The 72,089-nt window shown below is 39.0% G+C and overlaps 1 protein-coding gene and 1 pseudogene across 2 annotated transcripts; one reads left to right on the forward strand and one right to left on the reverse strand.

Moving 5' to 3' along the window:
* The first annotated feature begins 15,075 nt into the window (after positions 1 to 15,075).
* Positions 15,076 to 43,078, forward strand: LOC114659375 (probable tubulin polyglutamylase TTLL9; annotated as a pseudogene).
* A 1,360-nt stretch (positions 43,079 to 44,438) lies between these two features.
* On the reverse strand, positions 44,439 to 56,329 carry pdrg1 (p53 and DNA-damage regulated 1). Of its 2 annotated transcripts, XM_028811830.2 has the most exons (5): positions 56,018 to 56,316; positions 55,870 to 55,942; positions 46,712 to 46,786; positions 45,245 to 45,325; positions 44,439 to 44,882 (listed from the first exon to the last, which is right to left on the reverse strand). In XM_028811830.2, the coding sequence occupies exons 1-5, from the start codon at positions 56,096 to 56,098 to the stop codon at positions 44,794 to 44,796; spliced, it is 399 nt and encodes a 132-aa protein (XP_028667663.1). In that variant the 5' UTR covers positions 56,099 to 56,316; the 3' UTR covers positions 44,439 to 44,793. The 2 variants fall into 2 exon arrangements, with proteins under 2 accessions (XP_028667663.1, XP_051788802.1); XM_051932842.1 differs by lacking the exon at positions 46,712 to 46,786 and having other exon boundaries at positions 56,018 to 56,329.
* Between the last annotated feature and the right edge of the window lie 15,760 nt (positions 56,330 to 72,089).

The raw sequence follows: 72,089 nt of genomic DNA on the forward strand, positions 1-72,089 counted from the left end.
ATGATTTCCTTATACCCTAAAACAGACAATTGCAATCGGGAGGGTTTATTGTGAAACTATTGAAGCCTAGGCTTTAGGGCCCCTAAGCCCAGTGGGGCTCTGCAGAAGCAACTTTAATTTTCATCCTGCCATAACTCAAAATCTAAATGGCATAGGAAGTTTTTTCACACCACTGACTTTGACATAATTCATTATAGTTGTTTTGAGACATTGTGGTTACATTTTTAAATAATATATGATGATCTGTCATGGAATAACTCCATTGAAGAAGATAAACAGTGGTTGCCCAGACCTTGTTGCTGGTTGTGAAAGGGAACCCCATAACATTTCAAGTTCAAGGCCCCAAAAATGTAGGTCAGCTCATGACATGAATGACAATTACACTGCACATGTCATAAACAAATTTATCTTTCACACTGATATGAGGGTATCAATTTCGATCAAATTAACTTTGTGGAATTGCTTTTTGGTCGCAACTCTTCCACTAAGAGCATTTCTGAGAAAATTTCTCTGGACTGTAGATGGTGTCCAAGGGTTTCTGCCAGTACTGAGTTGATAGCAGCTTGTGTAATTTCTCAACCATATAGCAGCCTTTTTGGCATAAAATTCTGAGAAACGTCACACTTAAGGTAACCTTATAGCCATATTAAAATGTGTTAGGATTTTTAAGAGGATGTAAATAACCTACAATATATGAACAAACATGCAAAGTCTTTCTAAATGTATTAGGATCTGAGATGCACATTGTCATTTGTTACTCTTAATTGAGGTTAACTTATTTACTTATATATAAAATGTATTATTATTATTACTTACTAATTTATTTGTCAGTTCGAGAAAAGCGACGTAGAACAAAGAACTCTGCATTAACTGCATTATGCGCACTGGTCAATTTAAGCGCTAACGATGACGTCACCGCGGCAGGCAGAGCCAATAAGCATCGCACGCCTTTAGCGCCCCATCTTTGGTTCCTAACTTGCTGTTGGTGTTGCCCCGTTAGATCCCGTCGTCTATTAGCTCAGTGGATTAAGTGGGATCACATAATGTTTGGGTTTGGTTTAACACGATTTGTGTCATGTCAGTTTGAAACCCGCTTAAAGCAGACCAGGGGTGCGAAATTCACCAATTAATGTAATAGTTTAATTTAATTTACCCCCCCCATAACTCCGGATTAATTGTATCTTGGTTTAACCCAACTTATTAAAAACAACTCATTTACATCGAATACTTTCCAAACATCTACGGGGTTGTGTAATTAATGACGATCTCTTCCTGCTGCAAGTTGACTGTTTTTGTTTTATAAAGTTATCGATATAATTGTATGGATCTCATTTTGCGCGAATATTTATTTGAAAGAATGCTCTGACGGCTTTGGAAAGATCATCTCGGCTAAGGCTGGTAACCTTTTAGTAGTATAGCGTTTAATGTTCGTTCAAGTCTGTCTTGTTTTACAAATGTTACTTTAGAGAATTTGGCAATCCTCCGAATACCGGTCCCAAATTATTTAACAACTGTTTTCGTATCGAGTGGACAATATTTAGGAGCGGGAGCAATAAGGTTAGTTATAACCAGCTTACTTATTTAAAAATATCGGTTGCATCATGACATCTGACAAGATAATAATGATGATGTACTTCTGGCTGTATGACGTGAAGTCGAAGCATGTGATGTTGTTTGAGGGTCTGACCAGCTGGGACACCATAGTGAATTATAATAACTACTTTTACCACTAAGAGAAGTTGCAGCTGTTGTGCTGGAATTAATACAAAATATTGGAAATACATCTTATTGTCTTACAATAAATCTTTTTTCGCGGCTTTCAGTGTAGTATTGTCCACTCGATAGGAAAACAGTTGTTAAATAATTTGGGACCGGTATTCGGAGGATTGCCGAGAATTTATATATGAAAGTCATGTATACGGCAGCTAGTGGAATTGAGAGCATGTTTAAGTTTTACTATTTATCTTACTTTGTTTTTAATCAAATAATGTAGGCTAACTGGCTGTAGCCAGGCATACAAATATTGTGGTAAATGCTTTAGAATTTTTCGAATTTGGTACAAAATGTTACTTTCTATTAGAACAGATGAAACAAATTATGGATGCCTCAACCCGTGGCTGTAGTACCGGTATGGGTGAAAAAAACGTTTTGAGCCTGATCTATTATGCAAAGCACCAGCCAAACCAAGTATTTTATTTTCCAACCCAACCCATTCGAGCCCTTATACTTTCGTTTTGAAGAGCGGCGTTTGCAACTCCACCAGTGTGTGCCAGAGTTATTTGTGAAGCGGACAACTCCCCGTGCCGCTTTTAGTGCCACAGATGCCAAAACAAATCACGGTAATACTCACCACTCTTGGGGAAATTTTGAGGCATGTAATCAACGTGGACTACACCTTCAACGTCATAAAAATACTCCTATGATCTCCCTGGCACTGGCTTAGACCTTAAATTTCCTTAAAGAATCATCCATCCATCCATCCATTTTCCAACCCACTGAATCCGAACACAGGGTCACGGGGGTCTGCTTGAGCCAATCCCAGCCAACAAGGCAGGGAACCAATCCCGGGCAGGGTGCCAACCCACCGCAGGACACACACAAACACCAAGCACACACTAGGGCCAATTTAGAATCGCCAATCCACCTAACCTGCATGTCTTTGGATTGTGGGAGGAAGCCCACGCAGACACGGGGAGAACATGCAAACTCCACGCAGGGAGGACCCGGGGAGTGAACCCAGGTCCCCAGTTCTCCCAACTGCGAGACAGCAGCACTACCCACTGCGCCACCGTGCCGCCCCTTAAAGAATCACCATGCCACTATTGTTTTGACTGTTGTTTAAAGTCTTACTCATAGACCTGAATCCAAGCATCATCCCCAGTTTAAAATTTTTTTTTTCATAGTACAAATTCAATAATTTGGGATTCTTCCTTTTTAGCACTAGATATAGTAATGCTTCAATTCAGGAGTTGACACTCTGGGTACCCAACATTCACACACCCTTCACACGTTACTTATTTATGAAGAATGGATTAACTGACTTGGAGTTAATAATCCCTACAGTGCCGGCTCTTTCCAGCTGCACCATTTGGTTCTTGGTGACACTTTTTTAACAAACCTTGGGGCAGTTCCATGAGCATGGGAAAGGTGCTAAATAAATGTAGTATTATTACACTGGTCAACAAGCATTTTGCTACTGGGAGTCTTTCACCTTTACTTTAACAGGTTTCACTTGCTGACTCCAAATCTGAAAACTGTTTTCATCCAGCACGTCCCATTTTTTAGTTATGATGTTCCAGGTCTTGGACAACTAGGGTAACTGGACAGTAAAGGCGGATAACCATTTTCATAAATACTGGTAATTCCACTAGGGATGCCATTGAGATAAAAGAATTCGCCACATGTTACTAACAGCTGTGAGTTGTTTACCTTGTCATTATTAATTTTATTTAAAAATGTATTAATTTTTAATTAGCAGAAAAAATATTTGTTACTGATTACCAGGTCTTATATGACTCTAAAACATAATGACACAACTCAGACATGACGGTACAGTAGGTAGAGGTTTACTGTTAAACATAACATTGCATTTCAGGACATTTTGTTCATTAGATTCCCCATTACTTTGAAAATTTTGTCAAGGCAATGGACAGAAATGGCGATGCTTTTCAGCATTTAAGCAAGCAAATGTGGCACTTGGTGCCACGGCCCACCTGCCAAGTTGTTTTGCCTGCCTAAGGAAAAGTCATGCCAGATGGAGGATCGCAGGAATCGTGGGAAAGAGGGGTCCTTTCATCGGATTGGCTGGCCCAGCACTATTTCAGCCGTGGAATGGCCAAATGGGGGAGGCAGCTTGAAGGATGTGGTCTCCAGGACTCTACACAAATCCGAATCTTATTATGGGATATATCATCTACTGTTAAATTCTGCTCTGTACTTCTAAAATTTATATTTTGTATTTCTTACTATATTGAGGAATTGTTCTGTTCTGTGTACTGCATTGTATTATATTGTATTGACCCCCTTCTTTTGACACCCACTGCACGCCCAACCTACCTGGAAAGGGGTCTCTCTTTGAACTGCCTTTCCCAAGGTTTATTCCATTTTTTCCCTACAAGGTTTTTTTGGGAGTTTTTCCTCGTCTTCTTAGAGAGTCAAGGCTGGGGGGCTGTCAAGAGGCAGGGCCTGTTAAAGCCCATTGCGGCACTTCCTGTGTGATTTTGGGCTATACAAAAATAAACTGTATTGTATTGTATTTAAGAAATGTTTGGTCTTGAGAAAAGTGAAGCCAAAATTAAGGAAGGTGTTTTTGTTGTTCCTGAAATCCGTGAACTGTTGCTTGACGATGAGTTCAAAACTAAACTGAAGCCAATTGAATCAGCAGCATGGGAAGCATTCGTGCGGGTTGTCCAGAATTTTTTTGGCAGTCGCAGAGCAGAGAATAATGCTGAGCTTGTGGAGAACCTGCTCAAAGCGTATCAGCTTATGGGAGCCAGAAGGTCAGTGAAGATGCATTTTTTACATTCCCATCTCGACTTTTTTCCACCAAATCTGGGCGATGTCAGTGATGAGTATAGGGAAAGATTTCATCAAGATATAAAGGTGATGGAATACTGATATCAGGGAAAATTCACTCCGAGCATGATGGGTGACGACTGTTGTTTCTTGCAAAGAGAGACAGATGTGCAGTACAAGTGCAAAAGTGAGTGCCTCCAACATTTTTGGGCACGCTGACCTCACTTTTATATTGAGGTAAATTGACATAAATATGCTTTAACATGTCTCTGGTATCATCTTCTGGTTTGTTTTCAGAATAAACACATCAAAACAATTTTGGTGGGACATAGTCCAAACTCCAGATATTGTGTTGATATATTGATATTCAAAAGTGTCAATGATGTGTATTTCAAAAACCTGACGTGCTAGCTTAATTCCGATTTCATATATGAAATCAGTGTAAAAAACTTAATAAAGAGATTCTCTAAAGTTCCCAGTAGCAAACAAAAAATATTTTTTTGTAGACCAGTGTTATCTTTGAGATCCATTCCTGCCAAGACCTGATTCTGTAGCTCATGTCTTTATGTTCACTAGGGGAGAATAAATACTTAAAGACTAAAGGATCTGGGCAGGTAACTCGAAGGTTGCCAGTTCAAATCCTGGCAGCAAGAGAAAGAATGCTACTCCATCGGTCCCTTAAGCAAGACCCTTAACCTGCAATTGCTCCAGGGTGCGCTGTACAAAATAGTGGAAGCTGTGCTCTCACCCCAGAAAATGGTCTCCGAAGAGAAAGTTGGTGTATGCAAAAAATTACAAATTCCTAATACAAGAAATTGCACATGGATGCAAAAATCACTAAAAAAAATTGTCCTCTGGCATAACCATTCAATGACAGCATTGCAATACACAGCAAATATACTTAATAATTAGTATGTGCTTGTTATTTATGGTTTAGTATCAGTGGATGCCAGTGGCCATCAATAATAAGGGAAAATTTTAAATGGTAAATGGTGATACAGAGATAAACAAAACATTTTTGCTATATTTACACGCATTAACATGTTTTAGTTTGTACTTGGAGTATAATAAATACACTACATGGGCTATAAAACATACAGATTAATAAATGAGATTAGAACTAATTTCCAGATGCAGACATAAAGTAAAATAGCGGGAAGGAGTAGTGTATATGAAATTGTATCATTGCATTTATGTCACATTTTCTAGTAGTTGATTAAGAGGGCAGTTAGTACATCCTACTCCTGCTGCTTGTCCCCATGTTTTTACCTCTGAGTTCTTTTTTTATCCCAAATTATCAAGCCATGCAGCCTTTTGACGATTTTTCAGCCACAGATAAGCTTGCCCGGGTTCCTGTTGCACCAGAGACTATTTCACTAGTGGCCGTTTGTATATTAAGAATTAAACCAGCATTACAAGCTAAGCTGAGTGCTATTTTTCTCTGGAATTGTGACGTGTTTTGCCTCTGCCACTTATGGTGCGTGTTGGGGGTCCCGGGGTTCGCATTAGGCCACAAAATAGAAGAATCTTACTTTTTTTGGGAGAGTTTGCCCACTGCAAAATACAAGTGCAGTGCTTTCTTTTGCAGTTTCTAGCATCCATTTTGATTTGGATAGATACTGGGTGTAAATGTCCAGGTTGATTGTAGGGCCGTTTTCCATTTCCAATGTCTCTCCTGTCCAACTTTGCAGCACATCAGACAATCACTTGGGTCTGTCTGCTGACGCTGCTGTGAAAACAAACCTCTTTGCCGTTGCTTATTTGGTTATAACTGTTAATTCATTGGTTATCACTCCAAAACATGACCAGAAACCTGCCCCATTATAAAGTGCATTAAAGACTTAACAGGATTTTAACTAATAGTATAACAATATGTTTAGTTATATAAAAGTAATTCTAAAAGTAATTCATAAGGTGATGAATAATAAAATCCAAATACTCATGGTTGCAACCTTTATTTCAAGAGCATAAGCAAATCCAAGTATGTAAGTTTCAACTAAAAATAAATAGCTAATGAAAGGCACTATATGATGTATAACAGAAGGTGCTATTTATATATAGATATGACAAGTTTTCCTTCACAAACCTATAATATAAATAAATACTATTAATATGGTGCTCTAAACTCCTCAGCCAGTATCCAAGAATCTCAATCTGCAGCTGGATCAAGAAATGTTCTAACAGACCACAGGATGTAAGGGGCTTTCACAGGGATGTGTGGAGTCCCATACTTTGATTCAGGAGACTGAAAAATGCCAACCTACCACAGCAGGTTATGGTCAGAATTTATGGTAGTACTACAAAGAGTATACTAACTTACTGCAGTATAATATAGTTGGCAGGCTGCACTGCAGCTAAAGATCTACAAAGGGTGGTAAAGGCAGACAACACATCATCCTTGGTGCCTTGGAGGTGGTGTATGGCATTTGATGTTACAAGAAGGCCCTGGATATCATTATCCTATCAATAACTAAGGGGCTTCGTCCCCTGCTTGCTTCGCTCGCCAACCCCCGTGTTTGGTTTTCCGGATACACACTTTTAAGATTTTTTTTTCTTTGAATTGTTGCAATTTCATTAGTTTCACTTTTATTTCAGAACTTCTGTAAAAACAGTATTTGTAATCTGGCGAGTCCCAATATGCTGAATCTTTTTAATGAGGTCAGGATAGGTTTCTCTGTTTGGAATTTCAGCACAGACAAAACGATCTACATCATCAGCAGTTAATATTTTTTTTTTTACAAAGTAAAAGAGTAAGTAGAGTTCTGCATTGGACTCCTGTCTGTAAAGTCGTGCTATTTTCCTCTCACAGTTCTAAAAGTACATGGAGTTACCAAGGTGATACCCCAGCTTTTGTCTAGGTTTTTGTACAAGGGCTAGACAGAACGTTTTTGACTCCTGGGGTAAATGTAGCTTTTTAAATAAGCAGACAGATAAATATATATACATGAACAAAGTAACCAATAAATGCATGTGCGGTAAACTCTGTTTTTGAAATTCTCAAGATTCTTTATTTGTCACATTATACAGGACAACACGCAGTGAACTGCATCCTGATCCGCTTATCAAAAACTGTGCAAAGTTAGAAGAATATCAGTTAGAGTAACAAAAAGTCATAGATTGAAAGGTAACATTATAGTATAACATAATAAATAAGTACAATTATGTGAATAAAGTAGAATTAAGTGTTAAGGTGCAATAGTGTAGTAATTATTGTGCAAAACCACAGTTAGACTGGTGCATAGTTAAATGAGGCAGTTTGTTTGTTTGCGCTACTGCGATCTTTATTTTCTTTTTTTATATTTTCTAATTTTCCTACTTTCATATCCTTTAACTTTCTCCACATGTGTATAGCGCCGTTTTTTTTTTTTGAGCCTTTCTAATTTCCCTGGTTTCATAGTCTCTAACCTGCTCTGCATGTGTTTAGTGCCAACGTTTGTAAACGTCTTTATGAAGTTCTACTTTGTCTTTTACTCCTTGTCATTTAATTCTGATTGGATGTGCTTTTTTTTTCAATTCCACTTGTTCCGGGCTGATAATTACTTTCCTTATTTTCTGAATTTGCACCTCGATTATTCTTTTTTGCTCTTTTTTCTGTCCAACGCATTTGAGTCTCTTTTCTCCGCGCTGCTTTCTTCTTCACTTATATGTCGACATTTAATTTATAACGTACTGTCCTTATACGCTTTATATGCGCTGAGAGCCCTGGATCTGTGTGTGCTCAAATCCTTCACAAGACTGAAAGTTTTGCTGCCTATTGTCCTATTTGATAGATTGTAAGTAGGGCGTGTCTTTGGTCTCGCGGATCTTTAAAATGTCTTAAGAGAAGATCACGTATCGTAGACTTGCTTTTTGCTTTCCAGGACAGGATTTATTTTTATAATAGATAGACAACATTTATTTATTTAAATAGCACATTTTCTTACAAACAGTGTAGCTCAACGTCCTTTACAAGACATCCAAGAGAAAGTTACAAGAAAATAAAACCAATTAAGATTAGGCATTAATAAAAAAAAAAAAAAAGATTAGGCATTAATATTAAAAGAATGAGTACTAAAAAAAAAGGTATGGTCAGATGGCCGGGAGGACATCTGAGAAAAAACAAATCTGTAGGGGTTCCAAAGCCAACAGACCACCCAGCGCCATCTGGGCATTCTACCCAACATAAATGTTCTTAAGTCAGGATTCACATGATGGCCTTGTGGACCTCAGACACCCGCCATTATTCCATCTTTACAGATGGCTGCATGATGCCTAGATCAGGTGGTGGTGGTGGTGGCAGTGCAGATCGCCAGAACAGAAGAACCGGAAAAGACTGCAGATATCTGAAGAATTAGATAACCCTATGCCCATATAGTCTATTAGGAATACAACTAAAATGTAGCTACGAAAAAAAAACAATTTAAAAGAAAGGGTTTTCAGCAGTTTTTATAAATTGTTCCACAGTATTAGCCAGGTGAATTTATATTGGTAAAGTAATCCAGATTTTAGGTGCATAACAGCAAAATGCCACCTCACCACTTCAGTTTAGCTCTTGGAGTTATAAGCAGACCTCCATTTGAAGATCTAAGGTTATGACTGAGTTTAAGGAAACAGGCATTCTAAAATATAGGACAGAGCAAGAGCAAGATTATTTATGGTGTTGTAAACCATTAGTAGGTATTTTAAAGTCAGTTCTGAATGACACCGGTAATTAATGTTAAGGACACTAAAACTAAAACTGCTAAGATGTGCTCAGATTTTTTTTTTCTAGTTAAGATTCTGGCTGCTGCATTCTGTACTAATTGCAACTGCTGTCTTTCTTAGGTAGTTCTGTTAGAGACCTGTTATACCCAGGGCACTACATGTTTGATCTTTTGCCCCTTGACGAATTCTCTTGGGCCATACATGTATGCCCTACCTTACTTCAAAACAGCTGCTATCCTATAGCTGCAAAAATGCTTTCTTGCAACCAGTGCCATCTGGAGCCTATTCAAAGGTCTAGGCGGGCTGGCCGGGCATCACCCCTCATTGTCTATATTCTCTGTATATGCCACAGACAGAGCGTGCACATTTTTAATTCCATAAACAGTGCCAAGGGGAAAACAGTGCCCACTCAGTATCATGAGAGTTTAATGACTCAGGGTTACCTTGATGACCAGAGTGCATGCCCCTTAACTTTCATAAGTGGTGCCCCTCACATGATAGTGTCCTGGGTGGCTGCCTATTTCGCCTAATAAGTTGACCAGCTCTGCCTGCCACCTGTCCAACACTCCCATCAGAAAGGCCATACAGTTCAGAAATGTGAACCCCATGTCCCCACCATCAGATATTCATATGTGTAATAAGCCCTTGATTGTAAACCTGCTTATTTCTGTTCTCTATTTTTAAGTTTCTTATTCCTGTCTTATGTTCCATTTGTTTTGTGGTGGTCCCATAAATCCTGATGGCCTTCCACAGTTCCTGCAGTTCATTTCAAATGCATTAGGAAGTTGGTGAGTGTTACTTGTGGGTCATTCCTTGTCAATACAACCAATGGCTCATGCAATTTGGACTCAAAAAATTCTGGTACCCATGTTAGTCAGGAGACAACGTGTACATTTTTTTGATGCAAGATCAATACTCTCCAAGATATTTTTGGGGGGGGGGGGGGGGGGGGGGGGGGGGGAGTTGTTGATTTTATCCTGCCTCATCATTTTTCATCAAATTTCACAAGTGCATAGCTCAAGAACTAAACAACCGAGCAGGCCCAAACTTTGCATGCTGGTACATTATTTGGTATAGTATGTGATGAAAGTAAAACATTTGGTGCAGATGACCCTGCATGGTCAAAGCAAGATGATGAAGGTCCATATACTGTGTATGTCTTAGACTTTGATTAAAGAAATTGACCACAAGTTGAGTTGAGTGTTTGGCTTAGCTATGTTTAGGCCTCAGAAACACATATTTGTAAAACATAGACTTTTGATTTTTTTCCCTATTCAGATAATTATATAGGCTTTTTGAAACAGAAGCAATAAACAGAAAAGTAATTGTACCCGGGTTTGAACAGCAGACCTCACAAATCCAAAAAACATTTTGGACTTCCTTTTCAGAACACCCTAACAGCATGTGAGAATGTGCAGATATATTTACTTTTTTAATATTTTTCAATTATTTTACATTGTCCTTTCTTTCTCAAAACATAAACCTCACTTTTCTTATGCAAATCTTTCATATTTATTTTCCATCCTAAACACAGGCAGAATGCACCATGTGCCAATAATGGTAATCATTGAGTTTTCAATCAGTAAGTTATCAAAAATGTCATACTGTTTTCCATATCAAATGACAATGTCCTATCTCATGTTGCTGAACAGAGAATACGTTTCACTATGACCAAAAAAGTACCTGTTACATCCCTACAGAAGATATCAGACTCGGAGTCCTCTGGGTGTCTGGTGAAGACAGTCAATTGACTGTATGAATATTCACCATTGAAGCAGCAGCTGAGATCCTGCCCTCTCATGATCGCACTCCTGATGGATCAGATGCTTCCATCAGATGCATCAATTACATTAGACCAGTGTCCTGTTGGGAGGCTATGTCCGGTGCATGTATGATGAAAAACGTTGGATTGGTGTGAATTGTGATAAGAGTGAAGCAGAATCGGACATCCTGATATGTTCCATGCATCCAAACTATCCTGCATAGTCCTTCCATTGGCCACCTAGAAATTATATTTGTTTGGTGCCATTACAGTGTGGCACTGCTTAGTGCACCTACAGTGGTCAGTGGGAGGCAGTACCATCTTGATCTCAAAGACAAAGATGCACTTTGCACTTCGATTGACACGGAAATGAAATGGGTCACATTCCTGCTACTGCAATACCAAGATGTTAACATTTCATTATAGCTAGTGTTGTATTTAATGATATATCTAGCAGCTGTTGTTCTTGTGTTGTGCTTAATGGACTTTTGGTGATTTATTTTTTTTCCATTAATCCTATACCCAAGTTAGTAGTGAATAACTTGATGGTTATCATTACTGACAAATGGTGAATTTAACCCATGTTTAGAATGGCAAATAAAAATGAAAGATTCACATATGAAAAGTAAAGACTTGTTTTTGAGAAAAAAGGGACCATGTAGGATACAGGAAAAATAATTTAAAAAATGTATGGACATACTGTACCTACAGTACATTAAGCTGGTCTGAAAATTACCCTCAAAATTATTTTCTCACTTTTGAGAGGTCTGCTGGTGCTGCACCCTGATGCAGTTTCTAGTAGTTTATTATAACATTTTGAAAAATCTTGCATAGGTATTTAACATGGAAAAAATTTCAGCAGGCTGCTTCAGTTAGAAGTATGCTTTCTGAAAGCCTAAACATGGCAAAGCCATCCATCCATCCATCCATCCATTATCCAACCCGCTGAATCCGAAAACAGGGTTCTGCTGGAGCCAGTCCCAGCCAACACAAGGCAGGAACCAATCCCGGGCAGGGTGCCAACCCACCGCAGGACACACACAAACACACCATGCACACACTAGGGCCAATTTAGAATCGCCAATCCACCTAACCTGCATGTCTTTAGACTGTGGGAGGAAACCGGAGCGCCCGGAAGAAACCCATGCAGACACGGGGAAAACATGCAAACTCCACGCAGGGAGGACCCGGGAATCGAACCCAGGTCTCCCAACTGCGAGGCAGCAGCGCTACCCACTGTGCCACCGTGCCGCCCATGGCAAAACCAAAGACGCAGAATTGTTTTTTTTTTTTTTTTTCATTTCTGAAGGTCTGTTCTTACCAAGTGGTGTCATCTGGACCAAACATTTTGATTTTATTACGTACTATACCTATAAAGCTTCCAGTACACAATAAATATTTGAGCCTGCTAGATTGTATGGTTCTTGTGAAAGTGATGAAAAAATAAAGCTGTGTCAAATTTGACACCCATCTCCCCTCACAAAATTGGCTATATCTTGGAAAGTATCTATCTTGCATCAAAATAATTTGACAGGTTGTCTCCTAGATAACATGGGTATACTTAGTAATTTTTTCAGAATTATTTGTGAATGAAGTTCGTGGGATTTCTGGAAAATTGGTTGATTTCATGTGGAAGGACCCTTGTGTTTTTGCTGTGATGTGTTATTTTGATTCATTGGATTTTTTATAATTTTTTTTTTTTTTTTTTTAACTTTGCCTTTATATTGTGTATTGGGCCTTGTTCAGTTTGGGTTGCCTTTGCTGGCTTCTCCTTTTGTGCCTTGTGTGCTCTAAGGAATTTTGTGAATGTAGAAGGCATTTTTGTGTTAATAAAGCTTTTATAAGGATTCTAAGTGGCCCTTTTTGTATTTAGCTAGGGTTTGTGATCAGATTTCCCCCTCTAGTGGAAATTTTTGGAAGTGCTCCTAAGACTTGCATGCTTTGGGACTCCCAGCCATAATATATGCATATTTGTCCATCAGTGCAGAAGCAGTGTTAACTGGCAAAGACTAATACCCACTTTGTGTAAATATTATTAACAGTTCTGCAAGAATAAGATCATCTGGGGAATACAGAGCAACTGTTTCCAGCCCTACTCTTTAATGTTAGAATGGAAATGAGCATCATATCAGCAGTGGCAATAAGTGACAACACATATGGCAAAATATAAGGTATGCAGAGAATTACAAAACAGATTGGATATTTTGTTAAGTTGTTATATGATATTTAAATGTACCCATTCCATTAAGGTTTCAAATAACAATCCTAATAATAGTAATAATACATTTTATTGTCTAATTCTGAATTGGCACCACCTAAATGGGGCAAACAAGGCAAACACCCTATAGGTTAATAATGAAATTCTTTATAAAACAAATGTTTTTTCTACAATGTGAAGTTGAATCCCATATTCTTTTCTCTGGTTTTTGTCTGAATGTCATTTTATGGTCTTTACTTCTTATTTTCATCACTCTACCATTTTAATGCCTTGGGTTTTTTCTTAGTATTTGTAGCTACTACACATAGTTTAGCACCAATGTGTTTGCCCTAGTATTTGTTTTCATTCATATTTCGATTGCAGAGTGTATTCTCTTCATGAATCGGTGCCATCAAACATTTTGAGAATATAATACATGTGATGGGTTACCAAACAGAAGGGGACACAGGACAGGACAGGGTCAGGAAGAGAAGTGACAAAACCTTTAGCTTTTTAAAAAGTGAAATGATGTATGCTTTATACCTTAATGCGTATCCTATATTTTGTATATTCTTTTAGAGTGCATACAAATATTTTGTATGGGATTGAAGGCCATTGTTATTTTAAAAACCCTGTCTGCTTGAAGGCCAAAATAGGAGTTTTGCTCAATGTAAATGTCACTAATGTACAAAGACTTTAACACATTTCAAACATGTTTCTGTCTTCTTCAGAACATTGGGTTTAAAATACAAAATACTATTCAAAAGAAGAAGGATGGGTAAGTTTATCACCATTATGGTATTTAATAGAATAAAGTTTAATATAGATTCATATGAAACATGTCAGTTTTATTATTTATATGTTATGTATATTACAACAAAATATTTACTTTGAATAATGACAGTGATCGCAAATTGAATTAGACTTTACACCCATCCACCCATTTACTAAATCTGCTTATTCAGAGAAGGATTGCAAGGACACTGGATCTTATCCCAACAAGGCAGGAAAAATTCCTGGTCAGAGTGCCAGTCCATAGCAGGGTGAAAACACACACACACACACACACACACAGACATAAGCATCAGGGGCCAATTTAGCATCCCCAGTCCATCTAACTGGATTATGGGTGGAAACCTGTGTGGACATGGGTAGAACGTGCAAGCTCCATACAAGAGAGCACCCAAGACTTGAACTTCAGACTCCTTATTGTGAGGCAGCAGGGCTACCACTGTGCCACCATGCCTCCCACTTTATGCTCATGTTATGCTGATTACTCTTACTGACTCAGCCTAACTCATAAAAGTTGTAAAACAGATTAAAATCTGTGTTTTTGATAATCACAGATGTGATATTAATTATGATCATCTTTGGTAAATATTTACATGAAACCAAAACAATTTAACATAAAATGTACACTAAAGCAGGGTGGTGCACAAAAACACAGCCCAACCATATGGTAAGGAGCCTGGGCCTGATTTTAGCAGCAGCAAACCTAGTCAGATGAAGCCAGTACTAGCATTTAGTCTTGTTAGTTCTGTTGCAATGTCTGTGCTTGATGGAGAATAGGCATGCTGTAGTCATTGGAACTGCTCATTGGAACAGTACTAGTGCTGTGAAGGGATACTCCTGACCAACAAATTATGTTCAGACATTCCCATGCTTGTATCACAAGACCTATATGTGCCATGGAAACACACTATTACTACCTTGCCAACACCAATCTGCATTTTCTGACACCCAACAGTGTGGTCCATGGACTATTGGGGATTTCAGTATACCTTAGTCTTTCTCATGAACGTGAATTACCATAAACTAAATTCATGGGACCAGGCAATTTTCTTAGAATCATACAGTGCCAATGCTTATGTTCCCTTTTCCCTGTGTAATTGCACCTTCTTGTCTTTCGTTAACAAGCATGGGATTCAGTTGGTTAGTCATCTGCTTTATCCAGCCTGTGACAGAGGACAGTGAGGTGTGCATCCAGATATGTTCCCTTCAGTGCTGTTTTAGTACTAGCTAAAGGCACAATGTATAATCCACTGTCAACTCCTTTCATTAAAGTCCTGTCTCTAATGACAGTGCTGTTGTTTGCAGGATAGTTTTTAACTTATGATCTAATTCTAAATATGTCTGTGACAGTATCATGCTTGAAAATGTCAGTAGGGTTTGGTGGTGGTTACTGATTCAGTTATACTGCACGTGCACATCTGGTACTCCCTACCAAGCAAAATAAATTGTTAGTAATGTCTGTGCCTTCCTGTTTTAAATAGCATTGTCTGCACATAACATACAGTCAGTGATTGACCACACAGCACTATATGAATACCAGAAGTACCTAATAAATTGATTACCCAGTGTAGTTTATAGATACAAGAAATAAAATGACAGTCCATTAAAATGGACAGTTGCATTTTCTGACCTGAAATCTATATATTTTTAAAGCTTTGGAAATCTCTCAGATTTTTATCAGTGGGTGCCTCCTTTTGCTACAATTACTATAATTATGGTCCTTGTTATTCATTTTGTGCATTTTGTGTTGGCTTCTACCATTTGTTAATTTAGTGAGCCACGAGGCTGCATCCGATTTCGGTGCTCACTAACCAACACTATCCTGGATGTACTGCGACAGCGACCAGGCTGGATAGAAGCCAAAGAGTAAGTCAATTGGCAGAATAAGAACAGACTGTCATCTTTTCAGTACACTTTGTGATTAAAGTGGCCTAAGTCTAATGTCAAGGAAGACTGGGCTTTAAATTAAAGATATGAAAACGATGACCCTATAAACCTTTAAATGAAGTGGGCAGGCCGGAATTGGGCTGCATTTGTATAGGTATTCTACACACCAAAGATCTCTTTTAAGTTGACATCTTGATATTTCATACTGAAAGATGTCTCGGCATTATAAAACCATTGCTTTGACCTGGCTGTTTCAGGTAAAGGTGGCTCGGTCTTTCTTGTACATTTGATTGGATCTTTGAGATTTACTGCTAATGTAAAGTGCCCCTATAAATAAAATGCATTATTATTATAAAATGCATCTTGTTTTCAGTATCTCTAAGTCTTTATACAGTGTAATAAAATATAATACTTAATAAACATGTTCTTAAAATGAATTCAGACTTTTAAGTATTGAACTTTGTTATAGACTCTCTAAGTAATGCTGGTATTCAATGTTAGAATTATCCTGTATTAATTCATCTGAGAAAATGTGCTAAGAACAAAGCTGGTTTAATCATTAAGCAAAATACACACATGCTTAGGGCATCAAGGGAAGGAGGGCAACACAGAAATATATAAAATAATATAGTAGTAGAGTTTAATGATATACTAAACTTGGGAATACAACAAAATTAGAATCTGATAACTGCCACATGGTCCACAGAGGCTCACGTGATCATTCTTGTCTTGGTCATGTCAGCTGTCCCGATCAGTTGTCCACTGAGAGTGAGTGCAGTACTGTGCAAAATTTTTAGGCAGGTGTGAAAAAATGCTGTAAACAAAGAATGCTTTCATAAATGGAAGTGTTAATCATTTATTTTCATCAATCAACAAAATGCAGTGAATGAACAAAAGAGAAATCTAAATCAAATCAATATTTGGTGTGACCACCCTTTGCCTTCAAAACAGCATCAATTCTTCTAGGTACACTTGCACACAGTTTTTGAAGGAACTCGGCTGGTAGGTTGTTTCAAACATCTTGGAGAACTAACCACAGATCTTCTGTGGATGTAGGCTTCCTCACATCCTTCTGTCTCTTCATGTAATCCCAGACACACTTGATGATGTTGAGATCAGGGCTCTGTGGGGGCCATACCATCACTTCCAGGACTTCTTGTTCTTCTTTACACTGAAGATAGTTCTTAATGACTTTGGCTGTATGTTTGGGGTCATTGTCCTGCTGCAGAATAAATTTGGCGCCAATCATACGCCTCCCTGATGGTATTGCATGATGGATAAGTATCTGCCTATATTTCTCAGCATTGAGAACACCATTAATCCTAACCAAATCTCCAACTCCATTTGCAGAAATGCAGCCCCAAACGTTCAAGGAACCTCCACCATGCTTCACTGTTGCCTGCAGACACTCATTATTGTACCGCTCTCCAGCCCTTCAACGAACAAACTGCCTTCTGCTACAGCCAAATATCTCAAATTTTGACTCATGAGTCCAGAGCACCTGCTGCCATTTTTCTGCACCCCAGTTCCTATGTTTTCGTGCATACTTGAGTCGCTTGGCCTTGTTTCCATGTCGGAGGTATGGCTTTTTGGCTGCAACTCTTCCATGAAGACCACTTCTGGCCAGACTTTTTCCGGACAGTAGATGGATGTACCTGGGTCCCACTGGTTTCTGCCAGTTGTGAGCTGATGGCACTGCTGGACATCTTCCGATTTCGAAGGGTAATAAGCTTGATGTATCTTTCATCTGCTGCACTAAGTTTCCTTGGCCGACCACTGCGTCTACGGTCCTCAATGTTGCCCATTTTTGTGCTTCTTCAAAAGAGCTTGAACAGCACATCTTGAAACCCCAGTCTGCTTTGAAATCTTTGTCTGGGAGAGACCTTGCTGATGCAGTATAACTACCTTGTATCTTGTTGCTGTGCTCAATCTTGCCATGACATGAAACTGTCTTCCACAACCTCACCTTGGTAGCAGAGTTTGGCTGTTCCTCACCCAGTTTTAAGCCTCCTACACAGCTGTTTCTGTTTCAGTTAATGACTGTGTTTCAACCTACATGTGACATTGATGATCATTAGCACCTGTTTGGTATAATTGGTTGATCATACACCTGACTATAATCCTACAAAACCCCTGACTTTGTGCAAGTGTACCTATAAGAATTGATGCTGGTTTGAAGGCAAAAGGTAGTAACACCAAATATTGATTTGATTTAGATTTTTCTTTTGTTCGCTCACTTTGCATTTTGTAAATTGATAACAATAAACGATCATTATTTATATTTCTGGAAGCATTCTTTGTTTACAGCATTTTTTCACACCTGCCTAAAACTTTTGCACATTACTTTTACACATTTGGGGGCACCAAAACCTTTAAAGTGCTTAGGGCTTCTAAAGGTCTTAATCCAGCCCTGGCTAAGAAATTTGTGCCATGATTATCTCTTATATATATTTCTCTTCTGGTTCGTCCTGCTTCCTGTTCAAAAGCGGTCACGCCCACACACAGCCGGCACAGCATCTCTCGATTGCTATTCGTCCTCTTCCAAGCCCTTCCCCACGCTGCCTGTGGCTCCTCTTCAAAACCGGACCCGCCCACAAGCAGCCGACACGGCATTTCTCGATTCCCATTTCTGCTCTTCCAAACCTTTCTCCACTCTGCCTGATGCCTCCCATACAACCCCACTCTGCTTTTCTCTATTCCTATTTCTCCTGCAACAAAACTTTTCAAATGCGAACCTCACTTTCTAAACACAAGAAAAGGCATTCTTCCCAATAATTATATGAGTGCCAGAAATGCAATAAGAAGTTCACTACACAGGATTGTCTGACTAAACTCAACAAAACTCATTCACATTTGAGAATACAACTCTTCTCTAGCATTTGCTTCCATGGGTGCACAGATAACTCAACCTCCTGGCCATGGACCATACTGTTTTAAAAAACACGGGCAAATTTATCACCAAATCTCCCCACTATAGGCTAACACTTCTACCTCTCCAGGATATGGACAGTTGTATGTTTTTGACACAGCGCAAGCTAATGAAGTACGCTTACAAAATAAAGCAAACTCTGCATGCAGCGAAAATTTACTTCTCCAGCTAGATGCCATGCTCAGAGCCATCAACCCCTTTGCTAAATAATACAAACACATGCATGAAATCGCTCAGTCCAATCCAACAGCATCTACACGAATGTTTTTCAAGGAAAACCCTAGGCAGGATTTACGATGATACAATGCCCCGACATGTCACACCAATGTTGCAGCGATTTTCGTTGGAGAAGATGGCGAAATGCCTGCCGAAAGGGTCATTTGCATCTATCCCATAGGCAACTCCTGTAAACAGATTTCTACGCTCAATATGAATTGTGATGTATGGTTTACCCACTTTTATTCCCTTACGGAAACATTGACTGGCACAAAGATTTACAACATGTTCCCGATAAAAGAACCGCCAAGTGAATAAGGCTTACTCAATGCCAATTTTACGCGTACAGATTAGCAACATTTAGTATTTTGCACTCCAGCGGCAAACTATTCCAACAGTACGTTATTCCAACAGTACGTCATAGATGCGAATGTTAAAACAGAGGGCGCGCGTCTCAACTATCTCAGATTACATCGACACGATCTGTGCTTGGAACAATACAAAGGACTATCAGACACACTGCAAACAAATGCTGATTATCTGTCGTCTCCACCAAAACACCTATTCACAACTGTGTCTTTCAAGAAGTATTTATTTCTTCTTGATTTCTGAATTCCTTTCTCACCGTTTTCCTTTCCTATTCTTACACCGCTGTATGCTACGGCGGGCGTCGGCTAGTATTACATAAAAAAAGCCATTTAAATTTTGCGTGATTATAATTTTGTGTAGGCCTAAATATAACTGCTCAAATGGTGAACATTTGTTTCAAATAAGCTCTGTCTTGTTTACAAATAGGAGCTTAGCCTGAATGTTTCAAAACTTCTAAGGTGTTTCTGTTTTCATCAGTGACAGCGAATGGGATTTCTACTGGTGTGATGTTGGCTGGCTCAGGGATCATTTTGATCACATGTATCTGGAAGAGCATGTTCGAATCAGCCATTTCCGTAACCATTATCAGGTAGGAGCAGGTGTCATTTATATAACTTTTACAGTAATATAATTTTCAATACTCCAATGAAAACCTTCTGTACTACAGTATACAGGCGCTGGTCATAAAATTAGAATATCATGACAAAGTTGATTTATTTCAGTAATTCCATTCAAAAAGTGAAACTTGTATATTAGATTCATTCATTACACACAGACTGATGTATTTCAAATGTTTATTTCTTTTAATGTTGATGATTATAACTGACAACTAATGAAAGTCCCAAATTCAGTATCTCGGAAAATTAGAATATTGTGAAAAGGTTCAATATTGAAGACACCTGGTGCCACACTCTAATCACCTAATTAACTCAAAATACCTACAAAAGCCTTTAAATGGTCTCTCAGTCTAGTTCTGTAGGCTACACAATCATGGGGAAGACTGCTGACTTGACAGTTGCCCAAAAGACGACCATTGACACCTTGCACAAGGAGGACAAGACACAAAAGGTCATTGCTAAAGAGGCTGGCTGTTCACAGAGCTCTGTGTCCAAGCACATTATTAGAGAAGCGAAGGGAAGGACAAGATGTGGTAGAAAAAAGTGTACAAGCAATAGGGATAACCACACCCTGGAGAGGATTGTGAAACAAAACCCATTCAAAAATGTGGGGGAGATTCACAAAGAGTGGACTGCAGCTGGAGTCAGTGCTTCAAGAACCACCACGCACAGACGTATGCAAGACATGGGTTTCAGCTGTCGCATTCCTTGTGTCAAGCCACTCTTGAACAAGAGACAGCGTCAGAAGCGTCTCGCCTGGGCTAAAGACAAAAAGGACTGCACTGCTGCTTTCTGATGAAAGTAAACTTTGCATTTCCTTTGGAAATCAAGGTCCCAGAGTCTGGAGGAAGAGAGGAGAGGCACAGAATCCACGTTGCGTGAGGTCCAGTGTAAAGTTTCCACAGTCAGTGATGGATTGGGGTGCCATGTCATCTGCTGGTGTTGGTCCATTGTGTTTTCTGAGGTCCAAGGTCAACGCAGCCGTCTACCAGGAAGTTTTAGAGCACTTCATGCTTCCTGCTGCTGACAAACTTTATGGAGATGCAGATTTCATTTTCCAACAGGACCTGGCACCTGCACACAGTGCCAAAGCTACCAGTACCTGGTTTAAGGACCATGGTATCCTTGTTCTTGATTGGCCAGCAAACTCGCCTGACCTTAACCCCATAGAAAATCTATGGGGTATTGTGAAGAGAAAGATGCAATACGCCAGACCCAACAATTCAGAAGAGCTGAAGGCCACTATCAGAGCAACATGGGCTCTCATAACACCTGAGCAGTGCCACAGACTGATCAACTCCATGCCACGCCGCATTGCTGCAGTAATCCAGGCCAAAGGAGCCCCAACTAAATATTGAGTGCTGTACATGCTCATATTTTTCATGTTCATACCTTTCAGTTGGCCAACATTTCTAAAAATCCTTTTTTTGCATTGGTCTTAATTGATATTCTAATTTTCCAAGATACTGAATTTGGGACTTTCATTAGTTGTCAGTTATAATCATCAACATTAAAAGAAATAAACATTTGAAATACATCAGTCTGTGTGTAATGAATGAATCTAATATACAAGTTTCACTTTTTGAATGGAATTACTGAAATAAATCAACTTTGTCATGATATTCTAATTTTATGACCAGCACCTGTATAGTGAGACTGTCTATGCTGAATCCTTAATTATTTGCCTATGGTGGAAAAAGGGCAGTTTATATTCAGAGAGGACATGCAGGTGATGGGTGTAACAGAACAAGATGAAGTGACTTCAAATGAAGTCACTATCTCTCTCTTTGCCATTTGTGCAGTCTCTGAAAATGCTTTTCAAATCTTTCATTTATAAAGTGATTTGGTGGCTGATCATGCAAGATTTAATTTCATTAACCAAAATCAGAAAAGTGATCATTTCCAGTGGATTTTTTACTTGTTAGTGAAGCTACTTTTAACTAAAAATGAAAACGCGTTGATGGCAAGGTTCCTAGTATAGTTGTTTTTTTCTTTTAAGCATACACGCACTAGTTAATTTATCTGAACCTAAACGTATACAGTCTATGCATAATACAACATTTTTTGTATTTGCTTTTATATCTGCATACAAGGGGGGACCCAAAAATAACCGGAATTTTGTTGTTGTTAGGTTGGTACTTGTAGTATGTGGTTGGGCCTCACAAGTCAGTCTGCCAAGTGCCATCAGTCTGGAAGGTTGTGCTTGTGTTCAGTGAATTTTTTTGTAAAAGTAGGTTGCGCAACAGTGTGAGAAGGAAACGCCCTGATTTGTGCGAGTCGGGCGATTGGTTCTTTCATCATGACAACGCTCCATCTCACACTGCTCTCAGCATTCGCCAATTTTTGGCAAGAAACGTTATGACAACCCTGAACCACCCACCCTACTCACCGGATTTAGCTCCGTGTGATTTCTTTTTGTTCCCTCGGATGAAAAAAGACTTGAAAGGAAGGCATTTTGCTGATGTCGAAGAGGTAAAAAAAGAAACGACCAGAGCATTAATGGGCATTACTTCAGACGAATTTAAAAAATGTTTCGAACAATGGAACAAACGGTTAGATAAGTGTATTTCCGCCAATGGAGAGTACTTTGAAGGAGACTAATTGTAGTTTGTACAGAAAATTAAATTAAACACTTTTTAAAAATATTTCCGATTATTTTTGGGTCCCCCCTCGTAGCTCCCAATATTCTTCAATCTTATTTTCATGCATCCTAGTATCCTCTCTGTTATCACTCCATGACTCATCATGTGGTTGTGAAGGGTTAAATTATTTATAGTTTTTCGTGCACTTCACAGTCAATGATTAGTGGCTCTCACGTGAACACGTGAAGTTAATGGGTGTCAGATGAGGTTAAATGGTTATAATTTGGAGGAGTACGTTTAAAGAGGAGAACAAACAAAAGAGGATTTGTCGATCATTATGGGTTGAACGTGTGAAATATCAGTTTGTATGTGTGAACCTTAACCAAAGAGCAGGACAAATAGCATCAGGTTTGCTGAATTTATGTCCAGGTAGGAAGACCAATGGCTGCTGCTGAGTTCCATAAATCGGCGATGTTCAAGTCTACTTGATTTGCAATCAGAATGCATTGGAGATTGGTGTAGAGTTGACACGGGAAGGAGGAATTTAAGACTGGGCAAATCTGGGGTGTTGTTGCATTGATGTGGAGAGGGCAGAGCTGGAGGAGATTATTTAGATTGTCCTTGGGAAAGGCAATGCAGTAATCTTGCTCTGCCGAGTGAGGGGTCCTGATGAATGTGGCAGATCGTATATTGAGGTGAAATTTTCTTGTGTCCTGGCTGTGGGAAAGAAAAACATGGAAATGTACCTCATACTGTATACTGTGAATTTCCCCTTGGGATTAATAAAGTATCTATCTATCTATCTATCTATCTATCTATCTATCTATCTATCTATCTATCTATCTATCTATCTATCTAGTCATTCAGTATGTACTACTATACATTACTTTTTTTTAATTACATTCTTGGGTCTTCTAATTGTGATACTATAATTGGATTGTAATGCATATTAAGGAAATAGCAACAGACTAGGAAAACACTCCTAAAGAAAGTAAACTTCTGGAGTGAACATTAAATTCCTTAATGAGCATAACCTCCCACACAGCCCTGCTTTGGGCATTCTGCAGTGTATTGCAGAGCCAGCCACTGTCCATGATATTCATGGAATATGACACACAATAGGTCTAGCACTGGGTCCATTTTTGGTAATTCTAATGTTGTAGGCCAGGCAGTGACCAGTCAATAAAACATAAATTGAAATCCATAACTACAAAATAATTTTGGATGTTGTGGGTGGAAGGTGTTGAATTCCACAATTCTGTTGTTTCCTTTAAACAATTTTAATACATTTTATTACTTTTTTTATAAGAACAGCTCACCCGAAAAAATCTGATGGTGAAAAATTTGAAGAGATACCGCAAGTTGCTGGAGCGGGAGACAGGGAGGTTGGAAGCAGAAAAGTGTGACTTTTTCCCCTGCACCTTTGAGCTCCCATTTGAATACCACCTGTTTGTAGAGGAATTCAAGAAGAATCCTGGAAGAACATGGATTATGAAACCGGTGAGAGCTGGAAAGCAGGGGATGGAGGGTCAGAATGCACTTAATGCAAGTCAGCTAAGCTTATACCTGGATATGGATAAATCAAAAAGTAGAGGCAATTTGAAAATTACACGGTAACCACAATAGATAGAACCTGACGCAATATAATACTTTGTGATGGCTTATGGGTAGGTTGAACATACACAGTTCATCACTCTGACGTTAGTCTAATTCAAGCCAAGGTCAAAGGATCATGGACACACCACTGCGGGATTGCACCACTGTTGAACAACATGCTGTGGTGAAATTTCTTTGGTTAGAGGAAGTAAAACCTGCTGTAATTTACCGAAGGATGTTGGCTCAGTATGGAAGTGAAAACAACATAACTCAATGAGGTTTAAAAATGACTAGAAAGATTTAAAACGGGAAGAACAAGTGTAACTGACACAGCTCAATCTGGTCATCCATCTACATCACGCATACAAGCCCACAGTGACATGGCAAATGCCTTCATTAAAGAAGACTTGATGGATTACATTGTCTGCTGTTGCTGCACATCTGGATATCGGCTATGTATCTGCACATGGCATAGTGCATGATAACCTGGACTACATTAAAGTTTAAGCAAGATCGGTACTCAAAACAGTTTACAGATCTGCACAAGCCAACATCCTTCAGTGAATTCCATGTTCATTTGATCTTGGCATCTACTAGACACATAAGCCATCACAAACGTGTTGTATTGTGTCCACTTCTATCTGTTGTGCTGTTTTCAAATTGTCTTTACAATTTTGTCAAAAAATGCTAATACTTCACAACATTTCACTGCTCTCTGCTGCCATGACAGATGGTGCTAGGAATTTGCAATATGTACTGTGACCAGTAGAAGGTGTTGCAGCACCCCAAACCCCATGAACAACAATACAAACAAGTCCCAGATACAATCAAATGATTTATTGTTCAAACACCTCTGTTTTACAGGTTTCTTTGTTAAATACAATAACCTCTTCTTTTTCTCTCCTCTTTCCTAACCTTACACCACTTCTCCTGTGAGCTCTGTCCTCTAATCCCTGGCTCTGACTTGCCAAGTGTGGAACAGTGGCTTCCTGTATACCAGGCCCAGGAGTAATTGCGGTACTACCACACTGCATCCGGGAAGCACTTCCCTGTCAGATGGTACTTCCCTAAAGGGAGGAAGCCATCCCCCCACGGCTCCCTCTCACGGCTCTTATGAAACACAGCAGGTTTACCCATTGGAACAACAATTCCCATGAAGCCATCCAGGTGTGTATATTAGAGGCCCACCAGAGAGCTGCTGCCAAATGTCAGGATGGGGGAGCACATGGCCCCAGGTGGCAGTCTCCTTCCACGTTTCTATTTACAAGACGCCCCAGGTGGATAGGGGACCATCCATTCCGACCAGGATGCCAGCCAATCCTTGTCTTTAATGACAGTACACATAGCCCAGAGTTCGTCTATTTCTGTATGGGAAATGTACACTATGATTCATTGTCCCAAATATTTGAACCTCTGTGATATTTTCAACTGAAATGAATAGTCTTCTCTATTGTTTTTGAATAGGTGAGGTAACCTTGACCTTCCATCCATCCATCCATTTTCCAACCCGCTGAACCCGAACACAGGGTCACGGGGGTCTGCTGGAGCCAATCCCAGCCAACACAGGGCACAAGGCAGGAACCAATCCCGGGCAGGGTGCCAACCCACCGCAGGACACACACAAACACACCCACACACCAAGCACACACTATGGCCAATTTTTAGAATCGCCAATCCACCTAACCTGCATGTCTTTGGACTGTGGGAGGAAACCGGAGCATCCAGAGGAAACCCACGCAGACACGTGGAGAACATGCAAACTCCACGCAGGGAGGACCCAGGAAGCGAACCCGGACCTTGACCTTCATTTTTATCAATTTAAACTGCACATAATTCACTTAAAAGATGGGCTATATGTAAAGTTTGGTTGCTTATTCTCAGCTTGCAGTCACTATGTAACTGAGCTGCTATGTGGTTGTTCTTCCTCATAATACAGTCATCACTGATTATTCAAATACATGAATAACTTCTCACATTTATGAGTGAATAATGAATCACAGAAACAGACAACACTGAAGCACTTTAATGGCATTTACTTTGGAAATTAAATGATGTGCAGGATACCTCAGTTTTTCTATCTATCCATTTTCTTTACCTGTTTGCCATGGTAGAACTCCTAGTAACTGAGGGTTTAAGAAGGATCTTCTGAGTTTTGAAACTTTAGTGTTACTTAATATGTTTAATCTACTGTTGTCTGGAATCGGATTCTGCTGTATTTCTATGGCCAATTTAGAGACCGCTGCTGAGAGACATTGTAGTAATTTTTGTATTTCTTTCATGTTTGTTCAAGATACTGTCCTCATCGTCATCATCAACAGTGGTTTAATGGCCAATTACCAGGTTTACCCAGGTTAGACAGTTGCCCCCAAATCGTTTTTCCTCCATTCACAATGGTACTGATCATCATTTAGGTTGAGACACATTCCTTTCAGATCATCTGACCCACCAAACTATGTCATCTTCTGCCTACCTTTTGGTCTCGTCCCCTCCATCTTCATATAGTGCACCTTTTCACTCAATCAAGATATTGTATTGCTCATTAGTCATAACATTTAATATTGATGAGCTAAGATGGCTCAAACATTCTAGACAGTACTGAAGGTGTTGCTGCTATGCCAAGTACCATGAAAGAAAAAAATAATTTTGGCATTCTTATAATGAGATAATACAGAATGTTGGACTGTTTGTTTAAATCTTACGAGAGACACCTTTCTGGATGCCCTCTTTATCTAATATGCTCAATTCTTTCCTACTTATGTAGGTGGGCCGGTCTCAAGGAGAAGGCATCTTTCTTTTTCGGAAGCTGAAGGATATAACTGATTGGAAAAAGGTATTCTTAACACAGTGAAGCACACTGTCTAGATCACATAGCAGCTCTGTGTTCCTGTCAATGAGTGGGCATGGTGCTATTGTGAATACACCTCTGTGATCATACGTACCTTGTGGGATTGCAGTTGAAGAATGGTTGTTAGTACACAAATCTGCATGATTCCATTACTGGACAAATACATAGTTTCAGAAGAATGCAATATAATTTGGCACAGTATTAGTTTCTCTCTTGCATGCAGTGATGCCATTTTAGGCACCAGCTTACCATGACTCTGAGTTTAAGAAGGTTTAAGATTGAGAATCATGGCATTCATTTATTCATTCATTCATTCATTCTAGTATTCATTTTACAAATCCATCCATCCATCCATTGTCTCCCGCTTATCCGAGGTCGGGTCGCGGGGGCAGCAGCTTGAGCAGAGATGCCCAGACTTCCCTCTCCCCGGCCACTTCTTCTAGCTCTTCCGGGAGAATCCCAAGGCGTTCCCAGGCCAGTCGAGAGACATAGTCCCTCCAGCGTGTCCTGGGTCTTCCCCGGGGCCTCCTCCCGGTTGGACGTGCCCGGAACACCTCACCAGGGAGGCGTCCAGGAGGCATCCTGATCAGATGCCCGAGCCACCTCATCTGACTCCTCTCGATGTGGAGGAGCAGCGGCTCTACTCTGAGCCCCTCCCGGATGACTGAGCTTCTCACCCTATTTTTAAGGGAAAGCCCAGACACCCTGCGGAGGAAACTCATTTCAGCCGCTTGTATTCGCGATTTCGTTCTTTCGGTCACTACCCATAGCTCATGACCATAGGTGAGGGTAGGAACATAGATCGACTGGTAAATTGAGAGCTTCGCCTTGCGGCTCAGCTCCTTTTTCACCACGACAGACCGATGCAATGCCCGCATTACTGCAGATGCCGCACCGATCCGCCTGTCGATCTCACGCTCCATTCTTCCCTCACTCGTGAACAAGACCCCGAGATACTTGAACTCCTCCACTTGGGGCAGGATCTCGCTACCAACCCTGAGAGGGCACTCCACCCTTTTCCGGCTGAGGACCATGGTCTCGGATTTGGAGGTGCTGATTCTCATCCCAGCCGCTTCACACTCGGCTGCGAACCGATCCAAATTTTACAAATCTGTTTTTTTAATATATAGTGTTGGAGAGGTATGGTAACTTTTATTTAATCAAAACATAGTCCACACTATATTGACATAAGGAGAAGCATCCTCATGTTCTCAGTAGCCTCTCACATTGAGCAGCAGATGACAATATTCTGCAGCAAGATCTAAGGTCTGACCAGTAGTCTTACCTGCTTATGAAATAGTTGAACCAGCAGACATCAGAGTTTCCATACACACTAAAACCATACAAGAAGTAATGTCTTATGGTTGGTTTTCTGCCTTTTTTTAGGAAGGAAGCCGATTTGATGAACAGAAAGATGAGACACAGGTGGAAAGATATGTGGCTCAGCGCTATATAGAGAACCCATATCTCATTGGAGGTGAAGCTAACAAGTTTATGAGAGTTTTTTCTGTTTCACACGAAATTAGAGACCAATGGTCTGGATAGCGGTGCAGTGGTTGGTGTCCTTTCTGCACAAATCACAGGGACTAGGTTTTATTCCAGGTCTTGTTGCTGTCTGTTGGGGTTTATTCAGGATACTCTTGATTATCTACTACATCCCAAAGTTAATTGTTCGGGGATTTCATGGAAAATTAGTTCACACTGATTATGGATCCACATCCATTGACTAATACATCTCGAAGTTATGTGTTTCTTCATGAAGCTAAGTGTTGAATGTGGATAATTGGCTTTTTATTGTTGTTTCTACCTGGCCTGTGATGCTGACAGAACAGATTATGGCAACCCTGCAATGCACAAAGCTGATTAAAAAATGGATACATGATATATGTGTTTTAAAATAACTGACTGGATAAATCAGTATATTTTTTATTATAAATCAGTTTTCATTTGCACATTCCATGGCAGTCTTTCTGTCTGGAGTTGTGATGACTCCTGTTTATTTCTATAGTTTAAGTACAAGCTTCTGAATTTACTGGCAACCCTATTTCAGCACATTTGAATGCAAATTTTGAAATTACTTTACTGGCTCCACCCTTTAAATCAGGGATTTGTCCAGGTACAACTTCATGGAAGGGGAACAACACAAGTAAGGAGTACATCCAATAAGCTGTTTTAAATTTTTTTTTATGTTATGTATTTTAATATATTTGTGTTGATTAAGTACTAGAGAGTGCTGACATGTTGCATGTTGGCTGGACATACAAATATATCTGCATAAGTGCCAGTGCTACCGATTCTACAGATTCTTATTACAAGGAAGCGTGGGCATGTGCAGAAGTGGGCACTGTGTTGTATGGTTTTTGGCAGACACAGACAATAAGTGTCAAACATTACTAATTATATATCTGTTATTTAAGCTTGTATTTATGTATCTTTTATTACAGTGATCCCTCGCTATATCACGCTTCGGCTTTCGCACCTTAACTCTATCGCGATTTTTTCTCATACACGCTTACGTCACTATGCATGCGCTTTCTGAGAACTTTTATCTAAGCCCCACGATGGCTCCTAAACGTGCTACTTTTTCTAAGCCTTCTGACAAAGCGCCGGAGGAAGATGCTTACCATGCAGGAGAAGGTGAAACTCTTGGATATGATCAAAGATGGCAATACCCTACAAAAGCCTCCTCACGCATATGAAAAGACAGCGTCAGCAACAGCAACTGCCAATCAAAATGTTCTTCAGCCGCGCACCCAGACACCCACTGCCTACTCCTAGTACTCCTTCAGCGGAAGAAGATAATGACGCACCTGCTGAAGATACTGCACCACCTTGTCACGCTTGGGTCACAGATTTGCACAGACACAGGAGGTTGTAGAAAAAAAAGAACTTTACTCAAAGCACTGCAGACAAACATTTGTCTCTTTTGAAAAGTTTAAACGTGCTCCATGACAAGTCAGAGATGACAGTTCCGCCAGGAGCAGAGAATGTCTGAGAGAGAAAGAGAAACAGAACAACCAATTCCAAAGCTGAGAGGCGCTGCACAATACTTTTAAGAAGGCGGAGTACCACATGAGAGGTTTATCGCGCGTTATAGCGCAAGTAAGAAGGGTAAGGAGCAATGTGAAGGTAGACTGTCAGCGGTTTCAGGGTTTTTCCCAGGGGTGTCTGTGTCCTCTGAGGGTGCGATCAGCGCTCCAGCTTACAACCTGAAGACTCTCCTACTGAGCTCGTGCCTTCATAGGTTAGTGGTTGTGTGTAAGAACTGTGTGTGTGTGTAATTAAATGTACAGTACAATAATAATATGATATTTGTAACGTCTAATATGTCTTATTTTCTCTTATTTTGTCTAATATATTGGGTAATACGAGTGTAATGGTGACCAAAGGGTGTTATTTCATGTCTAGAGGGCTCTAATAATGTTAAAAACGTATTTAGAAGGCCGTGAACAGGTTTTCTATACTCTGAGAAAATATTCGATTTATAAATAAAGAATCCTACTTCGCGAAAATTCATTTATCGCGGTAGAGTCTGGAACGGATTAATCGTGATAAACGAGGGTTCACTGTACTTATTTATTGTTATTCTTGCTTTCGTACATTGTTCATTTGTTTTTCCTTTCTTGCAAATGCAGTATGTTTTTGACAATCTCATAAAGCATTTTGAGCTACAGTCTCTGTGTGAAAATGTGGTATACAAATAAATGTTGTTGTTGTAAACTGTTTCTGACCATTCTGTGCTTTATCTGACAGGAAGGAAATTTGACCTGCGAATTTATGTGCTGGTAACCTCTGTAAGTATGGTTTCATTTAAATCTTGAATAGTTTTTGATAAGCATTTAGAAATCCTTTAATAGGAATACTAATTTTAAAAATCAGTTAGTGGTGAAGGGCTTGATATCTTTTTCCCAGCTTAGTAATAGTCAAATATTACAAATACAAAGCTTTAAAGGTAGATCATCTGTGATGGGCATCTGCTCTGTGCGTTATCCTGGAGTAGATTATAGTTCCTTGACACTCTAATTCCAATAATCAGATTGGAAAGTTGATAGTGTGTTGCATGTAGGGATGAAGGAATGGATTGAGAGCTGAAATGAATTTTGAGCTTCTTTTTCTATCTGTTAAACACTGTCCTTGCTTACTCTTAATAGCTTTACATAACAAATTGTAGAATATATTTTATTGCGCAAGGATGATGATGAGGTCATCCAGGCATCAAGTAGAACAAGATATAGAAACAATAGCTTGGTTTTAAGAAATAAGTGCAAGGATTTGCTAAAGAAGGAACACAAGAGTAGCAACGTAAAACGACACACCTACAGATTTGTATCCCATCTATACAGGTTGGGAATCCTGTCTACTAGTTACTTTGGCCCACGTGTTTTCAGATCACCACAAATTGCCTGCTTCTTTCTACCTTCCAGCTCTCTTTCCTACCAGCTAATCCTTTGTGTCGATTCACCTTCCAACTCTATACTCAGATTTACTCAGGAGAGACAGCTCTAATCCCATTTGAGGGTCACTTTTGGCCACCAAATCAGTTCTGGGTTACGATAACCATACTTTTACAATAGAGAAAATCAGCTAGTGTTGCCTTTGACAGCCCCAGTTACCTTGCTGCCTAAAGCCAAAACAGCCCTCCATTTTCCTGATGGTTTTTAAAATGGTAGTCTGATCTACACTTTGCCAGCCTTGGACTGTGTGCTGCCATCTAATGGCCAGCTCTTTCTCACACACTCTATCAATGCGGTCAGGCACCCCTGTCATCTGCTGGGTTGGTTCCGTCTAGTGCTGCGGAGGTTTAAAACTGTTTTCTTTGAGTTCACCCTCCTCTGTATCGTTCTTGAGGCACACAGTCCACAAATGCAAAACTGTACTGTCATGACATGTATAATCCCTGCCATCACATTCTTTTACTCGCTTCCCACCAAAAAAATATATATTTTTTTTAATGTTACTTACCCCATGTAGTTTGTAGTGATGGCAGAGACCATTTTTTTATTCTCATCTTTTCATGCAGAACAAAGAACAATATTAATATCCATCCATCCATCCATTTTCCAACCTGCTGAATCCGAACACAGGGTCACGGGGGTCTGCTGGAGCCAATCCCAGCCAACACAGGGCACAAGGCAATATGTCCATGAAAATATAACCATTTATTCCTGTCACATAATCCATATGTTAGATATCCAGCTGTAATCTCAAATTTCCCAAAACGCATGTATTTTAATAAGTTTTCATTAAATAAGCAATTTCCAGAAAGAGCTTTTATGAGCTAAACATGACTCAGCGTATGAATTGAGGAGCCTAGAAAAAGAATTCCACTTCACCCCTACTGTAGGAATGCTGTTTGGTGGGCTGCTGGTGCACAATTAGTGTGCCATACTGTGAGGTCCGATAATCACCACTGGCCAGATATTACAAATGCACTTGTGCCACTGCCATGCCTTGTTCAGTGACACTTGAATCTGTAGTCTTACTCATGAGCCCCACACCCCCGGGCTGCATACGCACACTTCATCCATTGGTGTGTACCAGCTGCATTGTCCACAAATTTGATTCTGCCATTGATTTGATGGTCGTTTGTGTGACAAGAACATGAGTACCTAACACTGTGACAATTCAGTATATATATAAAATTGATATAGGATACAGACATTGACATTTTTTTTATCAGTGTGACTCACTTTTTATAACTCTTTCACATTGCAAGAAAATGTAGATCAACCATTTCTACCATTTTTAAATCCAATTCCAGTACAGGTTAACAAAGTTTCTGAGTGTCTCAAGTAAGTCAGAACAGTGGCTGGGCCAGCCATTAATCCCCTTGGTACACTCTCAAGAGCCCACCTCACTCCGTCACTCCAGGTCAGCTTGGAGATACTACGAGTCAATATGAAACACGTCCATATTTGGGATGCAGAAGTAGATACACACAGAATGTGCAAACCCCATATGGACAGTAACCAGGCTGGCATTCAGGAGTGTGCATCTCACAGCAGTGTTCATCACGTTGTTTACTGTATAGTGTGACTAAAATGGGAAGATGTAATAGTTTTAATATGACGGTGTAAAAGCTTTGACAGGATACTTTGCTAGAAGGTGCCCTGCCACAACTGCACAATTATGGATACTAGCATAACATTCATTAAGAGAGAGAGATTCATGGAATAACAAGTTTTGAGGTTCTGTAATTACCTAATAATGTATTTTGAAACAAAGTGAAACTGACAGTGATGTTTGTTTTTTGTTGCAGTTCATTCCACTCAAGGTCTATCTATACCGAGATGGATTTGCTCGCTTTTCCAACGCTCGCTTCACCCTCAGCAGCATTGATGACCACTGTATCTCTTATGTTATTTATGTTTATAGTATGAGCTATCCATGCTTTTTAAAAAACATAATTTTCACTGCAGTGGTCTTAATTTGTGCCTGCCACCAGCCTTTTCCTGGATTATTTTTTAGGTTCAATTCATATTGTACTGTTATACCATATAAATCTGGTGGTTTTTAAAGTTTTTCTCTCTTGTGCCATTTATTTCTGGTGTTCCTCCATACTTGTCCCTGTTCATATATAATGATTCACACAGTCTTCTCATTTTGCCTACTGGGGGTTAACATATAACACAGCAGACATGATGTGTGCACCACTGTATGTATGCTCAAAACAAATGGTTGTCCTTTCAAACCCAAACCCATTCATACTCCACCCAAAGATGATTTATATATTTTGTAAGACACTAGGGGTTGCTGTTGCCCTTCCAACTAAACAGACAGACATACTGAACACAGGGTAAAATGACCAAGAAGGTATTTAATTTTTTTTCTTCTTGTTACAGTGCCCAGAAGCACCTCCGCCACCATAAACAGGCAAAACCAATAATAATAATACAATGAATCACCACAAATCTCTCCTCCTCACCTCCCAGCAAGCTCTGTCCTCTACCTCCCAACTTCGGCTCGCTTGCTGGGTCTCCAACAGTCTTTTATAGAGTGTTTGACCCGGAAGTGCTTTGGTTCTTCCGTCCATGTGAGATTCCTGGAAGACTTCCGGGTCAGCTGGAGAAGTTGAGCTTTCTGTCAGCCTGGAAGTACTTCAGAACTTCTGTCCCCATGACTATGGAAAAGATATGAGTCTGCAAGTCCCCCAGCAGCATCTCCTGGTGGCACCCACGGCATCCAGCAGGGCTGAGAAGCCAAACTCCAAATCTCATGGTGCCCTGCGGGAATCTGGGGTACTGCTATGCTGCAGGGACATCGCCATCTGGCAATTGGGGGGTGGGGTGGGGGGGGGGGGGGGGGGGGGTAGTGTCCCTCCATAGCTGCTTTCCCTCATCTTTCTCCTCTTTGGTCGTTCCGGCCATCCACCACAATTTAAAACAGGTACTTTATTGTGGTGGCTGAGAAAGGATTAATCTCATGTTATCAAAAAGTCCTTCCAATTAATTTGTCTCATTAAAGACTACATACATTGGCTGAAAAAGTGTATACTGCAAGAGGAATAATTGTTCAACCCAAGTTTTTTTTTTTTTTATTGATTTTATTGAAATCACACAACATTCCATACAAATATCAATTTTGAAAACAAATCAACCCCCACCCCTGGGAAAGACAGCATGGACAGCAGAATAAAACTTAAACCTAGTAAAAATAAGCAAATAGATAAATTAATAAGTGAATATAGATAAATGGAGAAGAAAAAGAAAAAAAGAGAATAGGGAGAGAATCTGCTTCCTCGGTGCTTTAAGAGCTTATTCTAAAATGTTATTGATTAGATTCTGCCAGGTTTGGAAAAATTTTTGCACATCTGCTCTAAGTGAGAATTTTATTTTTTCCAATTTCAAATAATATAAAACATCAGTTACCCACTGACTTAAAAGGGGAGAGTTAGGATTCTTCCAGTTGAGCAGGATATGTCTGAGTGCCAATAGTGTAGTAAAGGCAATCACAGTTTGTTTGTCCTTCTCCACTTTAAGCCCATCTGGAAGTACACCAAACACAGCTGTTAATGGGTTAGGAGGGATTGTGACACCAACGCTGTGATAGGCATCTAAAACTTTTGGTCCAGAATGATGTTAATTTGGTGCAGGCCCAAAACATGTGACCCAGTGAGGCTGGAACTTGATTGCAACGTTCACAGGTTGGATCTTGCCCTGGAAGCATTTTGGACAATTTTAAGCGAGACAGATGTGCTTGATAAATGATTTTAGTTGAATAGTTGTATGCTTTGCGCATATGGAGCTCGAGTGAATTCTCTGCATTGCTTCCTTCCACTCTTTTTCTGATATGTTGAGTGAGAGATCTTTTTCCCATTGTCCTCTTGGATCTTTGAAAAGGAGGGACTGTAAAATAATTTTATATATTGCAGAGATGCTGTCTAAGTCCTTGAAACTGATGGATATTTTTTCCAGCATAGAAGGAGGTGAGAGATGAGGAAAATCGGGTAGGTTCTGTTTAACAAAGTTTCTAATTTGAAGATAATGAAAGAAATGTGTTACTGGAAAATTAAACTTAGAATGTAATTGTTCGTAGGATGCAAAGACGTTGTCTATGTAAAGATCTCTAAGTGATTTAATCCCAAATGTTTTCCAGACATTAAAAATTGCATATGTTTGCGAGGGTTGAAAAAGGTGGTTCTCGTGCAAAGGTGCCACAGATAAAAGATTCTCTATCTTAAAATGCTTCCTACATTGGTTCCATATTCTGAGTGAATGAAGCACAATTAGGTTATTAGTATATTGGCGATAACTTGAATTTATTGGGGTGCAAAGCAAGGAATATAAAGATGAACTGCAGGATTCTATTTCTATTGCAGACCAGGCATGTGTATGTTCATCTGTTTGTGTCCAGGTTTTAATATGTTGTATGTTTGCTGCCCAATAGTAAAACTGAAAGTTAGGTAGAGCCAGGCCACCTTCTGCCTTTGGCCTTTGTAGGGTCGCTTTTTAGATACGTGGATGTTTTGAATTCCAAATAAATGAGGTTATGGTTGAATCTAATTTCTTAAAGAACGATTTATTGATGTATATTGGAATATTTTGAAATAAAAAGAAAAGCTTAGGGAGGATATTCATCTTAACAATGTTAATTCTTCCAGCTAAAGTGAGATGAAGGGTTGACCATCTATGCAAGTCTTGCTTGATTTTTTCCATACAGACAGCAAAATTTTGTTGATAAAGACCTTTATGTTTATTTGTGATGATTACCCCTAGATATTTGAACTGATCTGCGATGATGAAAGGGAAAGTGTCCAATCTAATATTGTGTGCTTGAGAATTCACAGTAAAGATCACACTTTTAGTCGAATTAATTCTGAGACCAGAAATCTTTTGAAATTCTGTAAGTGCTGTTAGGACTGTAGGCACAGTATTTTGTGGGTCTGATATATACAGTACCATATCATCTGCATATAGAGAAATTTTCTGTTCAAGTCCTTCTCTGATAATCCCCTTTATCTCATAAGCATTTCGACAGTGAACTGCCAGTGGCTCAATGGCAATTGCAAAAAGTAGTGGTGACAAGGGGCATCCTTGTCTGGTACCACGTTCTAGTTTAAAGTAGCTTGAATTAATGTTGTTAATACAAACTGAAGCTTCTGCATTGGTATACAGTGGTTTGATCTAGTGCTGGGCGGTATACCGGTCCATACCGAAAACTGTTTTTTATTTTTGTTATGACATGGATTTCTGTTATACCGCAACAAGTTTATTGGAAAACAATGAGCGAGCATTTACAGTGTACTGGTCTTGAGCTTCATGGATAATCTGTGCTAGGCAGATATTGTGACCTCTTCACTGAGGCACTGCACTTTTCACCACAGGTTTATTGTGCTGACTCACTTAATCCACATGCACTTTATAATTGTCTTTGTTTCCATATTTATAAAATGCTTGAGGAGGATGCCCATTATATGAAGGCATTATAAAAAATGTACTTTAACAAAAAAACATGGCAATAGGTTTTTATTTTTGTTGATCACTTGCTGAAGCAGTAATCTACAGTGATTTATTATCATCCTTAATCATTAACCCTCTGCAGATGCCCATCTGACAAATGTGGCAATTCAGAAAACTGCCCAAGACTATGACCCTGAAAAGGTAAATGAACTTGAAAATAAGATGGTCACAAACTGTGAGAGAATACTATTAATGTATGGGGGCATTGGGTTCTCACTGTTAGTTTGAGATTTGCATTGGGTAAAAAAGGTTTTCTGCTTTTATTTATTCTGTTTCATGTAGGCATTATTCATATGTGGGTGGCACAGTTGGCACTACTGCCATACAGCTCCAGAACCCTTGGATGAATTTTTGGACTGGTCAGTCTGACTGGAGTTTGAACTTTTTTTTTTTTCTTGTTTTCTTTTGTATGCTGAAGGTTTTCACATTATCTGGGGTCTCTCCACTGGTCTACAGTAAATAAGTGTGACTGTAACCTGTTATGAGCTGGCACACCTCTTCTGCCTTGCCTGTGTCAGAGGCTGCTTGGAATGGCTGTCACTCCCCCACACCGTTGTTCTTGGATTAAGGGAGCTCAAAAAACAAATTGAATGATGAAGTACACAGCATGTAATTACAACACTCTTGCATTATTAGGCCTGTACTAATGGACTCTTTCTTAAACCCATTTAGTGTTTCCCGGCAGCATAAGGGTGTGAGATGAACTTCGTACATATGTGGTGTATTGCTAAAGGGGTTGAGACAGAGTAGAGGAGTCAGGTGGAGGACTTTTTTTCTTAGTGCAAAGAGAATTATCTGCATCTTAACATCAGCAAAAATAAGAAAATGGTTATTGACTTTCGCCGCACCGGAGTCTCTGTGCCCAGTTCAGGAAGTGAATGTAGAAGTGGTCCACTCATACAGATATTTGGGGGTCCACATCAGTGACGGGTTGCACTAAACGACAGAGTAGCCTGTTTTTTTAGTAGAAGACTGCACTCCTTTAGCGTGGGTAGTGACATCTTTTTCATGTTGCATTTGTCTTCATTGTGGTGTGCTTGCCTGGTAACATCACTTCAAGAGAAGCCCACCGAATCAACAAGTTAGTTAAAAGGTTGGGCTCAGGTATAGGACAGTTGTATGGAGTTCATAGCAAAGAAGAGAATAAAGACACACCTGAGTGCCATTATGAACAATGCTGCACATCATCTGTCTGACACACTGAGAACTTTCAGCCAGTGAATCATTCAGCAGAAGTTTGTCAAGAAACGCTACGGGGACTCCTTTATACCAACAGTAATACGTTTGCATACCGCTACACTGGGACTGCCAAGTCAGTTTTCTTTTTTGTAATTTTCTTCCTTTTTAGTCATTGTGGTGTGTAACTGAGAGAGGGCTGTTGTCTATCATAATATAAGGAGGTTTCTGTTTGTCATAATATCTATCCATCCATTATCCAACCTGCTATATCCTAACTACAGGGTCATGGGGGTCTGTTGGAGCCAATCCTAACCAACACAGGGCGCAAGGCAGGAACAAATCCCGGGCAGGGCACCAGCCCACCGCAGGGCACACACCCACCCACCAAGCACACATTAGGGACAATTTAGGATCGCCAATGCACCTAACCTGCATGTCTTTGGACAGTGGAAGGAAACCGGAGCACCCGGAGGAAACTCACACAGACACGGGGAGAACATGCAAACTCCACGCAGGGAGGACCCGGGAAGCGAACCTAAGTCTCCTTACTGCGAGGCAGCAGCACTACCACTGCACCACCGTGCCGCCTTGTCATAATATACTCACCTGCACACTTAATACAGGTCAAATTTGGAATTGCCAAGTAATCTAACAAGCAAATCAATGTGGATGTGGACATCAGGAAGAACCCACAAAATCCAAACACGGATGTGCGGTTCAAGCCAAGGATGCTCAATCTAGGTGTCAGTAGGGTTAACCTTTCTGCCATGTTCAAAATACTTAAGCTAATATAACCGTAGAAGAAGACCAGCTGCATTTGTTGTTAAGGCTTTGTTTGCAGTCACTCAGCATATTTTCAATAAACTTGAGCATTGCCCAAGCTGGCACAATCCTCTAGTAGTCTCAGTCAATTATGTAACTCAACCATGATGATCTCTGCCCTTTTTTCAGGGTTGCAAATGGCAGATACAACAACTCCGGCGTTACCTTGGTGCAAAGCATGGCATGGAAGTTGTAGAAACAGTCTTCAAGGACATGGATGCCATCATTGTAAGGAGCCTGCAGAGTGTGCAAAAGATCATCATCAATGACAAACACTGCTTTGAGCTTTATGGATATGACATCCTGCTAGACGAGAACCTGAAACCGTAAGATACCACGTCGGGTACATCACACCAGCACAATATGTGATTATGTATAATATAAAGCTTGTATCACTACAGACAAAGACAACAGTTTTAGAAAAAAATGTGTAGGCATCTTTGCATGCTCTTTTAAAATCTCCCTCAGGATGTCTTCCAGCATTTTCCAAAATGGTACTTGTCTTAGTAATTACCTCACCATCTCCAAGATATGCAAGGGTCAGCAGTATCAAGGTATACCTGGCTGTCCTTGGTATGGCATCCCTACTTAGGAGACCTCTCAGTTGAGCAATGATGCAATAAGCTTAAATGTTCATACCATAATGGTAGCTGTTAGTCTATTATGAAAGTATTTCCGGCGGGATCTTCTTAATATCTGAAAAGTCTTAATTGTAAGGTCATGCAATCTGTCTTGTTGGGAAACAGCTGACATCTGCCCCTTTACTGTTTTCTTCTTACTAATATTGGTCCTTTTTATTGCAGAAGCAGACAGTGCTCCTTACAAAAGTTGCCTTTGCAACAAAGCAGAATATTTGTCCATCCGCCCAGATATCCATCATCAAAACCTACTCAGACTAGTTCAGCATAGTTGGGGCCACAGCCTATTCCGGCAACAATGGGTACAAGATGGGACATTGGTCCACCTTTGGGGTCATTCCTACTACATACATATGCAGGGCCACTTTAGAGTTGCCAGTTAACCCAAACAAATGTTCAGCAACAACTCGCGCAGACATTGGAAGAATGGGCCTACTGCTCAGGCCAGGATCGGGACCCAGAACTTTGAATCAATGGGAAAAAAGTGCTGCTCCACAATGCTGCCCAGAACATTTTTTTTAGTTAAAATACAGGAAAGTTAATTGATTGCCTGGAATATTTTTTTTATTGTGTCTGCACTAAATTGTCTGATGTAACAGTCACTTCATGAAGGATATTTGCACACATACTAGGCAAGCAAATCACTCCCCAGATGCAACGTGCATCTGACAAAATGAGGTTCGTACACAAAGCTGTATAACCATGAAGTGTTTGATTTCTTACTGCAGAATTCTCTAAATACTTTACACTACAGCATTTTATGTAAATTCATATTTGTGCATTTCACTGCAGTACTGGGGGTTTTATGAATGAAAAGCCAATTATAAGTTTGCGCTATAACTGAAAAGTACTGAAATGTTTTCGAAGTTAGTCTATGTCTGATACTGCAGTACCATAGCAGAACGTATTTAAAAGTGGAACGTAAAATTCCTTTTCCGTATGGACGTGCCTCACCAATTAAGAGAAATGGAGAATTCATGGACTATTTCTACTTCTCTCACATTTTCATTCTTTGCATGCCCTATCTTCTACAAATACAAGCACATTAATAATAGCTGTTTGATCTGCGATGAATATAAATTCAGTTTAAATTTTATAAGTTGTAGAATTTTTATTGGAGAACTTTTATTCTATTACTTCCAATACTCTACAGGAGCTTTTTTTATTAGTCAAAGTACTCAGCATTGCCTGGGTTTAATTGTAGAATATGTTAAGGGGAGAAAACAAAGGTTTATGTGTTTCCTAAATGGCGACACTGTTGTTCTTGCTGTCACATATGTCGTCCCCACTGCCTCTCTTATCAGTGTCTCTGCTCCCGTGAGTTGAGCAGTTTGGTCTTTTTGGGTCAGACTGGACTCCAGAAGTGCTTTAACTCCTTGCTTGGTTGTAACCATAAAAGATGTCATGTCAGACTCGTCCTATTAGTTCAAAGGTGAACGGGTGATAGTGCTTAAATAATGAAGATAACAAAACGGGAGTGAAACAACGACACTTTAATTCTTCTTTGAGTGGAACTGCACTCCACCCCCGACATAAATGGACAACACACCTAGTTATATTACAGTAGGTAGAAGCAGCATGTGGGACAGGTAAGTAATGTTGAGCTCTGGTCATTCTGTCTGCTAGTCTCACTTCCATTTGTTCAGATGTTTCACAGTCAATACTGTAGTACACAGGAAACATACACACTGGGACACACCAGGTTCAAAATTTTGGGTTCCACAGTAGTCTGTCTTGTCCCCACACATTTGGCCCAAATTTGTCAAAAGGGGTAGGATTGCATAGGGGATATACAGACAGACATTCCACTACAGATTGTATTCAGATTTGGGGAGCAGAGTACTTGCAGTGTTCACCAGATTTTTGCTTCCTAAATTCCACTCGGTTCACTGACTGCTTGGAGCTCCTTTTACCACTATTCCTGTGGATATTCACCCTAATCCAAACCCGCATTTTGGATGACCGAAGACTCTTACTTGGCAAGTTAAAAGTGTGTGTTTCCCAGGCTGGGTTGGATCTTGCCTTGCTCCTGTTGCTATTGCACCTAATGTGTAATAAAATGGTTCTGAAAATGGATGGATCATTGGAAGAATGGTGATGCTTGCAGATTACTCTGAAAATGCTTAATAAAACATCTATTCCAGATGGCTGATTGAGGTAAACTCTTCCCCTTCACTCAACGCCACTAACATAGAAGACTACGGGTTGAAGTGTCGTCTCCTAGAGGATATCTTGCACATCGTGGACATGGAAAGAAGGTCAGTAAACTGTCATTCAATTCAGTCAGTTTTTTCTTTTTAATGAATACTACAAAGTACAATAATACGTTGGCACGTGATGCAGAACATGAATTTGCCTAGCTATGCCTCCAGAGGTCTGGTTCAGTCAGCTTCCCACTACTTGAAAGCAGTTTGTATTTAAGCAAGAATAACAGTTTCCAATGTGTAAACTAACCTTTATGTAACCGTAGAGAGCGCAGCCTGATGTGTGTGATACACAAACTCACCATTTTTGCTGCTTAGAAGCTCTAACCATCCACATAGGTCAGGAAGTTCTTCTATTGGTCTGCATGATGTGAAGCTTCTGAGTGTGTCATCAGTTATTGTCCCAGGAGCAAGTAATAAAGGCAACATTGAGACATCTTGTTAACTGTTTTAAAATATTCTGTTCAAACCCATTTGTCTCTGTGCTTTTGTTTCCATTCTGTGTATCATTATGAGTTCTTAGGCTGACCGGAAAAGAGAAGCAGGTTGGTGGGTTTGACCTGATCTGGAATAATGGACCAGTCTACAAAGATATTTCTAGCTTGGTGCCTTTGGGATATTCAAGTTTTTTGGAAAACACACACTTAGGTAAGTAGTGGAGATAATGACAGCTTCCTGCCAAAATCAAGTGTGAGGAGGAAAAAATTGTAAAGCAATACAGTCACAAAAATCACAATAGGTACAGTTCAGTGTCTTTCTAAATAAGAGTATGGATGTTTATTTTATGAAAATTTTAATTTCCTAAATGACAAAGAACACTTTGCTTATGATTTTACTTTCTGAACCATTGTACCAAATAAGGGACATTATTATGTTTTATCGATTCTGAAACCGGGTGGCACAGTAGCACGTTGGCTAGTCGCGACACACTTTTACAGATGAAGCCTCCTGGTGGCTTTGTGGGGTTTCTCCTACATCCCCAAAACACATGCAGGTTAGGTTCGTTTGCAATTCCAAGTTGTCCCCCATGACGTGTGGGTCTGTGGGCCTGGGCTGATTCCTTCTATGTCCAGTCCTCCACAGCCCAATATCAGATTAAGCAGGCTTGCAAATGACTATGGTGATGTTTTAAACAGGTTCTTAAGTAAAGGCAATCTTTATTTTATTGTTATTAAACTTCGGCTATATTTTATTTTTCTTTAAATACTGCAGGTTGTGTGAATGATAGGAAGCAGCAGCTAAAACAGCTATTCAGTTTATCCAAGGATGGAAGAGTACATGACTAAAGTCTCTAGCCTGAAGAAATCTGAAAAAGGTAATATTATACAGGCCTATGCATATTTATGAATCTAAGTTCATACACTGTCATTTGGTTTATCATTCAATGGTAATAATTTAAAGCATTTACAACTTTCATTGTAAGAAACAGAATACAGTAAACAGTACACATAGTGTGATCACAAAGTTCACAATTGATAGTGACTGCAGGATGACCCAGGGTTTAAAAGAGCAGACAATTGGGATTTAATTTATATAAACATGTACTGCTGCCATTGATTACACCTTTACAGAGACGTACAGGATGTTTGTTACATGTAAAAAAAAATGGCAATTACATTAGCAGATTTTCATCTCACCATGGATTTCTTCTGGGTCCTGACATGAAATTTTGCTTATTTTTTGCAGATTCAGGTAGAGCAACACGTTGCCCAATGGAAAGAAAAAAAGGTGCCGTAAGGAGGACTGTTTTTATGATAATTCTTTTTAATTTCTAAAGAATTATTGAAATTAATAAGATAATGGCTTAACATGTAAATGGCACAAATATATATTTTAAATAAAGAGAAAACAAGCAGCATTTTACTCTCTAGTCTTGTTAATCAATAACAAAATGTATATTTTGTTACCCTTATAATTAGAAGTTGCAAAAAAAGGACTTGTAAGGTGTCACTAGTGGAGGTACGATTTTTGATATTGACTGAACCTTTCAAACTCAAGTGTACTTAGTTCATTCTAACCTTCAGCATAAAATCAGGCATCTTAGTTCATAAAACAGTTCTATTGGAAAGGACACCCTTGCTCATTAACTTAACTTGCTCAATGGAAGACATTTCACTTCTCAAACTGTCAACAAGGTGCATTGTATTACATACTGTAAAATTACTTAAGAAAAATAGGAACTTGAACTAAAATGCTAAAACTTCAATGGGCTGCTCCTCTTACATCATCACTTAAACATATGCTCGATCTTAGTACAGTATTACATAAAAAGAACTTGTTTTGAGCAACTACAGTAGCGGTAGTTTGCCAGATTTGGACTTTTATTATATGTGCTGTTTTATAAGAGTTGATTATTCATTTTTACAAATGTATGTGCAATTTCTATTTGTTCAGTATGGATACAGATTAGAGGTCTAAACAGTTACATTATTAAGCAAATGGAAGAAAAAAAGTTCTGAATGTGCTGTAGTATATTAATATAAATTTGAGGAGCATTTTTAAAGGCACCTAATTTTGGGAAAGATGTACAATCAAGAACAAGGCATTGACGTAATTGTATGTACCAAGTAAAGTTTGACACACAGGATCTCAGACAATTAAAACTCTTCTAAAATGTTAGATGTAAAAATTCGGAAAAACAATTAGTACAGAAATCAAAATCCTTACTTTATTGGAGTTTGTAGTAAATCAAAAAATAGCATTCTGAAAGAATGTTAACATCCATTTTTATGATCTTGTATGCAAATTATATCCGATTTATTAAAATATGTACTTTTATCTCTATACCATTTCTCTCCTTTTGTATATTACACATGAAACTTTCCATATATACATCAATCAAAAATACATTTTTCAGTGTTCTGAACAAACCCATCTCAAATAAACAGACATTTACATCTCTCGTTTTTAAATAATTTTAGTAATTTCTGACAAATACTGTTACAATAAAAATAGCCTAACCCCAAAAGTTCTTCTTCAAGCAGATCTGTTCTTAAAAAAATTAAGAACTTCTTTGGAACACCTTTGCTACAGCCTGCATCTCATCTTTTGTTAGTGGAACGAGATTAAATCCTTTAAGTTCTGGTTTTCCTTGAAATAGAAAACAAAGTGAAATGTTAAATCATTTTGCGACAAGTGGTAACCAGTCATCACATCCCTCTTAATTTCTCATCTCATTCTAGCTTTAAAAGAACCACCTGATGTACTTTAACAAAAAGTTGTTTATTACAGTCAAGATCTCCGAGGAGCCAGCACAGCGTTTGTTCGCCCCCAAAACAGGAGATGGTGTCACTTACTTAGCCTATGATAATAAACTTACCCCATTATTTATAGAAACAATGGTGGTAATAGTTTACCTTGTTTTATTGAATGCCAGCTGTCACTTACAATGACTCGACTTTACCACTCCAATTCTGAATTAATCCTCTACACCAATCAACCTTTTTGCGTACCTTGTAAATCATTTAGGTGGTTTACTTTTGCTGTCAATTGATTTTGCAAAGTATTTATCTCTTGTTCAAGCTGCTGCTGATCTAGAAAGGGGGAACAGATAAAATCATTAATCTTGATTGTTTACCACTGTTAACATTAATGCACTGAAGATTACATTATGACAACATTACTCTCTTTCTTGCTACAATGTTTTCCACCACCGCTGCACAAAAATATATAAATAATGAAAATCCATAACCATTTTCCACACTACACTTAATGCTTTGTGAATTTCATGCAATGAAAATTGGTATCTAATTAAATACTGTACATACTTTCAGTAAGGCCTGTCAACATTTTTACTACTTTACAGGACTTGTTCCAGGTATTACATTTTACATCATACCCTCGAGTTCAGTTAGTGACACAACTGTAACTTTGTTATGGCATGCAGTTTCACACAAGCTGGTCCAAAACTGTGATTGTACAATTTTAACGTGTAGAAGGTATATTTTAACTTTTCAGTCTATTTCATGTTTGTGTTTTTGTAAACAGAATGCCTCTGCAACTTTATTTCATTGTTTCATCTTGACATTGCTCCCAAGATGCCCATTAAACAACTGTACAATTTTAACGTGTAGAAGGTATATTTTAACTTTTCAGTCTATTTCATGTTTGTGTTTTTGTAAACAGAATGCCTCTGCAACTTTATTTCATTGTTTCATCTTGACATTGCTCCCAAGATGCCCATTAAACAACTGGGAATATATATTTTGTACACTGCATGTTTGTAAAAAGAAAAAAAAAAAAAAGAAGGACTCTGACTTATTACTACTGTATTTTACTGCACTGGCAACCTAGTTTACTTTGCCTCAGCTTATCAATGTGCTGCACTGTTACCAGATACTCACACTGTACCCATATTATACAATGCAGTATAAGCTTCATTAAAATAATGGTTTAAAAAGTAAAATGTGGGTTTGTAAACCTGCAAAAAATAAATGTATTCTGAATAAGCTGCTGTATTTTTTATCTCTATTACTCAGTTTTGGGGCATCAATGTAGATAAAATTCTAAAGTGCTTCACGGCACATAAGGTAATCAAGTATAGCATGCCTCAGCAATTTTTGGTTTGATTTCTAAGCACCTCAAAGTAGGAATATGTTCAGGTACTGCATATTGCATTTATCTGTGAGGGTAATATTTAATTATTATTAATGACATGACAAAAAAATGGTTATTTTCTTGTTTTTTTTAAATTACTCAAACTAGCACTATGCAAAATAGTAATAATGATAATCAATTAAGTAGGTTAAATATACTGTACGTATGAATGATCTTGCAAAAAACACCACAGTAAACACCAAAAAGTGTAGTGGAAACCAAACTATGGACATTTTCCAAGCCTCCAACACAGCCTTATCCCCATTTCTTATAAAAAGCACACACACAGATAAACATACATTTAAAAAGTAACACATACCAACCTTTCTTTATCATTTCAATTGCCTTTTCTTTTGGTAATTTTATAAACATATTGCCAAAGCACATCTTTACCTTACCTATAAAAGACAAGTTTTACACATTAGACGGCAATAAGCAAACTGCATAAACCCCCAGCTTAAAGTAATTTTTTTTGTTCTCCCCATATAAGGATGGTGAAATTTTGGGTGGAAAAAAGACAAAACAAACTCAAGCTATTATTTGTTTACTTGTAGAATGAGCAATTTAATATTTGTAGTATCATAGTTCTTCACTGCAAAGCTACTGACAAACTACCCACAACTCCTCAGCACCTCAACTATAACTTCCAACTTGAATAAAACAAAATGGTGAACTAATGCTAAAAATGAATTAGCCTGATTTTCTATTTCTTTTTCAATGTAATAATATTTTTATTGGTTATTAAATCTGTTTAACAAATTCAAACACAATATCTGTTTTATTAAACACTTAAGTCCTAACAGTGCTACTTAAAAAGTCTGTCACATGTTAAAATGCGTTACTAGGGCACACAAGTGTAAAATCAAGACAAACATAAAACTAATGCCACCATTTTCTAATACTTATAAATTAACCTCGATGTACAACCCTGTAATGTCTTTTCCTATTTAAATATTGTGAAAGACATTAAATTTTCAACTAAAGACATTAAATTTTCAACTAATTAGACATTAATACTGAATAGATCTATAATTAGGTGATCGAGTTCATTTAGAACACTCAGGAAAACAAACGTATTTAGGCTATGTCCAACAGACTCGAAGGACACATGGACTATGCTGGTAATTCACAACACCGTTACAGAATAACAACTGGAGTGGTGCCTCATCTGCCTTATTCAGTATACGAATGCATGAATAATTGAGCCAGGGTTCCCAGACATTGCTTTTATCAAGTCTATTAATATACCTTTACTGGCATTACTGATTTTTTTGTCATGAAAATTTTTAAAAATGTGATGCATGTCTTGTTAATGTTTTGGTTTTAATTATATTAAACATCACTATGCATTGGTGGAAATGAAAAAAATTGTTACTATAAAAAGAATAAAGATGGTGTGGGTTTATTTATTTATTTTTTTTAATCGCTTCATTATTTGGATGCAAATTTTTTTTTTTTTTGGGAAACTAGTATATTTTGGACATATACCTATAGAACTGAAAATTGAGCTTGTGTGAGATTTCAAAATAATCATTGGTAATGTGGAAACTATTATTAAATGTTTTCAGCTACTTAGTAAATACAGCTTACACACCTCTAACATGAAGCACTATGCCATCTGCAAAATGGCAAAAAAATGAAACACAAATTCTACCACAATATAGACCAACATTTGCACTTTACCAATATTAAAGAAATAATGTTCTCTGCTCTTTAGTACTTAAATTCCAAGGAATTCTTCAAACAGTCTAACTTGTTGCAAACAGAAGTTCAACCTTCTGCCCAAAAAACATGTCTTTCTCCGGGCTACAAACTGAAGTGATATTAATATGGTACTTATACCAATTAATTATCTTAAGTTAGCAAATATTTGGTCTGATGTTTGTGGGAAGAAAGTTGTTTTTTTATTTTTTGCAACTGATGTTCATATTACCTTCCTTAAAGAAACACTCCACCCAAAAATGATTTTTTCTCATCTGTTACAAAAGACTTCAATGGGGACTAAACCAAACAATGACAAAAAATATCAATGTCCATAAAAAAAAAAAAAAAAAAATCTTAATTACTCATGTCTCATCATCCAAATGTCAGATACTTGCTCAAAACATATTACATGCTCAAAACATATTAAAACACATGTATTTTTGCTAAAATAGTTAAATTACTTCTGGAAAATTCCCTTGTGACCAAAAACTGAAGATCCACCTCGTCGATATTATTCCTTGGTCAGAAGTCCTGCCCAGTAATGCTTACTTTTTGACAATCGTGGCACGCTGCAGCATGCCAACATCGCACAGCACGGTAGGAGAGACTACATTCAGAGATTAAAAGTTAATGTTTGTACTTGTTTTTCTTTATCACATGGAAAGTATACAATCTGTAAATATCCGAAGTACTTTAATAAGCAGAAGTTCAATTCACCTTTTCAGTATTGTTTGAACATGCTTCTCTTTTGTGCAAGACAGGGTTTTCCTGAAGTGGCTTATTTAACAATACTTTATCGAAAAAAAAAGTGTCTGGAATGTTGAATAACTGACATTTAGAATATGTGACACGAATACATTTTTTTTTTTTTTTTTGCAGTTCAGTCTTGGCATGCTCCCAATCCCTCTCTCTCAGCATTGGATTCATTTGAACTTCCCTGCAACAGGAACTTTATCTTCATTATTCATAAAAAACACGTGATGGAAAACTTTTTTGGCCATCACTACAAACATGGACTAAGTAACACAAACAATTATAGTTGGCTGAAGTAGTAATATTGCCCCACATACAGAGAGAGTACTGTGGATTTTTTACAGGCATATCCCAAATAAGCTACAGTCATATGGAAATGTTTGGGAACCCCTCTTAATTCTTTGGATTTTTTTTTCTGTTAATCAAGCTTATTTGATTAACAGAAAATATGCAATATGCATCATAACAAAATTAGACAGGTGCATAAATTTGCGCACCCCAACACAGACATTACAGCAATACTTAGTTGAGCCTCCTTTTGCAAATATAACAGCCTCTAGACACCTCCTATAGCCTTTGATGAGTGTCTGGATTCTGAATGGAGGTATTTTTGACCATACAAAAAAATCTTGCATACAAAATCTCTCCAGTTCAGTTAAATTTGATGGCTGCCGAGCATGGACAGCCTGCTTCAAATCATCCCATAGCTTTTCATGTTATTCAAGTCAGGGGACTGTGATGGCCATTCCAAAACACTGTACTCTGCGTGAATGCCTTTGTAGATTTCGAACTGTGTTTTGGGTCATTGTCTTGTTGGAATATCCAACCTCTGCACAACTTCAACTTTGTGACTAATGCTTGAACATCATACTGAAGAATTTGTTGATACTGGGTTGAAATCATCCGACCCTTGACTTTAACAAGTGCCCCACTCCCTGAACTAGCCACACAGCCCCACAGCATGATGCAACTTCCACCAAATTTGACAGCAGGTAGCAGGTGTTTTTCTTGGAATGTGGTTTTCGTCTTTCGCCATGCAAAGCGCTTTTTGTTATGTCCAAATAACTCTATTTGTGTCTCATCAGTCCAAAGCACTTTGTTCCAAAATGAATCTGGCTTGTCTAAATGAGCATTTGCATACAACAAGCGACTCTTTTTGTGGCACGAGTGCAGAAAGGGCTTCTTTCCCATCACCCTGCCATACAGATGTTCTTTGTGCAAATTGATCTGAATTGTAGAATATACGGATACACCATCTGCATGCAGCAAGATGTTCTTGCAGGTCTTTGGAGGTGATCTGTGGGTTGTCTGTAACCATTCTCACAATCCTGCGCATATGCCGCTCCTGTATTTTTCATGGCCTGCCAGACCTGGTTTTAACAGCAACTGTGCCTGTGGCCTTCCATTTCCCGATTACATTTCTTACAGTTGAAACTGACAGTTTAAACCTCTGAGATAGCTTTTTGTAGCCGTCCCATAAACCACGATACTGAACAATCTTTGTTTTAAGATCTTCTGAGAGTTGCTTTGAGGATCCCATGCTGTCACTCTTCAGAGGAGAGTCAAAGGGAAGCACAACTTGCAATTGACCACCTTAAATACCTTTTCTTGTGATTGGACACAACTGTCTATGAAGTTCAAGGCTTAATGAGCTAATCCAACAGATTTGGTGTTGCAAGTAATCAGTATTGAGCAGTTACATGCATTCAAATCAGCAAAATTACAAGGGTACCCAAATTTATGCATAGCCAGTTTATCACATTTGATTTAATTTCATACAACTAAATACTACTTCACTAAAAATCTTTGTTTGGAAAACACCCCAGTACTCAGATGTTCTTAGGAAATGAAAGACATACCACTGTTATCTTTTTTGTTGAAAGTAGAGTAAATTATTATGCAGGCTGAGAGGGCTTCCCAAACTTTTTCATAGAGCTGTACATCCATCGATAAAAGCACTAGTCTATAAATCATCCAATAATAATGTATTTCATTGTAAAACACAAAATTAAGTGGAAAATGTTAAGTTGTAAAATGATGTTTAATTCAGTGTTCCTGCAATATAACATTTCTTACTTTTAAATTCTGTTTTTCTCTTTTATAAAATGTGTAAAGACAACCCTCTTTCTTCTGTTATCTTTTTATATCCAAGCAAATGACATAGCTGTATTGCACTTTTTTTTTGTGTTTTGTTACAGTAAATACTCCCATTCCATCTAGTTTCATCAATTTTCACAACAGAGACATGATCACATGTCTATTTTCAGAAACAAACAAACAGTTACTTGTGGTCTTCCAAAATGTAAAAAGATAAATAAATACAAAAATAAAATGAATGCACAGCACATCATAGTAGGTGGTTTTGCTATTAATGCAGTGGTCACTAATGTCACCAATATACATAAACAAATGCCAGAGGCAGCAAGGTGGTTTGTGCTGCCAGACATGTCAAAGAATACAGTCTGCTTTTGTTAGCAGTTTGGATGCATAGCAATTTGTAGTCATGATTACCACATGAACAAAATAAGGACTTAACTAATCAAACATTTACATGCCTAGCTTTAGTGTGAAAAAAGGTAAAAAAAATTATTAGAACAAAAAACATTTTAGTAGTCTATGATTCCAGTAAACATTTAGATACAACTTAGGCATATTACTTCTTTGCATAAAAGACTGGTGACTTTCAATACAAAAAACCTTTGAATAAATACATTTTTTTTTATTTCAAACTGAAAATTTTTACTCATAAATTTAGAAGTTTTTTCCTTTCAAAAAATTAACAATGGCAAGAATAATTTTGATTTAAACATTTTCTGAAAATGTCATTGGCAACATATAATTCATTTTATTTAAAAACGCATTTCAAGATACCAAAGTAGAGAAAAGCCAAGCAAAATGACACCTTTTATTGGCTAACTAGAAAGATTACAATATGCAAGCTTTCGAGGCAACTCAGGCCCCTTCTTCAGGCAAGATGTAATCCTCTGTAATACCTCTGAAGAAGGGGCCTGAGTTGCCTCGAAAGCTTGCATATTGTAATCTTTCTAGTTAGCCAATAAAAGGTGTCATTTTGCTTGGCTTTTCTCTACATTCATAATGGCTAACACGGTACAACACCCTAGTACTAAAGATACCAAAGGACACTGTACATCAATGCAAAACATTAAAACACATCAATAAACAATATACATACATTTGTTCACAAAAAATCAAAAAAGCAATTATTAAATACCCAAGGTTAAAACTTAAGTACAATTTCAATGCTCCAAAAGTGGGGCATTCCATAACGCTGAACCCAATACACTAAAAGCTCTATCCCCCAAAGCACACAATCTGCACAATGGGATGGTTAACAACACAGATTTGGAAAAACGAAGTGAGCGAGATGGAACAAATGGGTCTGCTACTGTACAAAGTGAAAGAATGATAATAGGAGACACGGCAACATCCATGATGAGAGTAAATGGTCCTAGCCTTTATTACATAATACTATGTAAGGTTGTGGGCTTTTATTCTATACAATTTTACATTTACAAATACATCCTGTAGCATGTAAATAATTAGCCAGCTAGTGCCACTCTCAAATGAAAACTGTCATGTGGGATAGGTATAATTTATACTATAATATGTCCACACCACTTTTTGAAAACATTTTAAATGTTTCACGTAGGGAAAATATAATTTACATTATAGTATGTCCTCGCCACTTTTTTGAAAGGTGTTAAAATGTTGTAAGCACTGCGGTTATATGGATACTAGTCATTTGCACTTACAAGAGGCATGGCTTCCTGTCTAGTCTATACCAGTCAATTATTCTCTTGTTAAACTAGGGGGCTCTGCCCCCTGCTCACTTCACTTGCCAACCCCCGTGCCTGTGCTACACGCTAGCCTCTTTGCGGTTCTGCCGATCACGTATGGGGATGCAGATGTACAATTTAAACACATTTTTATTTTCATGGGAATTGTTACATATGTATAATAGAACTATTTTACATTACAGCGAGTAATTAACCATATTAAAAAATAGTAAAACTTAATAATTTGAAAGTAAATTATGTTTCATGTTGCGTTAGTTATTTGTTGAGTAATATGATTTTGTTCTGGTTGGCTTCGAAATTAAAAAGCAAATACTTTTTAAAAACTTAAACTTTTACTGTGAAACTTCAGTAAAAACAATTTTTTAATTAAATTTTCGTCAATATCACACTGAAGTTTGAATCTGTGTTTGAACTTTCATTGTGACAATGCAACGTATAACTGCCCATGATTGAATTTTACTTAATCAAGAGAAAGAAACAGAACAACTTTTTCGAAAGTTTGGCTCTGAGATTTGTTAGCAAACTATTCTAACGGGAAACTGTTAATGTTTTAATACGAATGACATATCAAGATCTCCTTTGTTGTCTCATGTTAACCGCGGAAGATTTACTACATTACCTTTCTTGGATACATCCTTCTTTCTACAGTAATTTCTATGGTGGAAGATCGGATGGTGATAACAGTTTTACTTATTCTTCGGGATATTGTAAGTTGATGTTTTCATGTTCTGCACGATCACCACCAACTGTTTCAGCATAGTTTATTGATACACATTTAACCAATCTGCCGTGTAACAGATCAACATTTTTGGTATTGATTTGTTTGACCTCATCATTTCTCAGTACTAGGATTGCCTGTGTACTCATTTTTACTGTTGGTAACTCTTCGTGATGAAATTCTTCAATAAGATTTGGACATAATATGTCTTCTTTAATTGGGAACATAAAGTGAAGAAAGCGTTAAAGTTTAAGAGCTGAGAGAGCAAGAACTGTGTCTCACAAAAGTATTCACACGAATGAGTACTGTGTGCATGGTTGAATATGGCTGAAAGGAGGGCATGACTTGGAAAAAAAATCTCATGACCAAAGTCTTGTGGGACTTGAAAAAAATCTCTTCAAAAAAAGTCATCTCGTCGCAAGATTTTTTTTTTTTTATATAATTGACAGATATTCCCAAAATATAAAAGTAATTGCTGCAACTTTTAGGTTTCACAAATAAAAAAAAAATTACAGTGAATGAAATTAAAGTTACTATACATAATTGACCAGCTGATTGTACCTGTGATTATTTGGCACTATATCGGTGATGTGTTGTCATTGATTTGACATGCAACTATGAATTATACCATGCTCTGCACATGCAAGGATAGTAGCACTACTACTACATTATGTATAGAAAATGTTAATATATATTTTCAGGCATATATCATAAAAGCCTAAGTCAAGAAAGACAGTGTGGCATAGTGGTTAAGGCACTGGACATCAGACCCTGAGATTGTGGGTTGAAATCCCACTACTGACACTGCAGGACCTGAGCAAGTCACTTGACCTGTCTGTGCTCCACATGGAAACCCAAAAGAAATGTAACCAACTGTATCACAAATGTTTTAAGTTGCCTTTAAAGGCGACAGTCAAAAAAATTACATTTAAATGTATTTTGAAAAATATATAAAATATGTAAATGTTTTAATGAAAGCATGTGATCAAATCTGTCAGTTCATTTATTACTGCACTTTCCCCAATTTACATACAGAGCTGCAATCGTGCTGTTAAGTAATAATACCAGTGTTGTGCATGAACTAATTCAAAAGAACGCGTTCATTGAACAAGCTCATTTTTCTAAGAACGGTGAACTTAACATATTTGCAAGTGAAGAACGTGAACTAGATCAGTTTTATGTGACATTCTGGATCTGGTTTAGGTCTAGATTAAACGTTTTGCCTTACCCTGTAATGTAGGGGTATTCGGATAAGCACAAATAGTGGATCTTTACGAATATTTCAGACTGATTTTTTGCCATTTATTTGTATTCTGAAAAAAATAACGTAAAATCAAATAAGCACTGTCTGTGTTTGCCTGCTTGTGCTTAAGGTGTACCTCCACTGACACGAGCACTCTGAAGTAAAGCTCTGCTTTCGCTTTTAGGAAAACATTGTACTTCGCGACACCACTTTATATTTTTCCCCATTGGACATGCAATATGTGACAAGAATTTTGACCGACAGTGTAATTGGTTAGTTCACCTACCTGCTGATTCCACAGTCACCATGTGTGTCACACGGTTGGAAATAGATGCAAGTATACATATAAATTACTGCTCTATTTAATTTCTTTTTTGACCAGGGGGGTATTAGCATATGGTTATACGTGTTTGTTGCCGAGTAGAACTCAATAAAGTGTATTTAAATAAAGTCTTCATAATTATTGTATTTTATTCAAGAACACTGTAATATAAGCCATGCAGAACTGAAAAAAAAGTAAACTCATGGGTCATTTACTCTCACTCCTTAAAAAATACAAATGAACTGGACATGAATTAGTTCAAAATTTAAATGGTGAACTATGAACGTGAATGTATTCACTTTAATCCGTGTGGACTTAACTTTGAGCTAGTTCTTGTGAGGTGTGAACTTCCACAACACTGCATACTGTATTATGTATTTTATGGTTCGTTGGGTGGACAGAAACATACTTTAGAACTCAGAAATATTATTTTACACAACATTCTCAAGGTAATAATTACATTATACGCTTCAACTGTTTATCGAACTCATTTTGGCAGAACAGTGTTTCAAAATGACATTACAGCGAGACCATCATATATATTTTGACGTATCAATTTAACAAGGCTTTTTGTTCGTAAATTTGATTAGCAAAAGTTTATTTTTCGCCATGTACTAAATAAAACTACATTAAACCAATGCATTCTTTAATTAAGTCAAATTCTAAACTTGGTTAAACATTCAGGGGGAAAAAAATCTAACAAAGCGACCTGAGAAAAGCCGATGCGAGACGACTGGATCATCCCACTAAAAAAGCTAAATGTCCCCGAAGTTTGTATTTTAGCATCTTGGCTGCCATTTAGCGGCTTTTCGGAAACTGGACTGTTGGCGGTCTCCATACACAGTGCTATGCCTTCTACATTAGACATATTCTAAACGATGCCGCTTGTTGTAAAACAAGAGAGAAGCTAATCTTGGACTTACTGGATTCTCCGTCATTCTGCAGGACTCTTAGTGCTTCTCTGTTACGATTCCTCTTTTTATCCAAGTCGATCATCTACGGAGAATAAAAAAACTCCGTAAATTAGAGTTATTATCATCGCTACCATTATGACATCTACAGTAGATATACCTGCTGTTTATCAGCCAATACTTCTTCCGCCGCTTCCTCCACTTCAGTTAAGAACTGCAACACCGTTTGCTGATCCACCATGACTGTAGTGGTGTTCTGGCTCCGTGTGGTAACACACACCCCACTGCTTTCTGTTCCGAAGACCGATCTTCGTTGCTCGGCCAAAAACAACCGATCGCTTTCAGTTTCACCAGAAAAGATGTAATGCTGCCACCTACTGGAACGATAAATGAACTCAAATAGAAGATGGACTTCGACGCCATTGTGATTTTAAGCTCATTCTCATTGGCGTTTCTGACTGCTTAAACCAAGGGTGTCAAATTCCTGTCCTGGAGGGCCGCATTGGCTGCAGGTTTTCATTCTAACCATCTTCTTAATTAGTGACCCGTTTTAGCTGTTAATTAACTTCCTTTGCCTTAGTTTTAATTAACTTCACTCAGGCCCCTTTGTTGTTTCTTTTTCCTTAATTAGCAGCCAAACAATAATGAGACACAAAACACGACCAGCACACCTGTGCCCATCATACAATATGTGGAAATAAAGAAGGGTGGAGGTCTCGGTAAGGCTGATGTCTCGGGTCACCAAAACATTTTGCTCTTAGAAAAAAACAGAAAAATCAACAGTTTTGGAATTGTGTGCTGTGGCAGAATGAGAGCAGCAACAAGCCATGGAATTAAATAACAGGTTTAATTAACAGCAAGAATCAGCTTCTCATTAAGAGATTGGTTGGAGTCTGAAGCCCCAGTTTAGCTGGTCATTTTTCAGCTCATTTAATGTCTCATTTCTGTTTGGCTACCATTTAATGATGAAAAGAATCCATTCAGAGGACTGAATCCTTAAAAACCAGGCAAATGAAGGGAAAAGAAGTTAATTAGCAGTGAAAACTGGTCACTGATTAGGAAAAGGGTCAGAATGAAAAGCTGCACCAACTGCGGCCCTCCAGGCCTGGAGTTCAACATCCATGGCTTAAAGCCTTAAACGGATGTGCAAAAAGAAAAGTAATGAGTTTCCGTCAGAAATTGAACTTGTTATTAAAATTTTAGAAACAAAAATAGAATGAATCAAATTGTAAAATGGAGTGAAAAATAATAAGGTCTCAAATGTCCAATCTCATTGACCTGTTTAACAAGCAAGTATTATGAAAGGCAGCGTGGATTCTGTCACACAAGACTCATCCTCTACATTTTTAAATCCAGTTGTTACCATCAGGTCATAGGTTCAAGATTTCAAGGATAAAAAACAACCGGTTCAATTGCTCCTTCATCCCATCTGCTATTAATCTTCTAAATAAATTCAAAATATAAAAAAAATCTACAGGCTTAAGTCATAGGTGCAGGGCCGCTGTTGGCCAAATGGGTGCCCTAAGCAGAAATTTACTTTTGTGCCCCCTCCCCCAAATATTACGGAAGTAAAAATAAAATAATAAAAAAACACCTACTATAGGGGCTAAAATAGAACTTTATTCAAATAAAAGTAAATACATAATTTCACAGGATTATGAACGTACCTGAAAGTGATGCACGGGCTTCATCTTGGGCTTTTTTTTTCTTTCGTTTCTCGGCGCCGGACTGTTGATGTCTCTTTCCAGGACCAGGCATATTGTTCAATTATTATAATTTTTGGCCAAATAGGCAGCCGTAACAGAGGTGAGGGCGCGCACGTCATCATGTGTGCTTAGCCTACTCTGCGTTCACCGTAAAATGCAATCAGTGATCCCTCGCTATATCGCGCTTCGCCTTTCGCGGCTTCACTCCATCGCGGATTTTATATGTAAGCATATTTAAATATATATCGCGGATTTTTTGCTGGTTCGCGGATTTCTGAGGACAATGGGTCTTTTAATTTCTGGTACATGCTTCCTCAGTTGGTTTGCCCAGTTGATTTCATACAAGGGACGCTATTGGCAGATGGCTGAGAAGCTACCCAACTTACTTTCTCTCTCTCTCTCTTGCGCTGAGTATCTGTGATCCTGACGTAGGGGGTGTGAGCAGGGGGGCTGTTCGCACACCTAGACGATACGGACGCTCGTCTAAAAATGCTGAAAGATTATCTTCACGTTGCTACCTTCTGTGTGCAGCCGATTCGTGAAGCGACATGCTGCACGGTGCTTCGCATACTTAAAAGCTCAAAGGGCACGTATTGATTTTTGACTTTGTTTTTCTCTCTCTCTCTATCTCTCTTTGTCTGCTCCTGACGGAGGGGGTGTGAGCTGCCGCCTTCAACAGCTTTGTACCGGCGGTGCTTCGCATACTTAAAAGCCAAACAGCCCTATTGATTTGTTTGCTTTACTCTCTGTTTCCTTTGAAGAGGAAGATATGTTTGCATTCTTTTAATTGTGAGACAGAACTGTTATCTCTGTTTAAACTTTTGAAAAAGAGACAAATGTTTGTTTGCAGTGTTTGAATAACGTTCCTGTCGCTCTACAACCTCCTGTGTTTCTGCGCAAATCTGTGACGCAGCATGACAATATAAAAATAACCATATAAACATATGGTTTCTACTTCGCGGATTTTCTTATTTCGCGGGTGGCTCTGGAACGCAACCCCCGCGATGGAGGAGGGATTACTGTATATACGTTTATATTTTTGTTTATTTGTATATGTATATTATTAATATTAATTTATTATTATAATATATAAAAACGATTTTTTGAGCAGCTGGGATGGTGCCCCCCTGGGAGTTGGTGCTCTACGCAGACTGCGTACTCTGCGTATAGGGAGCGGCGGTACTGCATAGGTTGAACAGCTATCATTTGCATCAATCATCAGTCAAGTCTAAATGTTGAATAAATGTCTAATGCCTAATATGTTTGATCTAATGTTTCATCATAAGTATTATGCTCATTGCTATACTATATTTACTTGTACTCAGTTTGTACGTGACAGCTATGCACTTTGATTTTTTTTAATGTTATATCATGGTCTCTCTGTAAAAACTGCGGACAAACCAAATTTCTCTCTCGCATTGAAATGTTTACAACAATCCTCAGCTTTGTCACCTTAACCATTTTTTCCCAATTTTTTATTGTATTTTTGTTGTAATTACATCTTTAGAATAATGTTGCTTCTTGTAGTATGTGAAAGTTTCCTCATGCTACGTACTGCAGGCCTGTGTCTAGCTGAGGTTCTGAATCAATTGGCCCTGCAATGTTCTTTGTGCCCTCGCATGTGCAAAATGAGCTTTACAGTTTAGCAAAGAGGCTTGGAGGTCTTTGCCTGTACTAGAATCAGAACCGCATGTTATAATTTTTTTTTTTAATTGCGAATTAGCACTTTCAGTTCCTGCTCTTCCCAGTCGACACCATGCAGCATGTTTCATGGAGAAAGCATTCTTCAAAAAAAAGACACTGAATACACAATCAGAATAAGACTTTATTGCAAAATGCACAGAGCCTATTCAGTTCAATGAAGTGAGTGCCAGCAGTTTGTCAGAAGCTTATTTTTATTACAATTCTTTTTGTTTATGCAAAATACCCTCCTTCTTCTGGTTCTTCCCACCATTACCTAGCATCAAAGCCCACTATTGCCTACTTTTCCAGCCCACTAATGTTCATCATCTAGTTTCCATCATCTGACAGAAAGTTGCCAGCATTACTCCTTTCCCTGTTCAGGTATCTGAAGCTTGTTTATTGATCAATTCCCACCATTAAGTTAGAATCAGGAGGACACACACATGAGATACCGGGTCACACAAAGGAATAGTTTCTTGTCACACAGCCATCCCTCAAGACTGTTTCTTTTAAGCAGCTACATTTCTAACACAATGGCTCACACTTTCCTTGGCATGTCATCTCCTCATACTAGTGTCAGAGCAAGCTGGTAGAGGCCTGGCCGCCGTAAGTGAAAGCAAGAGGCCTTGAGCTGATAAAGCATAGGCAGCTTTCTAGCTGTTTAGAGAAAAAAGAAAATGCAAGCACAAGCTTTTAATTTTATTATTTCTTATAACCTAAAGCTAACTAATCATAACATATTTTTCATGAACTTGATTATAAAAATTTAATACATAAAAAGCATTAAACTATATATTTAGATTTGCCATATAATATATATATATATATATATATATATATATATATATATATATATATATATATATATATATATATATGTCTGCGTGTGGAAGTGTGTGCGTTTGTCCGGCCCGGAAGTGAAAGGTGGAGTCGGGTTAAGGGCTCCCCCTCCAGTGAAACAGAAAACTCGCTTAGCCGGTAATAACACAAGACCAGCACGTCAGCAAAACGAAACCTCAGAAGAAAGACAAAGTCACTTAGCCACTAACGTCGGCAATACGGTGTCCCTTTTACTTTTCCTCCCACCGCTAATGCACAAGCGATGTGAGCACATCTGCAAATCGAAACTTCCTAGGAGAGAGATGCTCAGAGTACTTCCTTTCAATTACCTGACATCTCTACATTTCAGTTTTTTTTTTTTTTTATTTCAATAGTTTCTAGGACCCCGGGTTTTTTACAGCATAGGCTTACACATACATACATATATACAGTATATATTTATATATGTATATATATATATATGTGTGTGTATATTTATATATATATAATTTATTTATTTATTTATTTGCAGTTGGAGATCCACAAAGGGAGAAAAAACGAATCACGTATCATAAAATAGTTTTATTCCTGAGCTTTCAACCCCTATCAGGGGTCTTCATCAGAGGATAATGCTTAGACTTACAAGAATCAAAGGCAATATAAGACCCCTGATAGGGGTTGAAAGCTCAGGAATAAAACTATTTTATGATACGTGATTCGTTTTTTCTCCCTTTGTGGATCTCCAACTGCAAATATGCAAACCGTATCACAGACCTTCTCTTCCATATATATATATATATATATATATATATATATATATATATACTGTATATATATATATATATACAGTACAGTACTGTGCAAAAGTTTTAGGCAGGTGTGAAAAAACGGTATAAACAAAGAATGCTTTCAGAAATATAAATAATGATTGTTTATTGTTATCAATTTACAAAATGCAAAGTGAGCGAACAAAAGAAAAACCTAAATCAAATCAATATTTGGTGTTACTACCTTTTGCCTTCAAACCAGCATCAATTCTTATAGGTACACTTGCACAAAGTCAGGGGTTTTGTAGGATTCTAGTCAGGTGTATGATCAACCAATTATACCAAACAGGTGCTAATGATCATTAATGTCACACGTAGGTTGAAACACAGTCATTAACTGAAACAGAAACAGCGGTGTAGGAGGCTTAAAACTGGGTGAGGAACAGCCAAACTCTGCTACCAAGGTGAGGTTGTGGAAGACAGTTTCATGTCATGGCAAGATTGAGCACAGCAACAAGACACAAGGTACTGCTTCCAGAAAGTGCATCCAGAAAGTATTCACAGCGCATCACTTTTTCCACATTTTGTTATGTTACAGCCTTATTCCAAAATGGATTAAATTCATTTTTTTCCTCAGAATTCTGCACACAACACCCCATAATGACAACATGAAAAAAGTTTACTTGAGGTTTTTGCAAATTTATTACAAATAAAAAAACTGAGAAATCACATGTACATAAGTATTCACAGCCTTTGCTCAATACTTTGTCGATGCACCTTTGGCAGCAATTACAGCCTCAAGTCTTGTTGAATATGATGCCACAAGCTTGGCACACCTATCCTTGGCCAGTTTCGCCCATTCCTCTTTGCAGCACCTCTCAAGCTCCATCAGGTTGGATGGGAAGTGTCGGTGCACAGCCATTTTAAGATCTCTCCAGAGATGTTCAATCGGATTCAAGTCTGGGCTCTGGCTGGGCCACTCAAGGACATTCACAGAGTTGTCCTGAAGTCACTCCTTTGATATTTTGGCTGTGTGCTTAGGGTGGTTGTCCTGCTGAAAGATGAACCGTCGCCCCAGTCTGAGGTCAAGAGCGCTCTGGAGCAGGTTTTCATCCAGGATGTCTCTGTACATTACTGCAGTCATCTTTCTCTTTATCCTAACTAGTCTCCCAGTTCCTGCCACTGAAAAACATCCCCACAGCATGATGCTGCCACCACCATGCTTCACTGTAGGGATGGTGCCAGGTTTCCTCCAAACGTGACGCCTGGCATTCACACCAAAGAGTTCAATCCTTGTCTCATCAGACCAGAGAATTTTCTTTCTCATGGTCTGAGAGTCCTTCAGGTGCCTTTTGGCAAACTCCAGGCGGACTGCCATGTGCCTTTTACTAAGGAGTGGCTTTCTGTCTGGCCACTCTACCATACAGGCCTGATTGGTGGATTGCTGCAGAGATGGTTGTCCTTCTGGAAGGTTCTCCTCTCTCCGCAGAGGACCTCTGGAGCTCTGACAGAGTGACCATCGGGTACTTGGTCACTTCCCTGACTAAGGCCCTTCTCTCCCGATCGCTCAGTTTAGATGGCCAGCCAGCTCTAGGAAGAGTCCTGGTGGTTTCGAACTTCTTCCACTTACGGATGCTCATTGGGACCTTTCAAAGCAGCAGAAATTTTTCTGTAACCGTCCCCAGATTTGTGCCTTGAGGCAATCCTGTCTCGGAGGTCTACAGACAATTCCTTTGACTTCGTGCTTGGTGTGTGCTCTGACATGAACTGTCAACTGTGGGACCTTATATAGACAGGTGTGTGCCTTTCCAAATCATGTCCAATCAACTGAATTTGCCACAGGTGGACTCCAATTAAGCTGCAGAAACATCTCAAGGATGATCAGGGGAAACAGGATGCACCTGAGCTCAATTTCGAGCTTCACGGCAAAGGCTGTGAATACTTATGTACATGTGCTTTCTCAATTTTTTTATTTTTAATAAATTTGCAAAAACCTCAAGTAAACTTTTTTCACATTGTCATTATGGGGTGTTGTGTGTAGAATTCTGAGGAAAAAAATTAATTTAATCCATTTTGGAATAAGGCTGTAACATAACAAAATGTGGAAAAAGTGATGCGCTGTGAATACTTTCCGGATGCACTGTAGTTATACTGCATCAGCAAGGTCTCTCCCAGACAAAGATTTCAAAGCAGATTGGGGTTTCAAGATGTGCTGTTCAAGCTCTTTTGAAGAAGCACAAAGAAACGGGCAACGTTGAGGATCATAAACGCAGTGGTCAGCCAAGGAAACTTAGTGCAGCAGATGAAAGACACATCAAGCTTTTTACCCTTCGAAACTGGAAGATGTCCAGCAGTGCCAGTGTCACAACTGGCAGAAACCAGTGGGACACAGGTACACCCATCTACTGTCTGGAGAAGTCTGGCCAGAAGTGGTCTTCATGGAAGAGCTGCAGCCAAAAAGCCATACCTCCGACGTGGAAACAAGGCCAAGCGACTCAAGTATGCACGAAAACATAGGAACTGGGGTGCAGAAAAATGGCAGCAGGTGCTCTGGACTCGAGTCAAAATTTGAAATATTTGGCTGTAGCAGAAGGCAGTTTGTTCGTCAAAGGGCTGGAGAGTGGTACAATAATGAGTGTCTGCAGGCAACAGTGACGCATGGTGGAGGTTCCTTGAACGTTTGGGGCTGCATTCCTGCAAATGGAGTTGGAGATTTGGTTAGGATTAATGGTGTTCTCAATGCTGAGAAATACAGGCAGATACTTATCCATCATGCAATACCATCAGGGAGGCGTATGATTGGCCCCAAATTTATTCTGCAGCAGGACAATGACCCCAAACATACAGCCAAAGTCATTAAGAACTATCTTCAGAGTAAAGAAGAACAAGAAGTCCTGGAAGTGATGGTATGGCCCCCACAGAGCCCTGATCTCAACATCATTGAATGTGTCTGGGATTACATGAAGAGACAGAAGGATGTGAGGAAGCCTACATCCACAGAGGATCTGTGGTTAGTTCTCCAAGATGTTTGGAACAACCTACCAGCCGAGTTCCTTCAAAAACTGTAAGTGTACCTAGAAGAACTGATGCTGTTTTGAAGGCAAAGGGTGGTTACACCAAATATTGATTTGATTTAGATTTCTCTTTTGTTCATTCACTGCATTTTGTTGATTGATGAAAATAAATGATTAACACTTCCATTTTTGAAAGCATTCTTTGTTTACAGCATTTTTTCACACCTGCCTAAAACTTTTTCACAGTACTATATTTATATATATATATATATACAGTATATATATATAAAATTATTGGCCTATTTACCTCTCTCTCAAGGTTAAAATTTCAGCAGCTGCATTTCTTAAAATAATGGCCAGTTTAGCTCTCTCAAACTACACAGTGTCCCTGACTTGTCATTATCTCACAAAGTTTTAAACTTAGCAGCAAAAAAGAAAGACGGGCCACTTGCAAGCATAATTCCAGCAGCCTTATGCTGACAAATAAATGATGGCTTTTAAGCTACTTAAAAATATAAGCATAAATTTTAATAATTCCAAAGCTAATGGTTGAAAGCACATTGATCCACAAATATAATTTTTCTATATATACTCCAGTGAAGAAGTACAAAAACTCCACTACCATTTGCTGCCTTAAAGGAAGGAGATGAATATCAGTAATGGATCTTTCTGAAGACATTGTGCTGTAATTTGTTTTTAACTCACCACTGATGAGGACTGCACTACATTCTGAAGACACCACAAAAGAAGCCAACATCTGATCCTAACACTTTGTGGGAAAGCAGCCAGCAGTACCAGGATTCTGTTTCATAGACTCACAGAGTCCTGGTGCAGAAAGAACAGATGTGTTTTTCAGTTGTTTACTGGCCTTGTTCTGACCAGCAAACACCTGAACTTGAGGGCGTTGGTACTGCTGCCAGATATGCATTGTGTAGTTCTAGTCAAGCAGCGCATGTAGTCTGCACATTATTTCCATATTATTGCAACTTGTCTTTTTCATCTCTAAGCCATTCAGTTCTAAACTTAAAATGTTGGTGTTTCAATGTAGGCAGTGCATAGTACATAGGTTTTTCTATGAAGCAAGTGGCTGTGAGCTTTTATTTTACTATTAAATCTATATGGCCGTAGTTTTCAGATGATGATGACTTCAGAGGGCATCTCAATGATCTGGTGCCAGTGGCGTAGCTATAGTTCGTGCCGCTCGGGGCGGGGCGTTGCTTCAATTTGCCCCCCTCCAACATATCTGAATATGTTAACCTATTTAAAAAGAAAATTAAAATGACGTACTGTATAGAGAAAAATTATGATAAATTTTGCATAGATTTATTCATATATATCGAGAAACAGCAATAATTTTTCACATATAATTATCAGCGTCAGCTAGACAAGAATATAGTATAGACGCACTGATAAGCCGTGTTCTAAATATATAATCTTCATTTGGATCTTGATCTTTGTTTGTCCACGAATTTACTGCCTTGTGTGGTGTACCTGCTGTGTTTAGTAGAGGGCAGTAGTGATGGAGGAGGAGAGGAAGTGAGGGGGAGGATCGTTGGATGACGTTGGAGTGTGGTGATTAAAGAGGATTGAACTAAAGGAGACTACGTGCTGTTTGTACTGGCTGAATACACAACACCTTGGTTGTTACTTTTGTTTACAAACACTGTTGATACCACTCTTTGTGTTTAGATCTGGCGTCGACACTATGCTTTGTGTTTAGATCTGGCGTCGACACCTGCTTCGTTGTCGAGACTGTGGTTTTTTGTGTTTCTGTCGACCGTCGTTGGCAGCACTTCATCCAAATCGAATGTTCACCCACTTCTTGGAGTCGGCAGTCAGAGTATATAAGTCAGACACACTTCTGTGAATTTCCATCAGTTGGCGTTTGGAGTTCAAGAAAAAAGCATTGGTTCTTCCTTACTCTTTTTTTTTTTTTTTGTTCTTTATTTCGCCTTATACAATTTCTTGTATTAGGAATTTGTTAGTTTTCGCATACCCCTTGGGGTCAGAGCGCAGGGTCAGCCATTGTACAGCGCCCCTGGTGCAATTACAGGTTAAGGGCCTTGCTCAAGGGCCCAGCAGAGTAGGATCTCTTTTGGCAGTGGCGGGGATTTGAACCGGCAACCTTTTGGATACCAGCGCAGATCCTTAGCCTCAGAGCCACCCTTTGGATTGCCACAAAGCACCCTGCGAGATTGGAGAAAGGTTGAGAAGAGATCGTGAGAGGAAACGACAGCGTCATGAAAACGAGACGGACTGTGAATGGAGAGAAGTAGAAATGCTCCTCCACGACCACATAATTACTATTCGGACAGTGATTCCGAGTAGGCCGTTCCTATCGAATCAATGTCCAAGGGTTTTGTTTTGTAATTTTGTTTCCCTTATAAAAAATCATAATGCTGTGTGACGAAGGGCCCAGTTCACAACTGGCAGCCGCGTTTAAACAGGGAGCCCTTCACAGACAACTTTAACACACGCAACATAGTTGGGTGCACATGGCTAGTCTATATATATAATTCACAAAGTCGACGCCAGAAGGGGAAGACAACCATGAAAGCACGCACACCAAAACAAGACACCCATGAAAGCACGCAGGAAGAGGCGTGGATTCACTAAGCCGCCGACAAGTAGGAAAGAGCCTCGCCCACCAACTCTATGACCATTGGATACGACGACAACTCGCAGAGCCACGCCCATTAACTGGGATGCGACGCCTCGAAAAAAACGGCGTCATTTATGTTCATTAGTGATGGGAACTCCGGCTCTTTTCAAAGCTTCGGCTCTTTTGGATCGGCTCCCTTTAAAGAGCCAGCTCTTATGGCTCCCGAATGGCTCTTCGTTTAGTATCACTTGGATGCTTATATTTTAGCCTAATTAAGCAATTATGAATGGTTTGTGTATAAGCAATTTCTTATTCATTGTTTTCAGACATTACATATTTTTATGCATTTTTTCCACAGCAAACAAATTAAATAAAGGCAAAACTCAACAACAACAACACAACACTATGACTCTTTGAATAAACGTTTTTAGGCCAGGTTGGCATTCAGAAATGCCAGATGCCTCAGCTTAGATGGGCTTATGCGATTTCTCCTCTCCGTGATTATTTGTCCTGTTTTTGAGAAGACTCTTTCTGAGGGGACAGATGTAGCGACAATGCAAAATCTTCCTACCATTACCTTAACCAGGTGTGGGTAGACTGCAGCCTTGGCCTCCCACCAGCTCAGTGGGTCTTCAGCTCTTTGGATGAGGGGCTCCTCAAGATAGGACCTCAACTCCAGCATAGCATCAGCTGTGGGATTTCTCCTTGCAGTGTCTCCTGTTGCTCTTTCGTCAAAGAGCCTCCACACAGCAGAAGCTTATAGTTCCTGTGAACATGCCTATGCTCCAATTTCTTCCTCTTGGCCCTCTGATGGAGGAGCAGACAGGCTGCTGGGGTTTCATCTTGCTGCTGCTGCACTTGTTCTTTGAAATGCCTCATCCACAGCTCTGTTGTCATTAAATGCTACCTTTTTTTCTAGAGCAGTGGTTTCTGAAAGCACAGTGTTGTACTCCATCCTCAGATATATAGTTATGGAATAATTGTTTGGGGCAAAATTTTTCTGCTAGGGAGAACATACATGGGGTTTAAGGCCTGTACAAAAGTTGTAAATCTTCTGTCCTCCACAATGAAAAATGGTTGAAAGTCGCTAGCTATCATTTTAGCCAGCTCCTCATCGACACTTATTTGTTTGTTTGGCGTCATTTGTTTTGGAATAAATGTGCTTATTTTGGTTTGAACTGATGACCGTGTTATACCTGCAGTTTTCGGTAAGACAGTGGATGCTGCAGCAGAAGTACTTGGCTCTTTTCCAGGGTCAGTGGATGGCAGGAGATAGGGCACGCTCTCCTCCAGTTGCACAGATGGGTGGGTGGTTCTTATATGTCTGTGCAGGTTTGTTGTTGACCCTGCCCTAACGGATATTTTCATATTACAAATTCTGCACTTAGCTTTGCAGTCTCCAATATCACTGAAATGCAGCCAGATGCTGCTTCTTTTTCGGCTTTCACTCATTTCTTCACTCTTCTTTTTTTCTTCACGATGCACTTGCATTTAAATCTGGCTCCTCGTCTGTCGCAGCGACGTCGCTCGGTGTACCTGGCCTGTACCAACACTCGCTGTCTTCGGAGCGTCTGCCCCCCTTCCTTCTTTCACATAATGGTACGATCCTAGCGAGCCGGCATTATGAGCCAATGTTCTGTGTGCCCATATAAGTAAAATCCCGCCCCTGCCGAATGGATTTTCAGTAGAGCTGAGCAGGAGCTGCTGAAGCTTCGGCTCTGCTCGACAGGCATCGGTTCCTCTCGTTCGCTTCAAAGCATCGGCTCTTAGAGCCGGCTCGTTCGCGAACGACACATCACTAATGTTCATCTGTTGTACGCTACGCATGGACCTCTGAGCCACCTTGAGTTGGGGGCAGCAAGTCTTTGATAGGCTGCAACAAAATGGTGAAAGTACGGGCACATTTTTTCACACAAGCTGTGTGTGTGTGGTTGGGTGTTAGTTAATTTGTTACTCGAAGGATTTCTTTAATATGCACAGGCGGTAACACTGCAAATGCAGCCCAAACGAACCAAAAATCTTCCACAGTCTCCTTACTGTAAAGCAGCAACACTACCACTGCGCTACAAGACAGAGAATGCAGTTAAAGAATGCACCAGGCTCGATTTTACTTTCACTTCTGTTTGGACAACTGTGTCGTTCAGAAAGTGTTCACCCATCAATACCTAATTGTGCGACATATGATACGCCGTGAGTTGGCAGGAGCCACGAGTGTTCACCGGTGTTTCCCAAACTTGGTCCTGCTGAACCCCTGTGGCTGCAGTGTTTTGTTCCAACCAGATTCCTAATCATTAATGCCGGTGAAACTCATCTGGGATAAGTCGGTTTTTCAAACGCAGTCGTGTAGCAGATTAGCTGGATGTAATAATCCGAGATGAATGCGCACCTCCGCGCTGAGTGAAAACACAATGTATATTGCTGCAACAAAATTATGAAAGAACGGGCGCATTGTTTTTCAAACAAGCTGAGTAGGTGGGTGTTAGTTAGTTAATTAGTTACTCAAAGGAATTCAAGATTTAATATGCACAAGCGGTAACACTGTAAAAACAGCCCAAACCAGGAAAGACAGCTGGCAAAAAGTCACCAACAAACTAAACGCGTGTGCATTGTACTTACTGAAAGCAGCGTTACGGATTTTGCAAATGTTCATTTTTTCCCCTCTGCTTAAAAAACATTGAAAAAGCGGCGTGTTGGTTTGCAGCGTGTAAAACAGTTTGTCGCGGATAATTTGCTATCCACACAGGGAGGAACCAGGAAGCGAACCCACAATCTTCCACTGTCTCCTTACTGCAAAGCAGCCGTACTACTACAGCGCCACAAGGCAGTTAAAGAAGTTACATTTATATTTTTTACACATCACACACTAGAAGCTGCTGACGAACCCTTCTCTTCGTTGTCAGTCTGTAGCTGCGAAAAAATAAAAGCAATACGAGTTTTAACAGACGTCATTGAAGTGTATCATAAGTTTCTGTAACGTTAATAAAAATGGCCAGGAAGTGTCACTACAGAGGTGAGTGTTACATGCTTCGAGGCGATTTCCGACACAATTGCTTCAAACGTGTTGATGCTTCGTGAGGCTTCTGCGTCCTTCCCCTCTCCTCCGGATTTTTCAAATGTTAATTTTTTCCCTGTGCTTAAAAATCATTAAAAACCCAGCCTGATTATGCGGCGTATGGTACGCCGCGGGTTGGCTAATTTAATATAATTAAGCTGGGAAAACCAGAACCAGTATAGTGTACAAGTGATAGGTGGGGATGTTTTCTGCGCAGAGCAAGAACACATTCAGATTGATACCGAAACGAAATTATAAATTAGTTGTTTATCTTCCTAGAAGTTATTATCGCTGTTATGTTTAGTTTTGTTATTGCCTCATAAATTTCAACTGCTATATCTGATGCTGTCACAGAAGGACAATCTGAAAATTATTTTTGAAGCATTTGTGAATAAAAATCAGAGAATTTTACTTTTTTCATTCATGAGTGATATTTTTCCAAACACTGCTGCTTACACATGAATTGTACTGAGCCTTTTGGTCAATAATGCCGCCCCCAAAAATGTGCAGCCCGTGGGGGACCGCCCCCTCTGCCCGCCCCTATAGCTACGCAACTGTGCTGGTGTTAGCTGAGACAGACCAAGCATCAGCACCTTATTGTTTGATGTTTGATGTGGGGTGAAAAGTGCGTAAACTTGCAAGTTTCACTAGTCATTATCAAAAGAGTGAGTCATTATTAGTCGAGTAAGTTCACGTTTACATTAGAGAAGTCTGCACAGGTACAGAAATATTCTAGTATGGCCAGAAGTTTTCATGCCATAAAACATCACTGTTCATTCTTGCACTCAAACGTTGAGAAAATATGTGGTCACAATAAAACTTTTTTTTATCCTAAAAGAAATCTATGTTTTCATATGAGAAACAATCGGTTCTTGTTTGTGCAGTGGACCATGAAAACAGACCGTAGAATAGCGCAATAATAATCAGTAGGAACATTTCCCGCTGAAGCAGTTCAGTCGGAGATTCGCGTTGTGGGGGGCGGACTTCCGCTCGCCCCAGGCTCAGACGAAATTTGGACGACGAGCTCAGAGCCGGTGGTTTTATTGCTGCTCAAGTTTAGTTTAGTATAGTATGCGATAAACTGGAAGATTTTAACTTAAGTTATAGTCCAATATGAATTTTGGAAAGATAGTGTAGCATGATGACGAGTATTGGTATGGAAACGCGAAGTTTAAAATTCGCTAAATGCGGCCAGCAAGCAGTCCAGTTACAAGGACCACCGTTTCGTGTCATATAGGCGACTATAAAGTGAATAATTCTCCCCAGGCAAGATTGCAAGTTTGTAAATATTAGCACAGCTCCTAAACACTTGGGGGGTATTTTTCGTACGTCGCTTAAACCATCCGAGATCAGGTGCCTCATCTTGAATGAGTTAATGCCAGTGAAACTCATCCAGATAAGTCGGTTTTTCAACCGCAGCTGTGTATTAGATTAGTGTAGCTGGATCTAATCATACGAGATGAATGCCCGCGCTGAGTGAAAAGCCCATATATATTGAGTCTAGAAAACATGATCAGCAAGTCTTTGATAGGCTGTAACAAAATGACGAAAGAACGGGCGCATTCTTTTTTCACACACGCGGCGCAAGACCTTTTATTCGAAGGACACGAAGAATTTCAAGATTTAATATACACAAGCGGTAACACTGCAAAAGCAGCCCAGAACAGAAAAGACGGCTGGCAAAAAGTGGCCGAAAAAATTAAAGGCTAAGTAGTGTACATTGTACTTAGTGAATGCAGCGTTTCATTTCCTATGTGTCAGATTAATTATTATTTAATATGTCATAATTCCAGATCAAACGTGAGCACAAGGAGAACATGGGAACAGGTTAAAGTGAAGTACAAGAATATACTTCAAACTGGTAAATATTGGTATATAACTATTTAAAGAATTGTTGACATAAAGAATCATATATAATATAAAAAAACATTAATTTTAAAGCTAATAAGGAGGCAGACAAGCAAAAAACAGGTGGAGGTCCACGCGGTCCAGACCTAACCCCTGCAGAAGAGTTGGCTCTCCAGCAAAATGCCCATCGCCCTGTTTCTGAGGGCATTCCAGGGGGAAGCTCCTCCTCAGAACCAGTGGCAGGAAGCAGTGGTCACTTCATTTCAGGTAAAGGATGGTCATTGCATATTTGTCCTCCATGTGTGCTATAGGTATGTTCCATATAGCCCTCTTTTTTGTTGGGTCAGTTGCAGGGAATGTCATATCCCTTGAACCTGTGTCTGACCAACGAGATATTAACGAAGGTCAAATATTTGATGAAGACACTGTGTCTGATTATTCATCAGGAGGAGAGGTACACTTTCCAAATAATGTTTGATCAAACTCCACTGTGATCAGTTCCATGTGCCCCAATCACATTTGGAAATCCTGGTAATGAGAATGTTAGGCTGATTGTGGGATTCTTCGTGGAACTGTGGGTGTTTTAGCCTGTGTATTACCTACCTGCAATGGCATGAAACGCCTCTTTTATTGTCTGCACACGCAGGTGTCCAGGAAACACAATGAAAACCTGAAGGAAATGTTTCAGAGCCAAACAGACTTTACGAATTGCCTGGCAAACTGCACTTTTCGATAGCTGTT

Source organism: Erpetoichthys calabaricus, chromosome 10 (assembly GCF_900747795.2).
Source record: "Erpetoichthys calabaricus chromosome 10, fErpCal1.3, whole genome shotgun sequence".
Classification (NCBI taxonomy): domain Eukaryota; kingdom Metazoa; phylum Chordata; class Cladistia; order Polypteriformes; family Polypteridae; genus Erpetoichthys; species Erpetoichthys calabaricus.

What these genes read in the sequence shown, in the direction of transcription:
- pdrg1 (XM_028811830.2), bottom strand. Translation starts at nt 56,098, where the DNA reads ATGGTGGATCAGCAAACGGTGTTGCAGTTCTTAACTGAAGTGGAGGAA. An exon ending in TATTGGCTGATAAACAGCAG is followed by an intron (nt 55,943 to 56,017) that starts GTATATCTACTG and finishes TATTCTCCGTAG; the next exon opens with ATGATCGACTTGGATAAAAA. An exon ending in AATTGAAATGATAAAGAAAG is followed by an intron (nt 45,326 to 46,711) that starts GTTGGTATGTGT and finishes CCCCCTTTCTAG; the next exon opens with ATCAGCAGCAGCTTGAACAA.